The sequence below is a fragment of the Ranitomeya variabilis genome, chromosome 3 (genome assembly GCF_051348905.1).
Source record: "Ranitomeya variabilis isolate aRanVar5 chromosome 3, aRanVar5.hap1, whole genome shotgun sequence".
NCBI classification, from domain to species: domain Eukaryota; kingdom Metazoa; phylum Chordata; class Amphibia; order Anura; family Dendrobatidae; genus Ranitomeya; species Ranitomeya variabilis.
In genome coordinates, this window is record NC_135234.1 from 32,111,728 (window position 1) to 32,183,816 (window position 72,089).

At 45.6% G+C, this 72,089-nt stretch overlaps 1 long non-coding RNA gene across 1 annotated transcript; it reads right to left on the reverse strand.

Annotated features, from left to right (window-relative positions):
- Window positions 1-4,812: 4,812 nt before the first annotated feature.
- On the reverse strand, window positions 4,813-27,852 carry LOC143817919 (uncharacterized). Its single transcript, XR_013224207.1, has 3 exons — window positions 27,797-27,852; window positions 26,407-26,484; window positions 4,813-5,227 (listed from the first exon to the last, which is right to left on the reverse strand). It is a non-coding gene; the product is annotated as an uncharacterized LOC143817919 (long non-coding RNA).
- Window positions 27,853-72,089: the final 44,237 nt, after the last annotated feature.

The following is a 72,089-nucleotide window of genomic DNA, read 5'->3' on the forward strand; positions in this document are numbered from 1 at the left end:
TTGCCATGGCGACGATGATGTCATAAAGGTTGCCTCGACCAATCAGCGACGGGCACAGTCTGCCGCGAATTCTGGAATCATCATTGTCCATATACTACAGGGACATGCATATTCTAGAATACCCGATGCGTTAGAATCGGGCCACAATCTAGTATATATATATATATATATATATATATATATATATATATAATAGATAGATGGTAGATAGATGATAGATAGAAGATAGATAGATAATAGATAGATGACAGATAGATGATAGATAGATAATAGATAGATAAGAGATAATAAATAGATGATAGATAATAGACAGATAATAAATAGATTATAGATAGATGACAGATTATAGATAGATAAATAGATAGATAAATAAATAGATAGATAATAGACAGACTGATGATAGGATAGATAGATAATATATAGATAAATAGATAGATAGTAGATAGATAATAGATAGAAAGATAGATAGATAGATAGATGATAGATAGATAGATAGATAGATATAGATAGATAATAGATAGATAATTAGATATAGAAGGATTTAAATGATTTTTCATTCACTATTTGCTGAATCTTCATCAACATTTTATACACATGAAATCACCGGCTGTGACAAACAAAACTTAGATAGATACAGGGGCCAAGAAGTAAGGGGGCCGCTACCACGTCCAAAGCAGCAAGTGGCTTATGTCACCGACCTCAGAGAGCCCAAACACTGTTCTTGCACAGGGGCCTTTTCTGTCTCTATGTACCATTTTACAGATAGATAATATATATGTAAGAGGAAGCAGTGATGCCCCTGAACAGCCCCTGCGGGATGTGCCCATAGTGAGGATGGACTGCCATCTGCTGGCTGGGCGCAATCAGGTGAAACCAATTTGTAGCGGAAGACTCGCAGAGGGAGCAGCCTCGTGTGCTGGACCTGGTAAGGTGACTCGCAGGACAGAGTTCCGGGATATAAAAGTCCTGCGCACCAAACCGCAGACAGATTTGGCGCCAAGAGAGGAGCAGATGCAGACAAGGGTTGGCGCGGAGGCCAGCGTGACAGATCTCAACGGGAAGTCTGCACCTCCAGGGAGCCAGTCACCACCTGACAAGGTTCAGACTACGTCCATGAAGACCCATAGTTCCAAATGTACCTGTCAAGACCAGGACCTACGCCCTATGCCGGTCAAGACTCAGAGTCTAGACATCGCCTGTCATGATCTGAACCCCAGTCCTTTACGCTCCAGGCCCGGGAGACGTTCGACAATGGTCAAGCAGCGAAGATCTGCGAGGAGACGACGGCTAGAGCGTTGCCGCTGTGATTACAGAGGGACAGTGCAAGTGAGCAGGGCCCTCACTTCCAATTTTAACATACGGTACTGGGGTCTGCCGGGGTCATGAAAACAGGTTGGGAGGGGGCCGGTTGGTGAATGGGAGGCTCAACACACTGTAATAGACTTCATTAGAAAGACTTGCGGCCTAGTGGGAAAATCTGGTGACCTTCGCTAAGGCCATAGGTAAGGAGAGAACCTAAGTGGTGACTCCCGTCACCATGGATGGATAATCAATAGATAGATAGTTTTATAGATAATAGATATGGGATAGATATCAGATATAGATAAATAGATATTTGCAGCTTTTTGTGTTCCAGCTGCTGGAGAACCTCTTGATCGTCTCCCTCTACATCTCTGAGGACGAGGCAGAGCATTACTTTCCGTCCAGTAGCGCTGGTTCCTGATGGCTGATTCTTGGACCAGGCAGGGAGCTGTCAGACTGGGTCTCATTTCCTCCCATCTGATGGCGATGAGCCTCCCGGCGTCTGTCTCGGCTGCCTCATCAGCACCAGGCCGGGTGTTACTTTCTAATTGTTGTCTCCAGTTTGAGCCTCCGTTGTACACAGTGTCAGGAGAGCAGCGCGGCGGACTCATCTCTGCTTAATAATTGCATCTAAGTATTAATGTAGTTAGCGAGCGGCGGCCCCGGAGTCGTGCGCTCTCGCTGCTCGCTGACACTGGGACACTCAATCTCGCCTGCAGGATCAGTTCAGGTCGGATGGCTTTTGTCAGGATGTTAAGTTGCAATCCCCTTGTGAGGTGCATTTAAATGTGTTGGAGGCTGAACCCTGTCATCCCGGCTCCCACATGGTCTCATTTATTAGAAGAGTTTGCTAAAATCAGCCATGGGGAAAGGCGAAAATCACAATGACAAACTCAATGTATAACAGGTTCTGTGTTCCTATGTCTGGAGGTATAAGAGCCGTCATACCCAGATTATTGCACCCGCGACTCATGACACCCGGACACGGAAATAAACATTAATATTCTATTTATCATGTAGGATTTGTGATGGCTGAAGCCGGCCCTGTGCGTATACTCCAGGATTATGCGGACCCTCGGCCGACATAGACCCTTCGCTTTTGATTTTTCCTACTCTCCTCTAAAGATACATTGCAGTACGAGCTGACATTTTGATCTTTACCATTTTGGTGTCCATAGAATTTTCTGATCTCATTTTATTAAATTTCCGGGAGGTAAAGTGTCTAAAAAAAACAATTCTGCCATTTTGACTATTTTGGGGTTTGTTTTAGCGTTCATCATATGGGATAAATGTTCTGATATTTTATTAGTTCCGACAGTTCTGAAAGTGGAAGATACAAAATGTGTTGTTTTTTTTTTAATGACAATGCCATCGACCATTGGGCCATGAGAATCGGAAGGGACACCTCTCCAACTGACCTTGACGTCTAAGAGGTTAAATTGCAGCAGGTAGTCCATGTTACCACATATCATGAACACTGCATTTTTTCCAGTGCATTTTTTGTGCAAGTTTTTTTTGGAACATTTTTTTCCCCATAGACTTTTATGGGGAGCAAAGAAAAACTCATGCAAAAATGGCCCCTTCGAGTAATATTGTCCTCCATTCTGGTGGGCCTCTTTCTGTAATAATGTTTCCCAATCTGGGCCTCTTCCTAGCATAATGTCCTCATCCCTGGCCTCTTCATGGTATAATGTCCCCCCATCCTGGGCACCTTCCTGTAATATTGCCCCCCCATCCTGGGACCCTTTCTAGTATAATGTTCCCCCTCCTGGTACCTTTCCTGATATAATGTCCCCCATTCGGGGTCTCTTCTAGTAATAATGTTCAAAATCCTGGGCCCATTCCTGGTATAATGTTCCCCTTCCTGGGCCCTCTCCAGTAATAATGTCCTAGATTCTCGGACCCCTCCTCGTATAATATTCCCCTTCCTGGTATTATGTTCCCATTCTTGCCCCGTTTCAGGTACAATATCCCCCGTCCTGGGCACCTTCCTAGTATAATGTCTCCGATCTTTGACTGCTTCCTCATATAATGTCCTAACATCCTGGGTTTTTTCCTGGTATAGTGTCCCCCTTCCTGGGCCCTTTCCAGTAATAAAGTCCTCCATTCTGGACCTTCTCCTGATATAATGTCCCCATCCTGGGTCCCTTCCTGGTATAAGGTTCCTCTTCCTGGTATAATGTTCCCCGTTCTGGGCGCCTTCCTGGTGTAATGTTCCCATTCTTGCCCCTTCCTTATATAATGTCCCCCAACCTGGGCCCCTTCCTGGTATAATGTTCCCATTCTGTGCCCCTTCCTGGCATAATGTTCCCATTCTGGGCCCTTTCCAGCAATAATGCCCCACATCCTGGGCCCCTCTCTGTTCTAATGCGGCCAACAGCTTCTTTTTACTTATATCTTTTAAGAGAGTGGTTGGCTTCTGTGCGGAATCTGCCCGAACAATGAACACGTAACTTCTTTTACCAGCTCCAGGGATTCCGAAACCCTAAGGCTATGTGACCACGATGAGCTTTTGATGCTGCATACTATCACTGTGTAAAAAAACACAGCTTCTTACAAATCCAGAAAAGGGGATGGGATTTATAAAAATTTCATGCCCACTGTGCTTTTTCTTTACTTAGTGTAACCTGTTAAAAGACATAACAAAAGTCTGTATATTTGAATATGCAAATTGCCTCTTCTGAGAAAAATTGGACTAGAACTCTATAGCGCCACCTGTTGGAAGTAGCGATCCTACAAGTCACAATCAACCCTCTAACGAGTCGTGCAATATGACAGGATAAAAGCCAAATCAGTATCCTAATTCGCAGACACGGTGTTTCGGGCTGTTGGCCCTCGTCAGTGCGAAGCGTGAGAACTGATTTGGCTAGGAGAGAGGCTCTGGACTGGGGTCTAAGGGGTAAGGTTTCTCCTTGCGGAGAGTGACATACCAGCTCTGGCTCGTCAAGGTAAGGAGGCTTATTCGCCGTGCAATGCTCCTCTGGGAAATATAATATGCAAATATTTGAATAGTAATGTAGTTTTTCCATTGACATGCATATGTGCATTCTTTTTTTACAGTTCTTCGGGTGGTTTCCTGCAAAAATCATTGAAGTGCCCACCAGTGATGAACGAACGTGCTGGGATAAGGTGTTATCCGCCATGCTCGGGTACTAACCTAGTGTCTTCGGTGTGCTCGAAAATATGTTTGAGTCCCCGCTACTGCTTGTCTTGCCGCTGTTCGACATCCGCAACACATGCAGGGATTTCCTGTTTGTTAGACAATCCCTGCATGTGATGCGCCTGCCTAACAGCCGGGAGACATGCAGCCGCGGGGAGTCGAACATATTTTTCGAGCACGCCGAAGATACTCGCTTAGTACATGAGCATGGAGGATAACACCTTATCCCAGCACGTTCGCTCATCACTAGTGCCCATATTCCGTTTTTTTGAGCCGGTATTGCACATGATGACATTACACCAACGGATAAGGACATGTATTTATCCACCGCAGAATCGGCAGATCTGGTTCGTCGCCGTAAACAAACATCTTATTTTGTGGTTGCATGCATTATTATAAATGACAAACATGCCGCCGTGTATCTCCAGAAACTCCAGCCTCCGCCGTCCTCGAGGTTGGTTCTAAGCAGTTAGCTGTATCTGTGTAAAATATCAACCCGCTGACAGACATAATTACTGGGTTTGTATAACACAGAGGGTACATTACACTCCCCTATGAATTTAGAAATGACAGGTTGTCTTCATTTAGCCTGTGGTTTGTTTAGGAGGTCTTGCCCTGGTGAATTGGTTGCACGCAGCATGACAATCACCGGCGGCGTACTGCAGAGGGTGACGCTGATGTTACTGGGCCTTAACCACAGAGATCTGATACATTTAGCGGTTGCGTTCTCTCTCCTTCTTCCTTTGTTCTCGCCATTTAAGATTTCTAAAAAAAAAGAAAATGTATTGCTTTACATATAGAGAATCTATCGTCCATGCTGGCTGTCGCTTAACACGATATTTACTAATTATTTATACAAGGTCCATAATGAGAGTTGTAGTACATGCCTGGTGCATACCGTACATTTTCCGCATGGAAATGGACATGGTGGATGAGAGCATGTGCGCACAGAGTTTTTTTTCTCTACAGGTTTTGAAAATTTCAGGTGGGAAAAAAGAAAAATGCATTGAAAAATGTACTGGGAAGGAATGGAAAATGATGGAAAATGCTCCAAACCAGGCAGGATCTACCCTGCAAAAATGCTTGATAAACTCTTCAAAAATGGTTCAGGAAAAAGTCATGAAGCAAAAAAGTCACAGTTTTTGACCAACTCGCAAAACTCAGTGTGCACATACCCTAAAGGTTTCAATTAAAAAATCCTAAAGGGTTAATCCCCTAAAGTAATTCACAGAAAAGGTGATAAATGTCATCTAGGGGGCTGCAGGAATATGGCTGAAATTCGTGTACTCTCCGTATTATGCACCGAGCATGTAATTGGCTCTGCATCAGGAAGCCGACCAAACAGGGACACTTACGCTTGGTTCCCTTGGTTCTTTATTGCATATTTCCAATAGGCCCAACAACAAAACATTCACCTGTGGTCTCTATACCCTCATCTGAGCTTGTGTCTCCCTTATTATGGTCCCCCAGACCCTCCTTGCATACACTGAACATTTTACCACATGCTCTAGTGGTCCCACACTTCAGGCCCATCTGTCTCTCTCAGGCCTTCTTCTCAGGCTCCGCTCACACCAGATGTATCTGGGATATTTATATTAAGACTTTCTCAGTCTTAGTTCCTCAGGTCCTTGTGCAGCCCCCAGAGTCCTGGTCGTTGCAGTACTGTCGCTCCGCCACTAAGGGGAGTGATGTTACGTCTGATGGCACTAAAGGAGTTCACCTGACCAGGTATCAGTCACACATTTCACTTCACACTCTGGCCACCAGGGGGAGCAAAAGGTTCTATGTATTAGGCCACTCCTCACACTCTGGTAAAACTGGGGGCTGGATGGGAAGTTAGACAGAAGCTGAATGGGTTTTGCCCAGGCAACACCTAGTGAGAGAAGAGTGTTACTTGGGAAGATCCAGGGGGGTCCCTGTCAGGGGTGGGATCCTGACAGTGGCCTAGCGAAAAGGACAGATCGTTACAGAGCCGTGCCTGCACTTCATTGCTGCGGTATCTTAAGAAAGGACAAGAAGCGAAGTATATTGTGGAGAAGTGAGAAACGGGATCACAGCACAAAGGAGATAGAACCAGAAGGAGTCGTGCTTCAAGATCAGCAACATCCTACTGAGGCGCGTAGCCGGTGGCCGGAACGCCAAGGAAGTAATAGACTCCACGCATTACTTTGAACTACGGCCGGGCAGTTAACTTTAGGTTGGCTGTCTCACCTTTACACCTAACGAAGACAACGGAGGCACTTGTGGGAGAGGGGCGTCTCTAGGGTCCCTATAAAATAACTCCAGGCCTACCCCGTCATACAGGTGCGTCCTATCCATATCATCTGGCGGACGGAAAGAAAGAATAGAAACATACACGACAGTTGTGAGGACTATCCCGTGGTGCTCAGCAGGGAGGTACTAAAACACCCAGGCGCTAGTAGGTAGGCTACTGATTTCCACCTGCAGAGGGAACTCTGGATGTGCCTTCTGACCGGCCGGTCTCAGCCAGCCCTGTTAACAGTGCTCTGGATTGCGGGTACCGAAGCTTTCAGTAAAGAGGTAAAGAGACTGCAACCCTGTATCCTCGTTATTTACTGCGACCTACACCACCACCTATACCTTTTATTGGGCACCCCTTAGCAGGGTCACGGGCCGGGTCGGGCCACCGTGACATCCTAAGAACCGATAGACCCGGTACCGAGTACCCCGCCGTCCTGCGTCTGGTGGCCGCTCCAACTTGGCGTCACGAACAGGATCTACTTAAGCCTGAAGAATCAGGTCATGTGTGCCTTGGAACTGTGACTGAATTGTGCTTGAACTGTGATTTATTGCAAAGACTGCGTATTGCTATTTGCCGCCAAAAGTTCCCGCCAAAACTGCCGCCATTACAGCGCCACGAGGAGCGCAGGAGAAGAAGAAGGGCGTGGATTTGTGGGCGTGGACAAACTGAAGAGCGCGAAGAACAATGGCCGCCCAGTCTAAGTACTTCTGTACCTTGAGGACGTGTCCGTCAGCAGCCGAGATCCGCCTCCTGATCCTCAATGGAGGGCGGAGACAAAGAAAGCGAAACCGCCCACGAAGGAGAGAGCGGGAAAAGGACAAAGAAGAACTCAGCCACCCTGAGCCAGAGCGTGGGGTCGGAGCAGAGGACTCCCCCAGCTACCCGGAGGGGCACCGTAACCAGGCCTCCACCGCTAATGCTGATTTCCTGCAGGCTGCCATGGAAGAGCTCAGCGACCAACTCCTGCAGACGCAGCTGAGCACTGAGGCCGGGTGGAAGAAGATCTTCATCGGGAGCCTCACCAGACGCCTGTCGGCAGCCTCGTCTGGTCCGGAGCAGGAAAGAAGTTCCAGCGCTCCGAAGCCAGAAAGCAAGGCCCTGCTGGAAAGCGAGATGCTGCAAACAGAGATGACAACGTCGCAGCACAAGGCCCCGCAACCAGCGTTCCAGACCCCAGTGGAGACAGAGCAGATCGGCACCGGAGGGACCACATCTGAAGCAGGTATGAAGAACGACCCTGCCCTGATGACCGACAGCACTCCAGTGACTGCTAGTGCCACAGCTGCTGACTCCGTTCCAGTGACTGATCTTGCAGCAGCTGCTACCTCTGCTGCAGCAAATGCCCATACTTGAGCTGCGCAGACCTCCATCGCTGCGCATGACTTAACCGTACATGAAAGACGGATTAACGGCGTTTATCCAGCACTGGGTGTAACCCTGGACCTCACCCTTCCCAGGCCAAGAAGGGTTAAGTGCCAGGCGCCGCCCCGGAAGCCGTCCAACTAAACCTCGGGAACCTGAAACTGTAAATAGTTAACTGTTTGTTTTCCTGCTGTTTTGCTGCTTTAAAACCTGACCAGGGTTAGTTCTTAAAGGGATCCCTTTATTGACCCGGTGTAACAGGCCAAAGTAACCCCGTCCCAGATTAACCCCGGGTATAATTTGGCCTAGGCCAGAGTATACCCCGGGGTATAAACTGGCCTAGGCCAAACTATACCCAGGCATAAAATGGCCTAGGCCAAACTATACCCCGGGGTGTAAAATAGCCTAGGCCAAACTATACCCCTCCAGGCCACATTATACCCCCCAGGGTTAAAGTGGCCTAGGCTACATTTAACCCTGGGTATATTTTGGCCTAGGCCAAACTATACCTAAGGATGTAAAACAGCCTAGGCCAAACTATAACAGGCCACACTATACCCTCAGGCCAGACTATAGCCTTTTACTGGTTGCTATGGGATTTTACATGGCCACTTTATCCTAGCAACGCCCTGGATACGGTTGGAAAAGGGGTTTATCTACCTTGGGGGCACCCTCACAGCACTGCGGGGAAGCCGGGGAACCCTTTTACTGGTTGCTATGGGATTTTACATGACCAATTTATCCTAGCAACGCCTTGTATACGCTTGGAAAAGGGGTTAATCTACCTTGGAGGACACCCTCACAGCACTGCGGGGTGGGTGGGGATCCCTTTTACTGGTTGCTATGGGATTTTACATGGCCACTTTATCCTAGCAACGCCCTGGATACGGTTGGAAAAGGGGTTTATCTACCTTGGGGGCACCCTCACAGCACTGCGGGGAAGCCGGGGAACCCTTTTACTGGTTGCTATGGGATTTTACATGGCCACTTTATCCTAGCAACGCCTTGGATACGCTTGGAAAAGGGGCTTATCTACCTTGGGGGCACTGTCGCAGCATTGCATGGAGGCTGGGGAACTCTTTTCCTGGTTGCTAAGCGATTTCAAATGATCAATCTAAGGTACTTACACCATGTAAAACCCTATAGCAAGCAGGGTGCCCCCAAGGTAGATAAACCCCTTTTCCAAGCATATACAAGGCATTGCTAGGATAAAGTGGTCATGTAAAATCCCATAGCAACCAGTAAAAGGGTTCCTCGGTGTAACAGGCCAAAGTAACCCTGTCCCAGATTAACCCCGGGTATAATTTGGTCTATGCCAGAGTATACCCGGGCATAAACTGGCCTAGGCCAAACTATACCCCGGGGTGTAAAATAGCCTAGGCCAAACTATACCCCTCCAGGCCAGATTATGTAACTAATCTGGGGTTAAAGTTGCCTAGCCCAATTTATACCTCTCAGCTCATATTATACCCCAATGAAATCATTTGCATTGAGTGATATACACAAGAATTACTTAATGCTTCAACATTTTATTGAGAAACCAAACTGACAATTCTTAAAGAGTACCTCCCACTATACAAAACTTTTGCCCATGGCAAAAGTAGTTGTAAAGGGGGGTATTTGTAATGCATATGCATTACAAATACCCCCCCATTTTATAGTTACCTTAGGGGGGCTGCCCGATTACCCCCCCTCGCTAACCGCCGCTGCCCGTCTCCTGGTAGACGGGGTCCCCCTCCTGCCGCTAGGTGGCGCTGCCTCTCCATGCGCCGACGTCACAGCCAGGCGCCATAGAGGAGAGCGGCACCTGGCTAGTGCCGTTGGAGCTTGTAGAAGCAGAGCCAGCACCACCTAGCGGTGGGAGGGGGGGCAATAATTTCTCATTAGCTATAAGTCACTTATCATGCAATGCAATTATCTGGGGCAACAAATCGCCCAACAGTCATTCTGTGTATTATGACATTTAGTCTAGCATGTCCTTGCTACCAAATTAACGTTTAAAGCTAAACACTGATAACAACATTGAAATGATCGTGCTTATTTTCAAGATACAGTGCATGTTCAGTTGTTGACTGCAGATTGAAGCTTGCAGGATATGTCAACCAATCCATGGAGTCACCGACGTTTGTGTAGATTATTATGTCGCAACTCAACAGATTCGCCGTGGTCATGATCTCTGCATCAGTTGCCCAGACTCCATCACGAGAGATTCCAGAGATGTTCACATATTCATTCACATTTTGGTTCAAGTAGTCCTGTAGTTTTTTTGTCAAGTCAGTTTTCATATGGTGGATGACTTTATCTCTGAGAAGGGAATGGTTGTCCTCTGTTCCTGTCAAGATGTAGCTGATGGCCCGGAAGAAGCAGTTTCCATCACCTTTGGTTTTATATGTACGCCGTGGTTGTTCAAGGTCTCGTCTGCATCCACAGTATACAACCTTACTAAACGTAAGGCCAAGAGTGGTGCTAAGATACTTCCTTCTTGAACTTGGTAGTAGGTTGAAAGCCTTAGTTTGCTTATTTTTCTGTGTGGCAGAGTCACTGGAATAATCATCATCGGATGGTGGAGAAGCCTCTTTATCCTGGTAAATCTTTAGGTTGCTGGTGTGGTATGTGTTGCTTAATATCTTGCCAGTTTTGTTGTTCTTAAGTTTTACTCGTCCCTTGGTCAAGGATTCCACAACTAAATAAGGTCCAATCCAGCGTGGTTCCATCTTTGAACCTATGCGTTGAATACGGCGCTGATTCTTGATATAAACTATGGTACCAGCAGTGATTTCTTTGTTGCTTTTGTGTCGGCGATCAAAGGCACACTTCTGGTGTTCTTGAGCAGAGTGGATGTTGGTACTGACGTCTGAGTGCAGCTTTTTAAGAATGCTTGACAGTGTATTTAGCACATCAGGGGTGGCATGATCTGAAATGGGCATGGGATCCACCGTATCATCTTTTGAGGGATTAAGGTCCATGGGAAGCTTGGCCTTCCGTCCATACATGACCTCAAATGGAGTAACCTTGGTTGAAGCATGCACAGATGTGTGATAGGCAAACAGAACACCAGGGATGAATTGATCCCAGTTGTTTCCTTGGTCATTGACAAGCTTACTAAGAGCTTCTTTAAGTGTCCGATTATCACGTTCCCGCTGGCCATTTGTTTGTGGGTGGTATGCAGATGAAATACGGTGATCTGTTTGAAAATGTTCCATCAGGTTGTCAATGATCGAGTTTACAAACTCTCGTCCCTGGTCGCTAATCAGAGTCTCCATACAGCCAAGGCGACAGATAACGGAGTACAAAAAATTTGCCACTGACTTGGCACTCTTATCTGGGACAGCTGTTGCTTCAGTCCATTTGGAGAAATGATCAGTGGCAGCAACTATATATTTGTTGCCATTTGATGTTTCCTGAAGAGGGCCAATCATATCAATCCCAACTAAGCTCCATACTTTTCCAGGCACTGATATACTGTTGAGTGGTGGAGCTTCCTTTGTGATTTTGGGATTTATAACAAAACATTTTTGACAGGCTTTCACATACTGGTGAACGTCATTTTTCATTCCCTTCCAGTAAAACCGGTCAGAGATTTTGGCTAAAGTTTTATCTCTGCCAAAATGGCCCCCAGATATTGGGTTGTCATGACAGGCCTTCAGGATATTTGGCAGTCGACTTTTAGTAAGAACCTCCTTTTCCCTATGATAAACAATTCCTCCTTGGGCTCGATATGGCTTTGCTGTTTGTCTAAACTGGGACTTGGCATTTGCACGTTTCTCAGGAGGTAGATCGTAGGTATACTGAGGGTACCTTTGTTCTGTTGCAGTGTAGAATCTCAAAAGCTGGTCATACAATTGATCTTCCATGGTTGTCAAAATTGGAAAAGATTTGGTGTCATAGAGAGCAGAGAGGTGTCATAGAGAACATACAAAACAAGTTATCATTAACTATGCACTGACAGGACAGCGCCATCTACTGTCAGTTCAGATCTGCACACTTTTCAACAAATAAGCAATAGGGTGAGAAAAACAGTGAAGTGATAACATTATGGCCTAGAGAAATACTATAAAAACTATTTTATACCCCCTGGTATAAAGTTTATCCCCCGGGGGTATACTATGGCCTAAGTCAGCTTTTGAATTTTTGTGCTGTTTCCTTCCTCAGTAAAAGGGTTCCCCGGCTTCCCCGCAGTGCTGCGAGGGTGCCCCCATGGTAGATAAACCCATTTTTTAAGCGTATCCAAGGCGTTGCTAGGATAGAATGGCCATGTAAAATCCCATAGCAACCAGTAAAAGGGTTCCCCACCCACCCCGCAGTGCTGTGAGGGTGCCCCCAAGGTAGATTAACCCCTTTTCCAAGCGTATACAAGGCGTTGCTAGGATAAATTGGTCATGTAAAATCCCATAGCAACCAGTAAAAGGGTTCCCCGGCTTCCCCACAGTGCTGCAAGGGTGCCCCCAAGGTAGATAAACCCCTTTTCCAAGCGTATACAAGCCGTTGCTAGGATAAAGTGGTCATGTAAAATCCCATAGCAACCACCTAAGGGGTTAACCACCTATCCTTAAGTGCTGCGAGAGTGCCCCCAAGGTAGATAAACCCCTTTTTCAAGCGTATTCAAGGCGTTGCTAGGATAGAGTGATCATGTAAAATCCCATAGCAACCAGTAAAAGGTTTCCCCACCCACCCGCAGTGCTGCAATGGTGCCCCCAAGATAGATAAACCCCTTTTCCAAGCGTATCCAAGGTGTTGCTAGGATAGAGTGATCATGCTATATCCCATAGCAACCAGTAAAGGGGTTCCCCACCCACCCCTCAGTGCTCGTCAGTGCCCCCTAGGTATACAAAGCCCTTTTCCAAGCATATCCAAGGCGCCAAGACAACGAGCTGGCACGAGCAGGGCTGAAGATTTCATGTCACATGTGACTATAGGGAGGGGGTGGGGCTTAGAAAGGGAGATCCCTGGCGTCACCAGAGGTGGAGGAGCTTGAAAAGGAGCAGTGCCCGATGGGAGGGGGAGCTGTGACCTAGAAGAATGAGCAGCTTTCCCTCAGCTTACCCTGGGGGGTATAATCTGGCCTGGAGGGGTATACTTTGGCCTAGGCTATTTTATACCCCGGGGTATAGTTTGGCCTAGGCCAAAGTATACCCGGGGTATAATCTAGCCTAGGCCACTTTAACCCCGGGTATAGTCTGGCCTGGGGGTATAATCTGGCCTGTTACACCGGGATCCCTATTGTTTTATGTTTTGCACCAAGTTTATCACTGTTTTAAAAGACTGCCGAATCATGGACGGTGAATGGTTCACAAACTGTGTTGTAAATAGTTCGCACCTTCTTAAAGGTGCCCCCTACTGGTTTTACAAAAAGGAGAACTTTTTGAAGAGACTGTTCTTGAATACAGCGCAGAAGTTCTTGCCTTAAACGGACTTACAGATAGAGAGTCTGCACTACTTCCAAAGAGACTGGGTTCCCTCTTAAAGGGGAATGTTCATGTGTTGCACCTAAGTATAATGTTACTTTAAGAACGTTGAATAGTAATGAATAGTGTGTAGTTATTTAAGAAATAATAGGAAATGTTCGATATATGTTACTAGAAGTTGAGGACAGGAAAGAGTTGAAAAGAAGTGGACCCATAGGGGTTAGTGAGTCCTCCTGGAAACCATAGAGAGATGGTTGATTGATCTTATACTGTGAATAAAAATTGAGCTAATAGAAGAAAAGAGGCAGTAGGCCCGGACGAGTAGCCAGGCGGTCCTGCATGTTCGCAGAGAGTAAAGAACAATGTTGTATTTAGAAAAGAGAAATAAAGACAAAGGTAATTTATATTTTAGAGTTTCATAGTAAGCCTTTAGTGGGTTCAGCTTATATGCCCTTAAAGGAAAAGTTAAATTATTGTTCAAAATAATAAGAAGGATAAGAAGCGAGGTTTATTGTGGAGAAGTGAGAAACGAGATCACAGCACAAAGGTGAAAGAACCAGTAGGAGTCGTGCCCCGAGATCGGCAACATCCTACTGAGGCGCGTAGCTAGTGGCTGGAATGTCGAGGAAGTATTGGGCTCCACGCATTACTTCAAACCAACGGCAGGGCAGTTAATTATAGGTTGGCTGCCTCACCTAAATCACCTAATGAAGACAACGGAGGCAATTGTGGGAGAGGGGCGTCTCTAGGGTCCATATAAAATAACTCCAGGCCTACCCCGTCATACGGGTGCGTCCTATCCATATCATCTGGGGGACGGAGAGAAAGAATAGAAACATACACGACAGTTGTGAGGACTATCCCGTGGTGCTCAGCAGGGAAGTACTACAACACCCAGGCGCTAGTAGGTAGGCACTGATTTCCACCTGCAAAGGGAACTCTGGATGTGCCTTTGGACCGGCCGGTCTCAGCCAGCCCAGTTAACAGTGCTCTGGATTGCGGATGCCGAAGCCTTCAGTAAAGAGGTAAAGAGACTGCAACCCTGTGTCCTCGTTATTTACTGCGACCTATACCACCACCTACACCTTTTATTGGGCACCCCTTAGCAGGACCACGGACCGGGTCAGGCCACCGTGACATCCTCAGAACCGATAGACCCGGTACCGAGTACCCCGCCGTCCTGCGTCTGGGGGCCGCTCCACTTGCCCTCACAATGCCCATTTACTTAAACTCATAACTACACAGCCCCCTCCTGTCATGTACTTCAGACCATCATCCTTGCATTGCCCATTTTCACAACTGCACGACTCACTCTTGTTATGTACTTCATACTCTTGCCCCCACAATGCCCATTTTCTTAACTGCACGCCCTCCTCCTGTCATGTACTTCAGGCCCCCCTCACAATGCCCATTTTCATAACTGCATGGCCAGGGGTGGATTAAGGGTAGCCAGGGCCCCGGGCTGTTCAAACTCTGTGGGCCCCCCGATCATGTGACGGGGTCATGCGATGGGGTCATCATATACCTGAACCAGATTATTCCAGAAAAATAGTTACTGAGTGAAACTCCACTTCTCACCTATCACACATTAACAGTTCCCATCACCAGATCACACATGTAACCGGCAGCTTTTGTTTTGGCCAAAACATTTTTCAAGCCGCCACCATACCACGGTAGACACTTTTGGCTGGGCCCTAATTTTTAAAATGACCAATAATATCACATACAAGGAACAAATACAACACTATGTCCAGACCACATATTACCTGTTGTGAACTCCGTTTTCAGGCTCCCTCTTGTGGTCACAGATGATATTGTGTGACTTTGGTTTTTTGGCTCCCCCTGGTGGTTTGGTTTATTATCTTGCGGGTCTGCTGGATCAGCTGCCTCGTTATTTACCAGGGAGGCTCCTATTTAGCTCTGCTTCACTTCCACTTGTTGCCGGCTGTCAATGTATTCAGTGCTATTCTGATTACTCCTGATTATCTCGTTTTCTGCCTCTTCAGGATAAGCTAAGTTCTGTTTGAATATTTTTTGCTCATCTGCCTGCAATATGATTTCTGTGTATGATGAGTCTAGTCCAGCTTGCTAACATGTGATTTCTTTTTGCTGGTAAGCTCTGGGGTACGGAGTTGCTTCCCCCGCACCGTTAGTTGGTGCGGGGGCTCGAGCAATCTCTGCGTGGATATTTTGAATAGGGTTTTTTATTGACCGCACAGTTTCCTTCCTATTTTCTGCTATCTAGTATTAGCGGGCCTCATTTGCTAAATCTGATTTCATCTCTGCGTTTGTGCTTTCCCCTTAACTCACCGTTAATATTTGTGGGGGGCTATTCTATATCTTTGGGGTCTTCCACTGAGGCAAGTGAGGACTTACTTTCTCTCCAGGAATAGTCAGTTTCTCAGGCCGTGACGAGACGTCTAGGATTTTTTAGGTAACGTTCCACGGCTGCCTATAGCTGTTTGCGGATAGGATCAGGTTGCGGTCAATCTAGTTACCACTTCCCCAGAGCTAGTAGTCTGTTCAGTTACTTAGCTAGTCCGACCTGCGATCTTTGCCACTAGGATCATAACAGTACAGCCGGCCCATAAAGTGTTAATTGCATGGCAGAAGCAGGAGAAAAGAAGCTTGGAGATTTTTTTTTTTTTTTTTTGCTGCCGTGTGTCTAGCTGCTGTGTGTCTGGCTTCTCTCCTCCTCTTAATCTTGGTGTGGCTCTGAGTTCAGCTGCTGACATGGATATCCAGAGTTTAGCCTCCAGTGTAGATCATCTTGCTGCAAGGGTACAAAGTATTCAGGATTTTGTTGTTCACAGTCCTATGTCAGAGCCTAGAATACCTATTCCGGAGTTGTTTTCTGGAGATAGATCTAGGTTCCTGAATTTTAAGAACAATTGCAAGTTGTTTCTTTCTTTGAAACCTCGTTCCTCTGGGGATTCTGTTCAGCAAGTTAAGATTATTATTTCTTTCTTGCGTGGCGATCCTCAAGATTGGGCTTTCGCATTGGCTCCAGGGGATCCTGCGTTGCTCAGTGTGGATGCGTTTTTTCTGGTCCTTGGATTGCTCTATGAGGAACCTAATCTTGAGAACCAGGCTGAAAAAGCGTTGTTGGCCCTCTCTCAGGGGCAAGATGATGCAGAGGTGTACTGCCAGAAATTTCGGAAATGGTCGGTGCTTACTCAATGGAATGAGTGTGCCCTGGCTGCAAATTTCAGAAAAGGTCTTTCTGAAGCCATTAAGAATGTCATGGTGGGGTTCCCTACGCCTGCAGGTCTGAATGAGTCAATGACTCTGGCCATTCAGATTGATCGGCGTTTGCAGGAGCGCAAACCTGCGCACCATTTGGCGGTGTCTTCTGAACATACACCTGAGTCTATGCAATGTGATAGAATTCTGACCAGAAGTGAACGGCAAAATTATAGACGGCAAAATGGGTTGTGATTTTACTGTGGTGACTCAGCTCATGTTATCTCAGCATGCTCTAAGCGCACAAAAAAGATTGATAAATCTGTCACCATCGGAACTTTACAGCCTAAGTTTATTTTGTCTGTTACCCTGATTTGTTCCCTGTCATCTTACCCGGTTATGGCTTTTGTGGATTCAGGTGCTGCCCTGAGTCTGATGGATTTGTCATTTGCCAGGCGCTGTGGTTTTGTTTTGGAGCCTTTAAAATTCCCTATTCCACTAAGGGGAATTGATGCTACACCATTGGCTACGAATAAACCTCAGTACTGGACACAAGTGACCATGTGCATGACTCCTGTTCATCAGGAGGTGATTCGCTTTCTTGTATTGCATAATTTGCATGATGTTGTCGTGTTGGGCCTGCCATGGTTGCAGACTCATAATCCAGTCCTGGATTGGAAAGCAATGTCTGTGTCAAGTTGGGGTTGTCAGGGAATTCATGGCGACGCTCCTGTGGTGTCAATTGCTTCATCCACTCCTTCTGAGGTCCCTGCATTTTTGTCAGATTACCAGGAGGCATTTGATGAGCCCAAACTCAGTTCTCTACCTCCTCATAGGGATTGTGATTGTGCTATAAATTTGATTCCTGGTAGTAAGTTTCCTAAGGGACGACTTTTCAATTTGTCAGTGCCGGAGCATGCTGCTATGCGGAGTTATATAAAGGAGTCTTTGGAGAAAGGACTTATTCGCCCCTCCTCCTCCCCTCTTGGTGCGGGGTTCTTTTTTGTGGCTAAGAAGGATGGTTCCTTGAGACCTTGTATTGATTATCGCCTTCTAAACAAAATCACGGTCAAATTTCAGTATCCTTTGCCATTGTTATCTGATCTGTTTGCTCGCATTAAGGGGTCTAGTTGGTTCACCAAGATAGATCTTCGTGGTGCGTATAACCTTGTGCGTATTAAGCAGGGTGATGAATGGAAAACTGCATTTAATACGCCCGAAGGCCATTTTGAGTACTTGGTGATGCCTTTTGGACTTTCTAACGCTCCTTCTGTCTTTCAGTCCTTTATGCACGACATCTTCCGCGAATATCTGGATAAATTTATGATTGTGTATCTGGATGATATTCTGTTTTTTTCGGATGATTGGGAGTCCCATGTGAAGCAGGTCAGGATGGTGTTTCAGGTCCTGCGTGCCAATGCTTTATTTGTGAAGGGCTCAAAATGTCTTTTTGGAGTCCAGAAGGTCTCTTTTTTGGGTTTAATTTTTTCTCCTTCTGCTATTGAGATGGACCCAGTCAAGGTTCAGGCTATTCATGACTGGACTCAGCCTACATCTGTTAAGAGTCTTCAGAAGTTCTTGGGTTTTGCTAATTTTTACCGTCGCTTCATCGCTAATTTTTCTGGTGTTGTTAAGCCATTGACGGATTTGACCAAGAAGGGTTCTGATGTTACTAATTGGTCTCCTGCGGCTGTGGAGGCCTTTCGGGAGCTGAAGCGCTGGTTTTCTTCGGCTCCCGTCTTATGTCAGCCAGACGTCTCCCTTCCTTTCCAGGTCGAGGTTGATGCTTCTGAGATTGGAGCGGGGGCTGTTTTGTCGCAGAGAAGCTCTGATGGCTCTGTGATGAAGCCATGTGCTTTCTTTTCAAGAAAGTTTTCGCCTGCCGAGCGGAATTATGATGTTGGTAATCGGGAGTTGTTGGCTATGAAGTGGGCATTTGAGGAGTGGCGACATTGGCTCGAGGGAGCTAAGCATCGTGTGGTGGTCTTGACTGATCACAAGAATTTGATTTATCTCGAGTCGGCCAAGCGGCTGAATCCTAGACAGGCTCGTTGGTCGTTGTTTTTCTCTCATTTTGATTTTGTGGTCTCATACCTGCCTGGTTCGAAGAATGTGAAGGCTGATGCTCTTTCTAGGAGTTTTGTGCCTGACTCTCCTGGTGATTCAGAGCCAGCTGGTATCCTCAGAGAAGGGGTGATTTTGTCTGCCATCTCCCCAGATTTGCGACGAGTGCTGCAGGAGTTTCAGGCGGATAGACCTGACCGTTGTCCACCGGAGAGACTGTTTGTCCCGGATAGATGGACCAGCAGAGTTATTTCCGAGGTTCATTCTTCGGTGTTGGCAGGCCATCCAGGGATTTTTGGTACCAGAGATTTGGTGGCTAGGTCCTTCTGGTGGCCTTCCTTGTCGCGGGATGTGCGTTCCTTTGTGCAGTCTTGTGGAATTTGTGCTCGGGCTAAGCCTTGCTGTTCTCGTGCCAGTGGCTTGTTGTTGCCTTTGCCTGTCCCGAAGAGGCCTTGGACGCACATTTCCATGGATTTTATTTCAGATCTCCCTGTGTCTCAGAGAATGTCGGTCATTTGGGTGGTGTGTGATCGTTTTTCTAAAATGGTCCATTTGGTGCCCTTGCCTAAGTTGCCTTCCTCCTCCGAGTTGGTTCCTCTGTTTTTTCAAAATGTGGTTCGTTTGCACGGGATCCCTGAAAATATTGTTTCCGACAGAGGATCCCAGTTTGTGTCTAGATTTTGGCGGACATTTTGTGCTAAGATGGGCTTTAATTTGTCTTTTTCGTCGGCCTTCCATCCTCAGACGAATGGCCAAACCGAGCGCACTAATCAGACTTTGGAAACCTATTTAAGATGTTTTGTTTCTGCTGATCAGGACGACTGGGTGACTTTTTTGCCATTGGCCGAGTTTGCCCTTAATAATCGGGCTAGTTCTGCTACTTTGGTTTCGCCTTTTTTTTGTAATTCAGGGTTTCATCCTCGTTTTTCCTCGGGTCAGGTGGAGTCTTCTGACTGTCCTGGAGTGGATGTTGTGGTGGATAGGTTGCATCAGATTTGGAATCATGTGGTGGACAATTTGAAGCTGTCACAGGAGAAGGCTCAGCGCTTTGCCAACCGCCGTCGCTGTGTGGGTCCCCGACTTCGCGTTGGGGATTTGGAGTGGTTGTCTTCTCGCTTTGTTCCTATGAGGGTCTCCTCTCCTAAGTTTAAGCCTCGGTTTATCGGTCCTTATAAGATTTTGGAAGTCCTTAACCCTGTGTCATTTCGTTTGGACCTCCCGGCATCGTTTGCTATTCATAATGTGTTCCATCGGTCGTTGTTGCGGAGGTATGTGGTGCCTGTGGTTCCTTCGGTTGAGCCTCCTGCCCCTGTGCTGGTTGAGGGAGAATTGGAATACGTGGTGGAGAAGATCTTGGATTCTCGTATTTCTAGACGGAGGCTTCAGTATTTGATTAAGTGGAAAGGCTATGGTCAGGAGGATAATTCCTGGGTTGTCGCCTCTGATGTTCATGCGACCGATTTGGTTCGTGTCTTCCATGTGGCTGACGCTGATCGCCCTGGGGGTTTTGATTAGGGTTCGGTGACCCCTCCTCAAGGGGGGGGTACTGTTGTGAACTCCGTTTTCAGGCTCCCTCTTGTGGTCACAGATGGTATTGTGTGACTTTGGTTTTTTGGCTCCCCCTGGTGGTTTGGTTTATTATCCTGCGGGTCTGCTGGATCAGCTGCCTCGTTATTCACCAGGGAGGCTCCTATTTAGCTCTGCTTCACTTCCACTTGTTGCCGGCTGTCAATGTATTCAGTGCTATTCTGATTACTCCTGATTATCTTGTTTTCTGCCTCTTCAGGATAAGCTAAGTTCTGTTTGAATATTTTTTGCTCATCTGCCTGCAATATGATTTCTGTGTATGATGAGTCTAGTCCAGCCTGCTAACATGTGATTTCTTTTTGCTGGTAAGCTCTGGGGTACGGAGTTGCTTCCCCCGCACCGTTAGTTGGTGCGGGGGCTCGAGCAATCTCTGCGTGGATATTTTGAATAGGGTTTTTTATTGACCGCACAGTTTCCTTCCTATTTTCTGCTATCTAGTATTAGCGGGCCTCATTTGCTAAATCTGATTTCATCTCTGCGTTTGTGCTTTCCCCTTAACTCACCGTTAATATTTGTGGGGGGCTATTCTATATCTTTGGGGTCTTCCACTGAGGCAAGTGAGGACTTACTTTCTCTCCAGGAATAGTCAGTTTCTCAGGCCGTGACGAGACGTCTAGGATTTTTTAGGTAACGTTCCACGGCTGCCTATAGCTGTTTGCGGATAGGATCAGGTTGCGGTCAATCTAGTTACCACTTCCCCAGAGCTAGTAGTCTGTTCAGTTACTTAGCTAGTCCGACCTGCGATCTTTGCCACTAGGATCATAACAGTACAGCCGGCCCATAAAGTGTTAATTGCATGGCAGAAGCAGGAGAAAAGAAGCTTGGAGATTTTTTTTTTTTTTTTTGCTGCCGTGTGTCTAGCTGCTGTGTGTCTGGCTTCTCTCCTCCTCTTAATCTTGGTGTGGCTCTGAGTTCAGCTGCTGACATGGATATCCAGAGTTTAGCCTCCAGTGTAGATCATCTTGCTGCAAGGGTACAAAGTATTCAGGATTTTGTTGTTCACAGTCCTATGTCAGAGCCTAGAATACCTATTCCGGAGTTGTTTTCTGGAGATAGATCTAGGTTCCTGAATTTTAAGAACAATTGCAAGTTGTTTCTTTCTTTGAAACCTCGTTCCTCTGGGGATTCTGTTCAGCAAGTTAAGATTATTATTTCTTTCTTGCGTGGCGATCCTCAAGATTGGGCTTTCGCATTGGCTCCAGGGGATCCTGCGTTGCTCAGTGTGGATGCGTTTTTTCTGGTCCTTGGATTGCTCTATGAGGAACCTAATCTTGAGAACCAGGCTGAAAAAGCGTTGTTGGCCCTCTCTCAGGGGCAAGATGATGCAGAGGTGTACTGCCAGAAATTTCGGAAATGGTCGGTGCTTACTCAATGGAATGAGTGTGCCCTGGCTGCAAATTTCAGAAAAGGTCTTTCTGAAGCCATTAAGAATGTCATGGTGGGGTTCCCTACGCCTGCAGGTCTGAATGAGTCAATGACTCTGGCCATTCAGATTGATCGGCGTTTGCAGGAGCGCAAACCTGCGCACCATTTGGCGGTGTCTTCTGAACATACACCTGAGTCTATGCAATGTGATAGAATTCTGACCAGAAGTGAACGGCAAAATTATAGACGGCAAAATGGGTTGTGATTTTACTGTGGTGACTCAGCTCATGTTATCTCAGCATGCTCTAAGCGCACAAAAAAGATTGATAAATCTGTCACCATCGGAACTTTACAGCCTAAGTTTATTTTGTCTGTTACCCTGATTTGTTCCCTGTCATCTTACCCGGTTATGGCTTTTGTGGATTCAGGTGCTGCCCTGAGTCTGATGGATTTGTCATTTGCCAGGCGCTGTGGTTTTGTTTTGGAGCCTTTAAAATTCCCTATTCCACTAAGGGGAATTGATGCTACACCATTGGCTACGAATAAACCTCAGTACTGGACACAAGTGACCATGTGCATGACTCCTGTTCATCAGGAGGTGATTCGCTTTCTTGTATTGCATAATTTGCATGATGTTGTCGTGTTGGGCCTGCCATGGTTGCAGACTCATAATCCAGTCCTGGATTGGAAAGCAATGTCTGTGTCAAGTTGGGGTTGTCAGGGAATTCATGGCGACGCTCCTGTGGTGTCAATTGCTTCATCCACTCCTTCTGAGGTCCCTGCATTTTTGTCAGATTACCAGGAGGCATTTGATGAGCCCAAACTCAGTTCTCTACCTCCTCATAGGGATTGTGATTGTGCTATAAATTTGATTCCTGGTAGTAAGTTTCCTAAGGGACGACTTTTCAATTTGTCAGTGCCGGAGCATGCTGCTATGCGGAGTTATATAAAGGAGTCTTTGGAGAAAGGACTTATTCGCCCCTCCTCCTCCCCTCTTGGTGTGGGGTTCTTTTTTGTGGCTAAGAAGGATGGTTCCTTGAGACCTTGTATTGATTATCGCCTTCTAAACAAAATCACGGTCAAATTTCAGTATCCTTTGCCATTGTTATCTGATCTGTTTGCTCGCATTAAGGGGTCTAGTTGGTTCACCAAGATAGATCTTCGTGGTGCGTATAACCTTGTGCGTATTAAGCAGGGTGATGAATGGAAAACTGCATTTAATACGCCCGAAGGCCATTTTGAGTACTTGGTGATGCCTTTTGGACTTTCTAACGCTCCTTCTGTCTTTCAGTCCTTTATGCACGACATCTTCCGCGAATATCTGGATAAATTTATGATTGTGTATCTGGATGATATTCTGTTTTTTTCGGATGATTGGGAGTCCCATGTGAAGCAGGTCAGGATGGTGTTTCAGGTCCTGCGTGCCAATGCTTTATTTGTGAAGGGCTCAAAATGTCTTTTTGGAGTCCAGAAGGTCTCTTTTTTGGGTTTAATTTTTTCTCCTTCTGCTATTGAGATGGACCCAGTCAAGGTTCAGGCTATTCATGACTGGACTCAGCCTACATCTGTTAAGAGTCTTCAGAAGTTCTTGGGTTTTGCTAATTTTTACCGTCGCTTCATCGCTAATTTTTCTGGTGTTGTTAAGCCATTGACGGATTTGACCAAGAAGGGTTCTGATGTTACTAATTGGTCTCCTGCGGCTGTGGAGGCCTTTCGGGAGCTGAAGCGCTGGTTTTCTTCGGCTCCCGTCTTATGTCAGCCAGACGTCTCCCTTCCTTTCCAGGTCGAGGTTGATGCTTCTGAGATTGGAGCGGGGGCTGTTTTGTCGCAGAGAAGCTCTGATGGCTCTGTGATGAAGCCATGTGCTTTCTTTTCAAGAAAGTTTTCGCCTGCCGAGCGGAATTATGATGTTGGTAATCGGGAGTTGTTGGCTATGAAGTGGGCATTTGAGGAGTGGCGACATTGGCTCGAGGGAGCTAAGCATCGTGTGGTGGTCTTGACTGATCACAAGAATTTGATTTATCTCGAGTCGGCCAAGCGGCTGAATCCTAGACAGGCTCGTTGGTCGTTGTTTTTCTCTCATTTTGATTTTGTGGTCTCATACCTGCCTGGTTCGAAGAATGTGAAGGCTGATGCTCTTTCTAGGAGTTTTGTGCCTGACTCTCCTGGTGATTCAGAGCCAGCTGGTATCCTCAGAGAAGGGGTGATTTTGTCTGCCATCTCCCCAGATTTGCGACGAGTGCTGCAGGAGTTTCAGGCGGATAGACCTGACCGTTGTCCACCGGAGAGACTGTTTGTCCCGGATAGATGGACCAGCAGAGTTATTTCCGAGGTTCATTCTTCGGTGTTGGCAGGCCATCCAGGGATTTTTGGTACCAGAGATTTGGTGGCTAGGTCCTTCTGGTGGCCTTCCTTGTCGCGGGATGTGCGTTCCTTTGTGCAGTCTTGTGGAATTTGTGCTCGGGCTAAGCCTTGCTGTTCTTTTTCCATGGATTTTATTTCAGATCTCCCTGTGTCTCAGAGAATGTCGGTCATTTGGGTGGTGTGTGATCGTTTTTCTAAAATGGTCCATTTGGTGCCCTTGCCTAAGTTGCCTTCCTCCTCCGAGTTGGTTCCTCTGTTTTTTCAAAATGTGGTTCGTTTGCACGGGATCCCTGAAAATATTGTTTCCGACAGAGGATCCCAGTTTGTGTCTAGATTTTGGCGGACATTTTGTGCTAAGATGGGCTTTAATTTGTCTTTTTCGTCGGCCTTCCATCCTCAGACGAATGGCCAAACCGAGCGCACTAATCAGACTTTGGAAACCTATTTAAGATGTTTTGTTTCTGCTGATCAGGACGACTGGGTGACTTTTTTGCCATTGGCCGAGTTTGCCCTTAATAATCGGGCTAGTTCTGCTACTTTGGTTTCGCCTTTTTTTTGTAATTCAGGGTTTCATCCTCGTTTTTCCTCGGGTCAGGTGGAGTCTTCTGACTGTCCTGGAGTGGATGTTGTGGTGGATAGGTTGCATCAGATTTGGAATCATGTGGTGGACAATTTGAAGCTGTCACAGGAGAAGGCTCAGCGCTTTGCCAACCGCCGTCGCTGTGTGGGTCCCCGACTTCGCGTTGGGGATTTGGAGTGGTTGTCTTCTCGCTTTGTTCCTATGAGGGTCTCCTCTCCTAAGTTTAAGCCTCGGTTTATCGGTCCTTATAAGATTTTGGAAGTCCTTAACCCTGTGTCATTTCGTTTGGACCTCCCGGCATCGTTTGCTATTCATAATGTGTTCCATCGGTCGTTGTTGCGGAGGTATGTGGTGCCTGTGGTTCCTTCGGTTGAGCCTCCTGCCCCTGTGCTGGTTGAGGGAGAATTGGAATACGTGGTGGAGAAGATCTTGGATTCTCGTATTTCTAGACGGAGGCTTCAGTATTTGATTAAGTGGAAAGGCTATGGTCAGGAGGATAATTCCTGGGTTGTCGCCTCTGATGTTCATGCGACCGATTTGGTTCGTGTCTTCCATGTGGCTGACGCTGATCGCCCTGGGGGTTTTGATTAGGGTTCGGTGACCCCTCCTCAAGGGGGGGGTACTGTTGTGAACTCCGTTTTCAGGCTCCCTCTTGTGGTCACAGATGGTATTGTGTGACTTTGGTTTTTTGGCTCCCCCTGGTGGTTTGGTTTATTATCCTGCGGGTCTGCTGGATCAGCTGCCTCGTTATTCACCAGGGAGGCTCCTATTTAGCTCTGCTTCACTTCCACTTGTTGCCGGCTGTCAATGTATTCAGTGCTATTCTGATTACTCCTGATTATCTTGTTTTCTGCCTCTTCAGGATAAGCTAAGTTCTGTTTGAATATTTTTTGCTCATCTGCCTGCAATATGATTTCTGTGTATGATGAGTCTAGTCCAGCCTGCTAACATGTGATTTCTTTTTGCTGGTAAGCTCTGGGGTACGGAGTTGCTTCCCCCGCACCGTTAGTTGGTGCGGGGGCTCGAGCAATCTCTGCGTGGATATTTTGAATAGGGTTTTTTATTGACCGCACAGTTTCCTTCCTATTTTCTGCTATCTAGTATTAGCGGGCCTCATTTGCTAAATCTGATTTCATCTCTGCGTTTGTGCTTTCCCCTTAACTCACCGTTAATATTTGTGGGGGGCTATTCTATATCTTTGGGGTCTTCCACTGAGGCAAGTGAGGACTTACTTTCCCTCCAGGAATAGTCAGTTTCTCAGGCCGTGACGAGACGTCTAGGATTTTTTAGGTAACGTTCCACGGCTGCCTATAGTTGTTTGCGGATAGGATCAGGTTGCGGTCAATCTAGTTACCACTTCCCCAGAGCTAGTAGTCTGTTCAGTTACTTAGCTAGTCCGACCTGCGATCCTTGCCACTAGGATCATAACAATTACCACCACAAAGTGACCAAATAGCACATACAAGGGACAAATACCGCAACACCATGACCAGACCACATATTACCACCACATAGTGACTGAATACTACAATACTGATCAGTAATAAAAAAAACCACAATACTATCACCATAAGTTCCATTACTCACAGGAGATCTGTACTTAGTGTGCAGTGTCTGTGTAGAGGTAACACAGTGATCACCGGTGACATTATACATAGGAGCTCTGTATATAGTGTATAGGTAATACAGTGATCACTGGTGACATTATTCACAGGACCTCTGTATATAGTATACAGTGTATAGTGTCAGTGTATAAGTAACACTGACTCACCAGTGACGTCTCTAGGTGAAGTCCTTCATCTTTCATCCAGCGCATACCGCCATCACTTCATCCAGCCAGGACTTGTCTCTGCAGGAAATAACACAGTTATCTCGAGCTCCGCTTGCAGAACACATTACTTAATATTTCCCAACTTCTACATTACACCACATGAAGAAGGCGACATAGTATCACTCTACACAGTAATAGGACCGCCCCTCCATTTAAAACAGTGTCCTCAAAAAATAAAATAAATACATCACTGCAGTAATAATATCCCTTAATTAGCCCCTATGGTAATAATAATATCCCCCATCCTGGCCCCGTGTATCTCATTCCTGGCTCCAGCCATATGTTCTCGCGTCCTGCCCTCATGAGTATCCATCCTGCCCCATATGATCTCCCCATCCTGCCCCATCGGTCTCCATCGTATCCATCCTGCCCCATGATCCTGCACGATCTGTCTCCAATCCTGCCCCATGTCTTTCATTCTGCCCAGTGTCTCCAATCATGCCCCATATCTACATTCTGCCCATGTCTCCAGTCCTGCCCCATCTGTCTCCAGTCCTGCCCCCAGTGTGTTCAGTATCTCTGCCCCCAGTGTCCAGCATCTCTGCCCCCAGTGTCAAGCATCTCTGCCCCAGTGTCCAGCATCTCTGCCCCCCATATGTCCAGCATCTCTGCCCCCAATGTGTCCAGCATGTCTGCCCCCAGTGTCCAGCATCTCTGCCCCCAGTGTCCAGCATCTCTGCCCCCAGTGTCCAGCATCTCTGCCCCCAGTGTCCAGCATCTCTGCCCCAAGTGTCCAGCATCTCTGCCCCCAGTGTCCAGCATCTCTGCCCCCAGTGTCCAGCATCTCTGCCCCCAATATGTCCAGCATCTCTGCCCCCAATTTGTCCAGCATCTCTGCCCCCAATGTGTCCAGCATCTCTGCCCCAAATGTGTCCAGCATCTCTGCCCCCAATGTGTCCAGCATCTTTGCCCCCAATGTGCCAAGCATCTCTGCCCCCAGTGTCCAGCATCTCTGCCCCCAGTGTCCAGCATCTCTGCCCCAATGTGTCCAGCATCTATGCCTCCAGTGTCCAGCATCTCTGCCCCCAGTGTCCAGCATCTCTGCCCCAATGTGTCCAGCATCTATGCCTCCAGTGTCCAGCATCTCTGCCCCCAATGTGTCCAGCATCTCTGCCCCAATGTGTCCAGCATCTCTGCCTCCAATGTGACCAGCATCTCTGCCCCCAATGTCCAGCATCTCTGCCCCCAATGTGTCCAGCATCTCTGCCCCCAATGTCCAGCATCTCTGCCCCCAGTGTCCAGCATCTCTGCCCCAGTTTCCAGCATTCTGGCCCAGGCCCCCCGGATTGCCTCTCTCAATAAAAAAACCCAAAAAACGAGTTCTTCTCACCTGACTGCGCTCCTTCGGCGAAGCTCCCTCCTCGCAGCTGAAGCGCGCACTCGCCGGCGACTGACAATGACATCAGACGCCGGCGACGTGCGCCCTGCAGCTGGCGTCAGCTGCCAGACTCCCATTGGCTGGAGGCTGTTAACTATTGACGTGTGGGCGGAGCCCGCACGTCAAAAGCGTTAAACTGCCGCAGCGCCGGTAGGGGCCCGGTGAGCAGATGAGACGGGGGCCGATGTGGGCCCCCTCTGCCCACCGGGCCAATACGCCAGTCAGGACAGTAATGCCCTGATGGCAGAGGTCAGTCTGAGCGGTAGCCCAGGGCCCCCCCACACCACTGGGCCTGGGCTACCGCCCAGATTGACCTCTTTATAATCCACCCCCCCTGTGCATAGCTCCCTCCTGTTATGTACTTCAGGCCCTCACCCTCACAATGCCCATTTTCATAACTGCATGACTCCCCTCCTGTCATGTTCTTCAGGCCCTCACCCTCACAATGCCCATTTTCAGTGCCACCCGGTCCCCACTTGACATGCAGTCCAACACATCACCCTCATAATGCCCACTTGCACAACCGCACGGCATAAACTACCTATTTTCACCTGGATGACCCACTTCAAGTGCCAATATCTGCTCTCTGAAAGCAACACAAACACGGGGAGGACATAAAAACGTCATGCAGATGTTATTCGTTGGATGGGTTCTTACACAGGACCCCAGGGCTGTAAGGCAAGCACTGTGCCGCCTCATATGGTACATACTTAATTGTGCCATGCAATGTTAAAATAAAAGTGCCATACAGGACACAAGTTCACATCACTGTTGGCTTTGTTTTGGGCTCCTGCTGGGCCTAATGAACCCTGCCCTTCCTTGCTATGAATCTAAGTGTGTGGACCCTCAGATCTAGGCTGGGGCTTGGGGTTTAGTGTGGTAGATAAGAGTAGGATCGCAGATATTTGGGGATGCATGTGCAAAACTGCCAACACTCCAGAATTTTCAGAAACAATTGGGCACTCTCTGGTCTAACAAGGGGAGATGTGTCCAAAAAGTGGACATTCCTCTTCTGTTTTGGATGTTCCTTGGGGGTGGTCCTTAGAATGGGACTTAAGTATCTGTATTTTTTCAGCTGAGATGTTTGTAGGTATGTCGAAACTCATCTCAACCTATATTACCAATAAGATTAATGTTATGATCCTAGTGGCAAGGATCGCAGGTCGGACTAGCTAAGTAACTGAACAGACTACTAGCTCTGGGGAAGTGGTAACTGAATTAACCGCAACCTGATCCTATCCGCAAACAACTATAGGCAGCCGTGGAACGTTACCTAAAAATCCTAGACGTCTCTTCACGGCCTGAGAAACTGACTATTCCTGGAGGGAAAGAAAGTCCTCTCTTGCCTCAGTGGAATGACCCCAAAGATATAGAATAGCCCCCCACAAATATTAACGGTGAGTTAAGGGGAAAGCACAAACGCAGAGATGAAATCAGATTTAGCAAATGAGGCCCGCTAATACTAGATCGCAGAAAATAGGAAGGGAACTGTGCGGTCAATAAAAAACCCTAAGCAAAATATCCACGCAGAGATTGCTCGAGCCCCCGCACCAACTAACGGTGCGGGGGAAGCAACTCCGTACCCCAGAGCTTACCAGCAAAAAGAAATCACATATTAGCAAGCTGGACTAGACTCATCATACACAGAAATCATATTACAGGCAGATGAGCAAAAAATATTCAAACAGAACTTAGCTTATCCTGAAGAGGCAGAAAACGAGATAATCAGGAGTAATCAGAATAGCACTGAATACATTGACAGCCGGCAACAAGTGGAAGAGAAACAGAGCTAAATAGGAGCCTCCCTGGTGAATAACGAGGCAGCTGATCCAGCCAGACCCGCAGGATAATAAACCAAACCACCAGGGGGAGCCAAAAAACCAAAGTCACACAATACCATCTGTGACCACAAGAGGGAGCCTGAAAACGGAGTTCACAACAGATTAACCCCTCCCACCCAAAAAGCCCTGTTACTCCTCCTGGAAATTTATGAATAAACTGGCAATGATCTTTCTCTTCATCAATAGGTTTGCAAGGACACATTCCTTTGACAAAAGAAGTGGTACTGCCTAGTTGTCAATATACCCAAATATTTCCAGGAGGATTACAGAGGCACGACGAAGACAGTGAAAGAAAGATGCTCCAGAATTGGCATCTTATGAGGAATAAAAGCATCTGCTAAAATGCCATGTCAGAAGAGCTAAGGGTCCTCTTTGAAGGAAGGATTTCCAATTTTCACATCTAAAGAACGTTATCTAATGAGGGACATTTTTGGCTTTCTTCAGGTGTTCAGTTAAAGCCTTTTATATTGACTGCATTATCTGGATCTGTTTTTTTCCCCCCGCTCCGATCCGATACAGGCAGATATCCACTTACAGCACAATCCATTATTCATTGGTAATCGGAGATGATAATATTCTTTTTTTTTTTTGCTTCAATTATCAGAAACACCAAACCTGTCATCTGCCGGACCCCCGTCACATCTGTGTGCTCCTTGGCTGCACTGTGCGATCTAGATGTAGACAAGGAGGTGTCACTCCCTCATTAATATTTTTATTACTATATTCCTCATGGGTGGGGGCAGTTTATTGGAGTCAGAAATGTGAATAGTGCCCTACGAAATGTGTCTGACAACTGGTGTGGAACACGGACTGTTTAGTGTTATCGGTTGTCACTCAGCTTACTATTTGATAGAAGACAATTAAATAGATGGAGTCTACTGATCCTAAAAATAATTTTATATTAGTAATTCTAATTTATAAGTTAATATTTTTTTTTTATATATTTTTCAAAATTTGGATGCAAGTATTTTGTGGGGTCAGTTGGAGTTTCAGGGGAAAGTGCATATTGATGAGGACCATTCTTCTGACATCTCTGTACTAGTAAAATCTTACATTCCCCATTCTGGAGCATCTTTTCTTATAACATTTCCGAGTTTCCAAGAGGAATAACAGAGGAACAGAGAAATCCCTCTTAGAAATGTATGAATAAACGGACAATTGAGCGTTACCCATTCTATTTGTTAAATGGGTGTGTCCATGCACAGTCTAGCACTGTCAGGACTAATTGTCAGACACCTCCCAACTAGTAACAACCTGTTTTTCATAAAATTCTAGGAAGTGTAGATGTTGCTCTCTGGTAGATGCTTAAATGAGCACAGATATAACGTTCTTCTATCAAAACAGTGAACGTTTATTACAAGTCCAGTAACCAGTCGTTGCTTACAACACACAAATGGCCGTCCTTGGCAATAAGGTAAAAGAAGTAAAACAGTTCATATGCCCGAACGGGCTCACCTGTTCACATACACGTTCACACTTTCTGTCTCTGGAGGAGACTGATCAGCAGTTAACAGGTCATTTTTCTTCTCATGCACAGACCCTGAATTTGGCAGCTGAACTGCCTAATATAGGCAATTTCAAGGCCTGCAACTGAAGGTACAGGAACAGCCAGTCCCACCCTGCACTTGTGGCTGTTCCTAAAACCCAGACCCAATCTAGGCTCATTTAAACAACTCTCTCAGCAGTAACTGTACTGAAGCCTGCTTCCAGGCTTCATATCGCCGAGGCTAACCATCTTGGTGACACATATCTCCTGTCCAGTACCTGTACCCCTCCAAAGGAATAACAGAGAAAGAGCACAAACAATTGAATCTTATGGGAAATAGAGGTACTGTATGTAGTAAAATAGATATGTTTAAAGCCATCGTATCTCTTTTCCTCAATTTATACATGTTGGGTACTTTCCTTTTCCTCTACATAATGTCAAATGGACAGGCTCTTCCTGAAGTAATGTAAGAGATGTGTTAACACTGTTAAGCCAATCAGATATCTTTTTTGCTGCTCCCTCTTGCCTCTCATTGCACAACTCTCAGATGCCAAGATATTGCACTTTCTTGCGGCTCCCTTTCCTCTCTCACAGCACAGGTCGCAAGACACTGAAATATTGCAGGTTGTTGCTGCTTCCTCTTCCCTCTCACAGCACAGGTCTCATACACTGAGATATTGCAGCTCCTTGCTGCTCCTTCTCCCTGACTTTTGGATATGGGACAGACCCCACTCCCTCTTAAAACCACCATAACTACTGTAAACCTAGGCACTAAAATAAATACACAAAACACGTTATTTTGGTTGTCAAAATGGCCACAGCTTTTATTCAAATCACAGGATTAAATAATCACAGTAGGAGTCAGGTGGAGTTCTAGTACATTGGGATTCACAAGTACTGTGATATCCCCAGCTGTCTGACATACAGCACCAGGACAGGCAGCCATAAAGGAGCGGCACGCCCTGGCTTGCCATTCAATCAGAGCCAGTAAACTTTCAGGGCACCAATGACCCTATTATCCTCACTCCTGTGCTTAACCACTGTGCCCACCCCTGATTGACGTTACCATTACAACGTCCTTGAGGCTGGCCACCAAAGCCGAGCCTGCTCACCAACATGAGGTTTTACATCCTCTATTAGTTAAAATGAGTCCACCTTAACTTGTCTGCAACTTCCACCTGACTCCTAAACCGCAAAGCCTTGACGAGTTATAAATTCCAATTCACATTTGACACTTTTTTTAATTGAGTCACTTTTGTAAACTTAACAACTAGAAGTCCCTGCAAAAGCATTAATGGGACTAAACTTGGCAAACCTCTGACTGACAAAGAGTCATCCTACAGCGCTCAGGAAAGGAAAAACCCCCTGTGGAGGAAACCTCTAGGGAACCATGGCTGAAGGATTGCCGTTCCCTTGGGCTTAGAAGGTTAATGCAAATGTCAACTCTTTATAGCCAATATAAAATTGAACTTGGTACAAGATATACAATGGCAAGTTCAAAAATACAATAAAGCATTTATCATTATTAGTGTTGAGCGATACCGTCCCATACTTGAAAGTATCGGTATCGGAAAGTATCGGCCGATACCGGCAAAGTATCAGATCTAATCCGATACCGATACCCGATACCAATACAAGTCAATGGGACACCAAGTATCGGACGGTATCCTGTATGGTTCCCAGGGTCTGAAGGAGAGGAAACTCTCCTTCAGGCCCTGGGATCCATATCAATGTGTAAAAAAAAAATGATAATAAAAAATAGGGATATACTCACCCTCTGATGCGCCCTGGACTTTACCGCCGTAACCGGGAGCCGTTGTACCTAAGAATGCGCGCTTGAAGGGCCTTAGATGACGTCACGGCGCTCTGATTGGTCCGTAGTGGTCGCGTGACCGCTACGCGACCAATCACAAAGCCGTGACGTCACCTAAGGTCTTTCAAGCGCTTGAAATACCATAGAAGACGTCCGCAGCTTCTGATTGGTTGCGTAGCGGTCGCGTGACCGCTACGTGACCAATCACAAAGCCGTGAAGTCACCTAAGGTCTTCCAAGCGCTTGAAAGACCTTAGGTGACGTCACGGCTTTGTGATTGGTCGCGTAGCGGTCACGCGACCGCTACAGACCAATCAGAGCGCCGTGACGTCATCTAAGGCCCTTCAAGCGCGCATTCTTAGGTACAACGGCTCCCGGTTACGGCGGTAAAGTCCAGGGGCCGCCGGAGAGGTGAGTATATCCCTATTTTTTATTTTAATTTTTTCTTTTACACATTGATATTAATCCTGATACCGATTCCCGATACCACAAAAGTATCGGATCTCAGTATCGGAATTCCGATACCGCAAGTATCGGCCGATACCCGATACTTGCGGTATCGGAATGCTTAGGGTTGAGCGAAACGGGTCGATCATTTTCAAAAGTCGCCGACTTTTGGCTAAGTCGGCGTCTCATGAAACCCGATCCGACCCCTGTGCTTGTCGGCCATGCGGTACGCGACTTTCGCGCCAAAGTCGCGTTTCAATGACGCGAAAAGCGCCATTTCTCAGCCAATGAAGGTGAACGCAGAGTGTGGGCAGCGTGATGACATAGATCCTGGTCCCCACCATCTTAGAGAAGGGCATTGCAGTGATTGGCTTGCTGTCTGCGGCGTCACAGGGGCTATAAAGGGGCGTTCCCGCCGACCGCCATCTTACTGCTGCTGATCTGAGCTTAGGGACAGGTTGCTGCCGCTTCGTCAGAAGCAGGGAGAGCGTTAGGCAGGGTCCACTAACCACCAAACCGCTTGTGCTGCAGCGATTTCCACTGTCCAACACCACCTTCGGTGTGCAGGGACTGTGGAAGCTATTTTTTTTTTTTTTTCCCCTCAGCGCTGTAGCTCATTGGGCTGCCCTAGAAGGCTCCGTGATAGCTGTATTGCTGTGTGTACGCCACTGTGGAAACCAACTGCTTTTTTCAAAGCACATATCCTCTTGTTCCTTCCTTTCTGCACAGCTATCTTTTTTGTTTGTCCACACTTTTTATTTAATTTGTGCATCAGTCCACTCCTATTGCTGCCTGCCATACCTGGCTTACATTACTGCAGGGAGATAGTAATTGTAGGACAGTCCCTGTTTTTTTTTTGTTTTTTTTGTGGGAGATTAAGATTGGCATTTCTGCTACAGTGCCATCCCTGTGTGTGCCATCTCTCACTGAGTGGGCCATAGAAAGCCTATTTATTTTTTCCGTGATTTGTGTTCTAAATTCTACCTCAACACAAAAACACTACATCAATCAGTGGGAGAAAAATATTGGCCTCAGTCAGGGCTTGTGTGCCACTGCTGTGTGTGCTATCTCTCATTCAGTGGGCTATAGCAAGCCTATTTTTTTTTTTTTTTTTTTTAATATTATTTGGTTTCTAAAGTCTCCCTGAAAAAAAAAAAAAAACCTAAAAAAACAGTGGGAGAGTAATATTGCCCTTTCAGCTTGTGTGCCAGTCTTGACTCCTGGGTGTGCCACCTCTCTCCCTCTCATTCAGTGGGCCATAGAAAGCCTATTTTTTTTTTTTTTTAAATATTATTGGGTTTCTAAAGTCTCCCTTAAAAAACAAAAAATACCTAAAAAAACAGTGGGAGAGTAATATTGCCCTTTCAGCTTGTGTGCCAGTCTTGACTCCTGGGTGTGCCACCTCTCTCCCTCTCATTCAGTGGGCCATAGAAAGCCTATTTATTTTTTTTTTTAAATATTATTGGGTTTCTAAAGTCTCCCTTAAAAAACAAAAAATACCTAAAAAAACAGTGGGAGAGTAATATTGCCCTTTCAGCTTGTGTGCCAGTCTTGACTCCTGGGTGTGCCACCTCTCTCCCTCTCATTCAGTGGGCCATAGAAAGCCTATTTATTTTTTTTTTTAAATATTATTGGGTTTCTAAAGTCTCCCTTAAAAAACAAAAAATACATAAAAAAACAGTGGGAGAGTAATATTGCCCTTTCAGCTTGTGTGCCAGTCTTGACTCCTGGGTGTGCCACCTCTCTCCCTCTCATTCAGTGGGCCATAGAAAGCCTATTTATTTTTTTTTAAAATATTATTGGGTTTCTAAAGTCTCCCTTAAAAAACAAAAAATACATAAAAAAACAGTGGGAGAGTAATATTGCCCTTTCAGCTTGTGTGCCAGGCTTGACTCCTGGGTGTGCCACCTCTCTCCCTCTCATTCAGTGGGCCATAGAAAGCCTATTTTTTTTTTTTTTAAATATTATTGGGTTTCTAAAGTCTCCCTTAAAAAACAAAAAATACATAAAAAAACAGTGGGAGAGTAATATTGCCCTTTCAGCTTGTGTGCCAGGCTTGACTCCTGGGTGTGCCACCTCTCTCCCTCTCATTCAGTGGGCCATAGAAAGCCTATTTATTTATTTTTTTAAATATTATTGGGTTTCTACAGTCTCCCTTAAAAAACAAAAAATACCTAAAAAAACAGTGGGAGAGTAATATTGCCCTTTCAGCTTGTGTGCCAGTCTTGACTCCTGGGTGTGCCACCTCTCTCTCATTCAGTGGGCCATAGAAAGCATTTTTTTTTTTCCTTGATTTGTGTTCTAAAATCTACCTCAACACAAAAACACTACATCAATCAGTGGGAGAAAAATATTGGCCTCAGTCAGGGCTTGTGTGCCACTGCTGTGTGTGCTATCTCTCATTCAGTGGGCTATAGAAAGCCTATTTATTTATTTATTTTTTTTCTTATTATTTGGTTTCTAAAGTCTCCCTGAAAAAAAAAAAAAAAAACATTAAAAAACAGTGGGAGAGTAATATTGCCCTTTCAGCTTGTGTGCCAGTCTTGACTCCTGGGTGTGCCACCTCTCTCCCTCTCATTCAGTGGGCCATAGAAAGCCTATTTATTTTTTTTTAAAATATTATTGGGTTTCTAAAGTCTCCCTTAAAAAACAAAAAATACATAAAAAAACAGTGGGAGAGTAATATTGCCCTTTCAGCTTGTGTGCCAGGCTTGACTCCTGGGTGTGCCACCTCTCTCCCTCTCATTCAGTGGGCCATAGAAAGCCTATTTATTTATTTTTTTAAATATTATTGGGTTTCTAAAGTCTCCCTTAAAAAACAAAAAATACATAAAAAAACAGTGGGAGAGTAATATTGCCCTTTCAGCTTGTGTGCCAGGCTTGACTCCTGGGTGTGCCACCTCTCTCCCTCTCATTCAGTGGGCCATAGAAAGCCTATTTATTTTTTTTTTTAAATATTATTTGGTTTCTAAAGTCTCCCTTAAAAAACAAAAAATACATAAAAAAACAGTGGGAGAGTAATATTGCCCTTTCAGCTTGTGTGCCAGGCTTGACTCCTGGGTGTGCCACCTCTCTCTCTCATTCAGTGGGCTATAGAAAGCCTATTTTTTTTTTTTTATATTATTTGGTTTCTAAAGTCTCCCTGAAATAAAAAAAAAACTTAAAAAAACAGTGGGAGAGTAATATTGCCCTTTCAGCTTGTGCGCCAGTCTTGACTCCTGGGTGTGCCACCTCTCTCTCTCTAATTGTGGGCCATAGAAAGCCTTTTTTTTTTTTTTTTTTTAATATTATTTGGTTTCTAAAGTCTCCCTGAGGAAAAAAAAAAAATAAATTAGGTGGGAGATTAATATTGACATTAGTGCTTGAGTGACAGTCCTGCGTGTGTGTCATCTCTGTGATTTTGTGCCACAGAAAACAGAGTGTGTAACATTGTGCCTGATTTTCCTTGTGGTCTCACCAACCTGTTAAGGGATATTGAAATCATACTGAAGTTATAGCTCACCGTGTAAGTTGTTTGACAGCAACAAATAAAGTTACTTTGGTTAAGATTTTAAAACAATGAGGAAGTCTGGTGCAAGAGGTCGTCGTGGGCGTTCATTGTCAGCTGGTAATGATGGTAGTGGTAGTGGAGCATCAGGTGGTCGTGGGGATAAAAATATTCCACCTAAGTCTGGAGCTGTGGAGCCAGTTTCGTCGTCAGGCTACACAAGGCCTCGAACGCTCTCTTTTCTGGGAGTAGGAAAACCGCTTTTAAAGGCGGAGCAGCAACAGCAAGTTTTGGCTTACATTGCAGACTCAGCCTCTAGCTCTTTTGCCTCCTCTTCCGAAACTGGTAAATGTAAAAGCAGCGCGTCGCTTGTGGATGTTCACGGTCAGGGACAAGTCGCTTCCTTGTCCTCCTCAGCAAAAACTACAACAAGAGAGAAGGATGCAGCAGGCGACACAACGGGTCACTCCATGGAGCTCTTTACACATACCGTCCCTGGCTTAGAAAGTGAAACATTTAACAGGCCATGCCCATTACAAGTATATTCTGACATGGAGTGCACTGATGCACAGCCACAGCCAGAGTACTATGCTGCTCCTTTGACTCAGACCACCACATTGCCCTCTCAGGGTACAGATCCACAATCAGACCCTGATGAGACTATGTTGCCCCGCCACGAACGCTATACCACCGACCGACACAGTGACACAGACGAAGTTGCACACGAGCTCGAAGAGGAGGTAATAGATGACCCAGTTATTGACCCCGATTGGCAGCCATTGGGGGAACAGGGTGCAGGCGGCAGTAGTTCAGAAGCGGAGGTGGAGGAGGGGCCGCAGCAGGCATCAACATCGCAACAGGTTCCATCTGCCGGGCCCGTATCTGGCCCAAAACGCGTGTCAAAGCCAAAACCTGTTGGAGCACAGCGTTGCCATCCGGTTAAAGCTCAGTCTGCAATCCCTGAAAAGGGATCCGAGTCTAGGAAGAGTGCAGTCTGGCATTTTTTTAAACAACATCCAACTGATCAGCGCAAAGTCATCTGTCAAAAATGTTCAACTAGCTTAAGCAGAGGTCAGAATCTGAAAAGTCTAAATACTAGTTGCATGCATAGACACTTAACCACCATGCATTTTCAAGCCTGGACTAACTACCAAACGTCCCTCAAGGTTGTAGCACCCTCGGCCAATGAAGCTAGTCAGCAACGCAACATCCCTTCCGTCACTGTAAGGCCACCATTTTCCGCACCACCGGCAGTATCTGTGCAGGTTTCTTTGCCAGCCAAAAGCAGTCAGGGAATCACCAGTTTTGTAGGAGGAAATATTGCATCTAGGGCACCGGCGGAAACAATACCGTCTCCAACCGTCTCTCAGTCTGCCATGTACACCGGCACACCCGAAAGTTCCACGATCTCCAGCTCTCCAGTCCAGCTCACCCTACATGAGACTCTGGTTAGAAAAAGGAAGTACTTATCCTTGCATCCGCGTACACAGTGTTTTAACGCCCACATAGCTAGACTAATCTCGTTAGAGATGATGCCCTACCGGTTAGTTGAAAGCGAAGCTTTCAAAGCCCTGATGGAGTACGCTGAACCACGATACGAGCTACCCAGTCGACACTTTTTTTCCAGAAAAGCCATCCCAGCCCTGCACCAGCATGTTAAACAGCGCATCGTCCATGCACTCAGGCAATCTGTGAGTACAAAGGTGCACCTGACTACAGATGCATGGACCAGTAGGCATGGCCAGGGACGTTATGTGTCCATCACGGCACACTGGGTGAATGTGGTGGATGCAGGGTCCACAGGCGACATCAATTTAGGGACAGTTGTGCCTAGCCCACGGTCTAGGAAACAGTTGGCTGTAGGCGTTCGCACCCCCTCCTCCTCCTCCTCCTCGTCCTCCTGCAGAAGCTACAGCTCTTCCACAGAACGCAGTCTGCCAACCACTCCATCGGCAGATGACACTGTTGCACACCAGTTGTCCCATTATGGGCCAGCTACTGCCAAGCGTCAGCAGGCTGTATTGGCTATGAAGTGCTTGGGCGACAACAGACACACCGCGGAAGTTCTGTCCGAGTTCTTGCAACAAGAAACGCAGTCGTGGCTGGGCACAGTAGATCTTGAGGCAGGCAAGGTAGTGAGTGATAACGGAAGGAATTTCATGGCTGCCATCTCCCTTTCCCAACTGAAACACATTCCTTGCCTGGCTCACACCTTAAACCTGGTGGTGCAGTGCTTATTGAAAACTTATCCTGGGTTCTCCGACCTGCTCCTCAAAGTGCGTGCACTTTGCTCACATATCCGACGTTCGCCTGTACACGCCAGCCGTATGCAGACCTATCAGCGGTCTTTGAACCTTCCCCAGCATCGCCTAATCATAGACGTTGCAACAAGGTGGAACTCAACACTGCACATGCTTCAGAGACTGTGCGAACAGAGGCGTGCTGTTATTTATTTGTGGGAGGATACACGGGCAGGCAGTAGGATGGCAGACATGGAGTTGTCAGGTGTGCAGTGGTCTAAGATACAAGACATGTGTCAAGTCCTTCAGTGTTTTGAGGAATGCACACGGCTGGTTAGTGCAGACAACGCCGTAATAAGCATGAGCATCCCCCTAATGCGTCTGCTGATGCAAAGTTTGACGCACATAAAGGAGCAGGCGTCTGCACCAGAGGAAGAGGAAAGCCTTGATGACAGTCAGCCATTGTCTGGTCAGGGCAGTGTACAGGACGAGGTAGCGGGCAAAGAGGAGGTGGAGGACGAGGAGGATGATGGGGATGAGTATATTTTTAATGCCGAACCTTTCCCGGGGGCACAGGAAATTGGTTGCGTGTCACGGCTGGGTTCTGGTTTTTTGAGGGACACAAGTGACGTAGATTTGCCTGCAACTGCCCCTCAACCAATCACAACCGGAGATTTTACAACTGGAACTTTGGCCCACATGGCGGATTATGCCTTACGTATCCTAAAAAGGGACACACGCATTACGAAAATGATGAACGATGACGATTACTGGTTGGCCTGCCTCCTTGATCCACGCTATAAAGGCAAATTGCAAAATATTATGCCACATGAGAACTTGGAACTAATATTAGCAACCAAACAATCAACTCTTGTTGACCGTTTGCTTCAGGCATTCCCAGCACACAGCGCACGTGATCGTTCTCACACGAGCTCCAGGGGGCAGCAGACTAGGAGTGTTAGGGGTGCACACATCAGAAGTGGCGTTGGACAGAGGGGTTTTCTGACCAGGTTGTGGAGTGATTTTGCTATGACCGCAGACAGGACAGGTACTGCTGCATCAATTGAAAGTGACAGGAGACAACATTTGTCCAGTATGGTTACTAACTATTTTTCATCCCTTATCGATGTTCTCCCTCAACCGTCATTCCCATTTGATTACTGGGCCTCCAAATTAGACACCTGGCCAGAATTGGCAGAATATGCATTGCAGGAGCTTGCTTGCCCGGCAGCAAGTGTCCTATCAGAAAGAGTATTCAGTGCTGCAGGTTCAATATTAACCGAAAAAAGGACTCGTCTGGCTACCCAAAATGTTGACGATCTAACATTCATTAAAATGAACCACAACTGGATTTCGAAATCTTTTGCCCCACCTTGCCCGGCCGACACCTAGCTTTCCTATGAAAGGCTCTTGCCTGTGAATTACTTTTCTAATGTCTAATTTGCTGCAGCTGATTGTACAGCATACGACATGTTTACACCTCCCTAAATGGCCAAACTCCCCACACGGGGCCGTGGTATCGCGACTTGGCGCAAGCACCCGTGAGACTGCTGTTTGTCTGAAGAGGTGGGTGTGCTCGCTTTTGGTTGACGGCATTGCTACTGGGTCCCTCATAGTACAATGTAGTGTCTCTGGCGGTGGTGGTGCGCACCCAACGTCAGACACACTGTTGTAACATGAGGGGCCCTGGGGCGGTCCCGCCGGCCTCAAGAGAGTTCCCCCCTACCCCAGCTCAAAATGTGCTCTACCACATGCAAAATTATGTCGCACAGCTCCACCAATCTTTAGTCTATTCGCTGACATCATTCAATGTCTGGCACTGACAATACAAATTTGTAGACATCTACGATGCAACTTAAAGTAGTCTGTGTCTGTGTCCTATATTGGCACCATTAAATAGTTACTGCCAAATTACTATGTCAGAAACTCAGCAGATGAGCCCACCCCTGTACCTAAGTATGCCACCTTTTTTTTTGTTTTGGTTGTTTTGCGAGACATTAACATCTATTTATATTTTGGGAGTACTGGGACAGACACTCCTTGCACTACTCCTCCACTCACCACCAAGCTGCCCGTGTATCCATGTAACCGCTGTAAAACTGCCATGAGCCTATTGTTTGTTATTTTAGGCCTTTGAAGCCTGTCTGCGGTCCCTCCTTCCACTAGTCCTCCACTGACCAGACCACTGCTGCCCGTGTACCCCTGGAACCAATTATAAAGTGCCTACAGCCAGCCCATTTTTTTATGTTAGGCCTTTGAAGCCTGTCTGCGGTCCCTCCTTCCACTAGTCCTCCACTGACCAGACCACTGCTGCCCGTGTACCCCTGGAACCAATTATAAAGTGCCTACAGCCAGCCCATTTTTTTATGTTAGGCCTTTGAAGCCTGTCTGCGGTCCCTCCTTCCACTAGTCCTCCACTGACCAGACCACTGCTGCCCGTGTACCCCTGGAACCAATTATAAAGTGCCTACAGCCAGCCCATTTTTTTATGTTAGGCCTTTGAAGCCTGTCTGCGGTCCCTCCTTCCACTAGTCCTCCACTGGCCAGACCACTGCTGCCCGTGTACCCCTGGAACCAATTATAAAGTGCCTACAGCCAGCCCATTTTTTTATGTTAGGCCTTTGAAGCCTGTCTGCGGTCCCTCCTTCCACTAGTCCTCCACTGGCCAGACCACTGCTGCCCGTGTACCCCTGGAACCAATTATAAAGTGCCTACAGCCAGCCCATTTTTTTATGTTAGGCCTTTGAAGCCTGTCTGCGGTCCCTCCTTCCACTAGTCCTCCACTGACCAGACCACTGCTGCCCGTGTACCCCTGGAACCAATTATAAAGTGCCTACAGCCAGCCCATTTTCTTATGTTAGGCCTTTGAAGCCTGTCTGCGGTCCCTACTTTAAATACTCCTCCACTGACCACCAAGCTGCCTGCCCGTGTATCCATGTAACCGCTGTAAAACTGCCATGAGCCTATTGTTTGTTATTTTAGGCCTTTGAAGCCTGTCTGCGGTCCCTCCTTCCACTAGTCCTCCACTGACCAGACCACTGCTGCCCGTGTACCCCTGGAACCAATTATAAAGTGCCTACAGCCAGCCCATTTTTTTATGTTAGGCCTTTGAAGCCTGTCTGCGGTCCCTCCTTCCACTAGTCCTCCACTGACCAGACCACTGCTGCCCGTGTACCCCTGGAACCAATTATAAAGTGCCTACAGCCAGCCCATTTTCTTATGTTAGGCCTTTGAAGCCTGTCTGCGGTCCCTACTTTAAATACTCCTCCACTGACCACCAAGCTGCCTGCCCGTGTATCCATGTAACCGCTGTAAAACTGCCATGAGCCTATTGTTTGTTATGTTAGGCCTTTGATAGCCTGTCTGCGGCCCCTACTTGCAATACTCCTCCACTGACCACAATGCTGCCTGGAGTGCCTGCCTGTGTATCCATGTAACCGATGTAAAACTGCCATGACTGCCTACTGTTTGTTATTTTAGGCCTTTGATAGCCTGTCTGCAGCCCCTACTTGCAATACTCCTCCACTGACCACACCAATGCTGCCCGTGTACCCCTGGAACCTATTTAAAAGTTCATAGAGCCTAGTTATATATTTTATTTACTATTAATAAGGCCATGATGGACTACGCTGTACCACGCTACAAGCTAACCAGTCGACACTTCTTTTGCGAGAAAAGCCATCCCAACCCTCCACCAGCATGTAGAAGACCGCATTGTCCATGCACTCTGGCAATCTGTGAGTACAAAGGTGCACCTGACAACAGACGCATGGACCTGTAGGCATGGTGTCATGATCTCAATGGCAAGAGAACATAGCATCAGCATATATAGGAACTAGCTCTTGGAAGATGGGAACTGAGCTGACCATGAACTAAACCTAACGCACAACTAGCAGTGGCCGGGTAGCATGCCTACGTTGATTCTAGATGCCCAGCACCAGCCGGAGGACTAAATAATGCTAGCAGAGGAAAATATAAGTCCTAGCTCACCTCTAGAGAAATACCCCGAAAGGAGACAGAGGCCCCCCACATGTATTGGCGGTGAATTAAGATGGAATAACAAACGTAGTATGAAAATAGGTTTAGCAAATTTGAGGTCCACTTACTACATAGCAGAAGACAGAAAGGACACTTTCATGGTCAGCTGAAAACCCTATCAAAACACCATCCAGAAATTACTTTAAGACTCTGGCATTAACTCATAACACCAGAGTGGCAATTCCTGTTCACAAGAGCTTTCCAGACACAGTAACGAAACTACAGCTGTGAACTGGAACAAAAATGCAAAAACAAACATGGACAAGAGTCCAACTTATCTAGTAGTTGTCTAGGAGCAGGAACAAGCACAGAGAGGCTTCTGATAACATTGTTGACCGGCAAGCAACTAACAGAGAAGCAAGGTTATATAGCGACTCCCACATCTTGATGGGAACAGGTGAACAGAGAAGATGAAGACACCAGTTCAATTCCACCAGTAGCCACCGGGGGAGCCCAGAATCCAAATTCACAACAGTACCCCCCCCTCAAGGAGGGGGCACCGAACCCTCACCAGAACCACCAGGGCGATCAGGATGGGCCCTATGAAAGGCACGAACCAGATCAGAGGCATGAACATCAGATGCATTCACCCAAGAATTATCCTCCTGGCCGTATCCCTTCCACTTGACCAGATACTGGAGTCTCCGTCTGGAAACACGGGAGTCTAAGATTTTCTCCACAACGTACTCCAACTCACCCTCAACCAACACCGGAGCAGGAGGCTCAACGGAAGACACAACCGGTACCTCATACCTGCGCAATAATGACCGATGAAAAACGTTATGAATAGAAAAGGATGCAGGGAGGTCCAAACGGAAGGAAACAGGGTTAAGAATCTCCAATATCCTATACGGGCCGATGAACCGAGGCTTAAACTTAGGAGAAGAGACCCTCATAGGGACAAAACGAGAAGACAACCACACCAAATCCCCAACACAAAGCCGAGGACCAACACGACGGTGGCGGTTGGCAAAAAGCTGAGTCTTCTCCTGGGACAACCTCAAATTGTCCACCACCTGCCCCCAGATCTGATGCAATCTCTCCACCACAGCATCCACTCCAGGACAATCCGAAGATTCCACCTGACCAGAGGAAAATCGAGGATGAAACCCCGAATTACAGAAAAACGGGGACACCAAAGTGGCAGAGCTGGCCCGATTATTGAGAGCGAACTCCGCCAATGGCAAAAAAGCAACCCAATCATCCTGGTCAGCAGACACAAAACACCTCAGATATGTCTCCAGGGTCTGATTAGTCCGCTCGGTCTGGCCATTCGTCTGAGGATGGAAAGCGGACGAAAAAGATAAATCTATGCCCATCCTAGCACAGAATGCCCGCCAAAATCTAGACACGAATTGGGTCCCTCTGTCAGAAATGATATTCTCAGGAATACCATGCAAACGAACAACATTTTGAAAAAACAGAGGAACCAACTCGGAAGAAGAAGGCAACTTGGGCAGAGGAACCAAATGGACCATCTTAGAGAAACGGTCACACACCACCCAGATGACAGACATCTTCTGAGAAACAGGCAGATCTGAAATAAAATCCATCGAGATGTGCGTCCAAGGCCTCTTAGGAATAGGCAAGGGCAACAATAATCCACTAGCCCGAGAACAACAAGGCTTGGCCCGAGCACAAACGTCACAAGACTGCACAAAGCCTCGCACATCTCGTGACAGGGAAGGCCACCAGAAGGACCTTGCCACCAAATCCCTGGTACCAAAAATGCCAGGATGACCTGCCAACGCAGAAGAATGAACCTCAGAGATGACTCTACTGGTCCAATCATCAGGAACAAACAGTTTATCAGGTGGGCAACGATCCGGTCTATCCGCCTGAAACTCCTGCAAGGCCCGCCGCAGGTCTGGAGAAATGGCTGACAATACCACTCCATCCTTAAGGATACCTGTGGGCTCAGAGTTACCAGGCGAGTCAGGCTCAAAACTCCTAGAAAGGGCATCCGCCTTAACATTCTTAGAACCCGGTAGGTATGACACCACAAAATTAAACCGAGAGAAAAATAATGACCAGCGCGCCTGTCTAGGATTCAGGCGCCTGGCGGTCTCAAGATAAATCAAATTTTTGTGGTCAGTCAATACCACCACCTGATGTCTGGCCCCCTCCAGCCAATGGCGCCACTCCTCAAAAGCCCACTTCATGGCCAAAAGCTCCCGATTCCCAACATCATAATTCCGCTCAGCGGGCGAAAATTTACGGGAAAAGAAGGCACAAGGCCTCATCACGGAGCAGTCCGAACTTTTCTGCGACAACACTGCCCCAGCTCCGATCTCAGAAGCGTCGACCTCAACCTGAAAAGGTAGAGCAACATCAGGCTGACGCAACACAGGGGCAGAGGAAAAACGGCGCTTAAGCTCCCGAAAGGCCTCCACAGCATCAGGGGACCAATCAGCAACATCAGCACCCTTCTTAGTCAAATCGGTCAATGGCTTAGCAATATCCGAAAAACCAGCAATAAATCGACGATAAAAGTTAGCAAAGCCCAAAAATTTCTGAAGACTCTTAAGAGAAGAGGGCTGCGTCCAATCACAAATAGCTTGAACCTTGACAGGATCCATTTCAATGGAAGAGGGAGAAAAAATATATCCCAAAAAGGAAATCCTCTGTACCCCAAAAACACACTTAGAACCCTTCACACACAAAGAATTAGACCGCAAAACCTGAAAAACCCTCCTGACTTGTTGGACATGAGAGTCCCAGTCATTCGAAAAAATCAGAATATCATCCAGATACACAATCATAAATTTATCCAAATAATCGCGAAAAATATCATGCATAAAGGACTGGAAAACTGACGGAGCATTTGAAAGACCAAAAGGCATCACTAAATACTCAAAGTGGCCCTCGGGCGTATTAAATGCGGTTTTCCACTCATCCCCCTGCCTGATTCGCACCAAATTATACGCCCCACGAAGGTCAATCTTAGAGAACCACTTGGCCCCCTTTATGCGAGCAAACAAATCAGTCAGCAACGGCAATGGGTATTGATATTTAACAGTGATTTTATTCAAAAGCCGATAATCAATACATGGTCTCAAAGAGCCGTCTTTTTTTGACACAAAGAAAAAACCGGCTCCTAAGGGAGATGACGATGGACGAATATGTCCCTTTTCCAAGGACTCCTTTATATATTCTCGCATAGCAGCATGTTCAGGCACAGACAGATTAAATAAACGACCCTTTGGGTATTTACTACCCGGAATTAAATCTATGGCACAATCGCACTCTCGGTGCGGAGGTAACGAACCAAGCTTGGATTCTTCAAAGACGTCACGATAGTCAGACAGGAACTCAGGAATTTCAGAGGGAATAGATGATGAAATGGAAACCACAGGTACATCCCCATGAGCCCCCTTACATCCCCAGCTCAACACAGACATAGCTCTCCAGTCGAGGACTGGGTTGTGAGATTGCAGCCAAGGCAATCCTAGCACCAAATCATCATGTAGATTATACAGCACCAGAAAGCGAACAATCTCCTGGTGATCCGGATTAATACGCATAGTTACTTGTGTCCAGTATTGTGGTTTATTATTAGCCAATGGGGTGGAGTCAATCCCCTTCAGAGGAATAGAAGTCTCCAAAGGCTCTAAATCATACCCACAGCGTTTGGCAAAGGACCAATCCATAAGACTCAAAGCGGCGCCAGAGTCGACATAGGCGTCCGTGGTAATAGATGACAAAGAGCAAATCAGGGTCACAGATAGAATAAACTTAGACGGTAAGGTGCAAATGGAAACAGATTTATCAAGCTTTTTAGTGCGCTTAGAGCATGCTGATATAACATGAGTAGAATCACCACAATAGAAACACAACCCATTTTTCCGTCTAAAATTCTGCCGCTCGCTTCGGGACAGAATTCTATCACACTGCATACTCTCTGGCGACTTCTCAGTGGACACCGCCAGATGGTGCACTGGTTTGCGCTCCCGCAAACGCCTATCGATCTGAATAGCCATTGTCATGGACTCATTCAGACCCGCAGGCACAGGGAACCCCACCATAACATCCTTAATGGCATCAGAGAGACCCTCTCTGAAAGTCGCCGCCAGGGCGCACTCATTCCACTGAGTAAGCACAGACCATTTACGGAATCTTTGGCAGTAAATTTCCGCTTCATCTTGCCCCTGAGATAGGGACATCAAAGTTTTTTCTGCCTGAAGCTCCAAATGAGGTTCGTCATAAAGCAACCCCAAGGCCAGAAAAAACGCATCCACATTGAGCAACGCAGGATTCCCTGGTGTCAATGAAAAAGCCCAGTCTTGAGGGTCGCCCCGGAGCAAGGAAATCACAATCCTGACCTGCTGTGCAGGGTCTCCGGCAGAGCGGAATTTCAAGGACAAAAATAATTTGCAATTATTTCGAAAATTCTGAAACCCAGATCTATTCCCCGAGAAAAATTCCGGCAAAGGAATTCTCGGCTCAGATAAAGGTGCATGACAAACAAAGTCTTGCAAATTTTGTACCTTCGTGGCGAGATTATTCAAACCTGCAGTTACACTCTGAAGATCCATTACAAACAGGTGGACACAGAGCCATTCAAAGATTAGAAGGAGAGAAAAAAAAAAAAAAAAAAAAAAAAATTTCAGCAGACTTCTTATTTCTCTCCTTTCTCAGCCAAGGATTTTAACCCTTTAGTGGGCCGGTCAAACTGTCATGATCTCAATGGCAAGAGAACATAGCATCAGCATATATAGGAACTAGCTCTTGGAAGATGGGAACTGAGCTGACCATGAACTAAACCTAACGCACAACTAGCAGTGGCCGGGTAGCATGCCTACGTTGATTCTAGATGCCCAGCACCAGCCGGAGGACTAAATAATGCTAGCAGAGGAAAATATAAGTCCTAGCTCACCTCTAGAGAAATACCCCGAAAGGAGACAGAGGCCCCCCACATGTATTGGCGGTGAATTAAGATGGAATAACAAACGTAGTATGAAAATAGGTTTAGCAAATTTGAGGTCCACTTACTACATAGCAGAAGACAGAAAGGACACTTTCATGGTCAGCTGAAAACCCTATCAAAACACCATCCAGAAATTACTTTAAGACTCTGGCATTAACTCATAACACCAGAGTGGCAATTCCTGTTCACAAGAGCTTTCCAGACACAGTAACGAAACTACAGCTGTGAACTGGAACAAAAATGCAAAAACAAACATGGACAAGAGTCCAACTTATCTAGTAGTTGTCTAGGAGCAGGAACAAGCACAGAGAGGCTTCTGATAACATTGTTGACCGGCAAGCAACTAACAGAGAAGCAAGGTTATATAGCGACTCCCACATCTTGATGGGAACAGGTGAACAGAGAAGATGAAGACACCAGTTCAATTCCACCAGTAGCCACCGGGGGAGCCCAGAATCCAAATTCACAACAGCATGGCCACGGAAGATTACGTGTCCATTACGGCGCAATGGGTTAATGTGTTGGATGCATGGTCCACAGGGGACAGCCTACTAAGTCTGTCTGCAGTCCCTAATTCAAATTGTCCTCCACTGTCTAAATCGGAGCTTCCACCTTCTGGCTTTCGGCCTATAGTATCAGAAATTAAACTGCATTTGGCCTTCAACTTTGGTTATGGCCTACTAACGGCTTCTGCCCCTCCCTGGTGTTGCCCTCAACTAAATAAAGCTGATCTTCAACCTTCTGCTCCAAATTACCATTTTAAAAAATGCAATAGGCTTTTCCGGCCTACTAAAGGTGTCTGTCTGTGTGCCCCTGCCTGGTGTTGTCCTCAACTAAATAAAGCTGAGCTTCAACCTTCCGGCTCTCATTAAGTGGTTTTTAAAAAAAAAAAGGGTGGTTAGGGCCTACTAACGGCTTTTGCCCCTCCCTGGTGTTGCCCTAAACTAAATAAAGCTGAGCTTCAACCTTCTGCTCCAAATTACCATTTTAAAAAATGCAATAGGCTTTTCCGGCCTACTAAAGGTGTCTGTCTGTGTGCCCCTGCCTGGTGTTGTCCTCAACTAAATAAAGCTGAGCTTCAACCTTCCGGCTCTCATTAAGTGGTTTTAAAAAAAAAAAAGGGTGGTTAGGGCCTACTAACGGCTTCTGCCCCTCCCTGGTGTTGCCCTAAACTAAATAAAGCTGAGCTTCAACCTTCTGCTCCAAATTACCATTTTAAAAAATGCAATAGGCTTTTCCGGCCTACTAAAGGTGTCTGTCTGTGTGCCCCTGCCTGGTGTTGTCCTCAACTAAATAAAGCTGAGCTTCAACCTTCCGGCTCTCATTAAGTGGTTTTAAAAAAAAAAAGGGTGGTTATGGCCTACTAACGGCTTCTGCCCCTCCCTGGTGTTGCCCTCAACTAAATAAAGCTGAGCTTCAACCTTCTGCTCCAAATTACCATTTTAAAAAATGCAATAGGCTTTTCCGGCCTAGTAAAGGTGTCTGTCTGTGTGCCCCTGCCTGGTGTTGTCCTCAACTAAATAAAGCTGAGCTTCAACCTTCTGCTCCAAATTACCATTTTAAAAAATGCAATAGGCTTTTCCGGCCTACTAAAGGTGTCTGTCTGTGTGCCCCTGCCTGGTGTTGTCCTCAACTAAATAAAGCTGAGCTTCAACCTTCCGGCTCTCATTAAGTGGTTTTAAAAAAAAAAAAGGGTGGTTAGGGCCTACTAATGGCTTCTGCCCCTCCCTGGTGTTGCCCTCAACTAAATAAAGCTGAGCTTCAACCTTCTGCTCCAAATTACCATTTTAAAAAATGCAATAGGCTTTTCCGGCCTACTAAAGGTGTCTGTCTGTGTGCCCCTGCCTGGTGTTGTCCTCAACTAAATAAAGCTGAGCTTCAACCTTCCGGCTCTCATTAAGTGGTTTTAAAAAAAAAAAGGGTGGTTAGGGCCTACTAACGGCTTCTGCCCCTCCCTGGTGTTGCCCTCAACTAAATAAAGCTGAGCTTCAACCTTCTGCTCCAAATTACCATTTTAAAAAATGCAATAGGCTTTTCCGGCCTACTAAAGGTGTCTGTCTGTGTGCCCCTGCCTGGTGTTGTCCTCAACTAAATAAAGCTGAGCTTCAACCTTCTGCTCCAAATTACCATTTTAAAAAATGCAATAGGCTTTTCCGGCCTACTAAAGGTGTCTGTCTGTGTGCCCCTGCCTGGTGTTGTCCTCAACTAAATAAAGCTGAGCTTCAACCTTCCGGCTCTCATTAAGTGGTTTTAAAAAAAAAAAATGGTGGTTAGGGCCTACTAACGGCTTCTGCCCCTCCCTGGTGTTGCCCTCAACTAAATAAAGCTGAGCTTCAACCTTCTGCTCCAAATTACCATTTTAAAAAATGCAATAGGCTTTTCCGGCCTACTAAAGGTGTCTGTCTGTGTGCCCCTGCCTGGTGTTGTCCTCAACTAAATAAAGCTGAGCTTCAACCTTCTGCTCCAAATTACCATTTTAAAAAATGCAATAGGCTTTTCCGGCCTACTAAAGGTGTCTGTCTGTGTGCCCCTGCCTGGTGTTGTCCTCAACTAAATAAAGCTGAGCTTCAACCTTCTGCTCCAAATTACCATTTTAAAAAATGCAATAGGCTTTTCCGGCCTACTAAAGGTGTCTGTCTGTGTGCCCCTGCCTGGTGTTGTCCTCAACTAAATAAAGCTGAGCTTCAACCTTCCGGCTCTCATTAAGTGGTTTTAAAAAAAAAAAAGGGTGGTTAGGGCCTACTAACGGCTTCTGCCCCTCCCTGGTGTTGCCCTCAACTAAATAAAGCTGAGCTTCAACCTTCTGCTCCAAATTACCATTTTAAAAAATGCAATAGGCTTTTCCGGCCTACTAAAGGTGTCTGTCTGTGTGCCCCTGCCTGGTGTTGTCCTCAACTAAATAAAGCTGAGCTTCAACCTTCTGCTCCAAATTACCATTTTAAAAAATGCAATAGGCTTTTCCGGCCTACTAAAGGTGTCTGTCTGTGTGCCCCTGCCTGGTGTTGTCCTCAACTAAATAAAGCTGAGCTTCAACCTTCCGGCTCTCATTAAGTGGTTTTAAAAAAAAAAAAGGGTGGTTAGGGCCTACTAACGGCTTCTGCCCCTCCCTGGTGTTGCCCTCAACTAAATAAAGCTGAGCTTCAACCTTCTGCTCCAAATTACCATTTTAAAAAATGCAATAGGCTTTTCCGGCCTACTAAAGGTGTCTGTCTGTGTGCCCCTGCCTGGTGTTGTCCTCAACTAAATAAAGCTGAGCTTCAACCTTCTGCTCCAAATTACCATTTTAAAAAATGCAATAGGCTTTTCCGGCCTACTAAAGGTGTCTGTCTGTGTGCCCCTGCCTGGTGTTGTCCTCAACTAAATAAAGCTGAGCTTCAACCTTCCGGCTCTCATTAAGTGGTTTAAAAAAAAAAAAAAGGGTGGTTAGGGCCTACTAACGGCTTCTGCCCCTCCCTGGTGTTGCCCTCAACTAAATAAAGCTGAGCTTCAACCTTCTGCTCCAAATTACCATTTTAAAAAATGCAATAGGCTTTTCCGGCCTACTAAAGGTGTCTGCCCCTCCCTGGTGTTGTCCTCAACTGAACAAAGCTGAGCTTCCACATTCTGGCTTTCGCCCTATACTATCAGATATTAAACTGCATTTGGCCTACTAGTGTGGTTAGGCCCTTGAAACAGTGTCTGCTGCTCTTGGGTTTGCTACTCCACTGAACAAAGCAATGCCGCCTGTTTAGTCCTGTTACCAATTTTGAACTGCATGTAGCCTACTTTATTCTTTGGCCCTATATCTGTTTCCTCCTCATCCTGCCCATTGCCCAGCCACTGCTAAATGAGTCTGCTGGTACATTGACCTAGACCACTACATTCCCCTTGTACTCTACACAGCCAGAATCTGACCCTGCTGAAAGTAAGGTTCCCCTTCCCGCATGTTATACCACCTTACACAGGGACAAAGAGGAAGGTGCAGATGAAAGTGCAGGTTCCTTCATCAGGTGGGGGGGCATACTCGTTGGCGACGTCACTGGCACAGGGCCCCTCAGAGTACGCAAAAGTGTCGCTGCTGGTGGGAGGCGCCCCCGCCATGCAAACACACCGCCGTACTTTGAGGGGCCCTGTGCCAGTGGCAATGCGAACGAGTGGGCCCCCCCCTGCTTGCTCAGGATCACAGCACTTGCAACTTTTAAATACTTACCTTTCCCTGCAACACCGCCGTGACGTAGTCCGCATTTCCTGGGCCCACGAAAAACTTGAGCCAGCCCTACTCCCCCCACAACTTTCCCCCAATTCCCTATGCCCAACTATTATTATACAGTTAATTAAGATTGGCAAGCTTCAGAAACAAGAATGGATGTTTTTGGCATTAAAATGGGCACTGTAGGTGTTTTCCTGGCCTCCACTCACTGCCGACTATGCTTCCCCATTGACTTGCATTGGGTTTCGTGTTTCGGTCGATCCCCGACTTTTAGCGATAATCGGCCGACTGCACTCGACTCGACTCTGGACAAAATCGGGTTTCCCAAAACCCTACTCGATCTTAAAAAAATGAAAGTCGCTCAACCCTAGGAATGCTCAACACTAATCATTATACAAGGAATAATTGAAAGGTTTTAGGACAGAGATTGTAAAAAGGATGGGAGGGTGGGTAATGTTTCCTCCTGTCCATCCTGTGAGAGAAAGAGGGAGGGCCAGAGTTGCCTCCCCTATATAAGCCCCATCCTCCTCACAGTAATACACCAGGCACAAACATATTAAGCTCCTTTCTCTTAAAGCAACATCACTCTTGTTTAAAATCTATACCGCAATGCAAATAAAAGCTGCAGGAGGTCCACCCATCCCCAAGTCATGTCCACCTCCGTCTAGTCTCCGGTGGTTTCTTTCTCACAACACAGGTCTCAGACACTGAAATATTTCAGCTTCTTGCTGCTCCTTCTCCCCTCTCACAGCACAGGCCTCAGACACTGAGATATTGCAGCTTCTTGCTGTTCCCTCTCCCCTCTTACAGCGCAGGTCTCAGACACTGAGATATTGCAGTTTCCTGCTGCTCCCTCTCCCCTCTCACAGTGTAGGTCTCAGACACTGATATATTGCAGGTTCTTGCTGCTTCCTCTCCTTTGTCACAACGTAGGCCTCAGACACTGAGATATTGCAGCTTCTTACTGCTTCCTCTCCCCTCTCACAGTGCAGGCCTCAGACACTGAGATATTGCAGCTTCTTGCTGCTCCCTCTCCTTTCTCACAACGCAGGCTGTTGTGAACTCTATTTTTGGGCTCCCTCTAGTGGTCACAAGCGGTACTGTGTAGTGTTGTCTTTCTGCAGGTTGGCTTCATCAGCTGGTTCGTTATCCTTGGTTGGTTTCCTATTTAGCTCACCTGGATACTCAGTTCCTTGCCTGCTATCAATGTATTCAGTGCTCTTCAGATTCCTGGTGACTACCTTGCTCCCAGTCTCTCCAAGACAAGCTAGGTTTTTGTTTGTTCAGTTTCTGATTATCAGCGTTCATCATGTTTTTTGTCCAGCTTGTTAAAATGTGATTTCTTACTTGCTGGTTGCTCTAGGGGACTGAGTTTCTCCCCTCACACCGTTAGTTGGTGTGGGGGTTCTTGAAATCTCAGTGTGGATATTTTGTAAGGGTTTTTTACTGACCGCATAGACCCCTTTTCTATTTTCTGCTATCTAGAATTAGTGGGCCTCTTTTGCTGAATCTGCTTTCACCCCTGTGTATGTGCCTTCCTCTTACCTCACCGTTATTATGTGTTGGGGGCTTCTATATCTTTGGGGATTATTTCTCTGGAGGCAAGAGAGGTCTTTCTTTCTCTCTAGGGGTAGTTAGTTCCTCAGGCTGGCTCGAGACGTCTAGGATTTTAGACACGTTCACCGGCTGCCTCTAGTGTGGTTGGATAGGTTCAGTTTTGCGGTCAGTCCAGTTTTCCACCTCCCTAGAGCTTGTCCTATGTTTAGTCACCTTGCTGGAGTATTTGTGATCCTCAACCACTAAGGATCATAACAGTATAGCAGGCCAGGAACTGAGTATCCAGGTGAGCTAAATAGGAAACCAACCAAGGATAACGAACCAGCTGATGAAGCCAACCTGCAGAAAGACAACACTACACAGTACCGCTTGTGACCACTAGAGGGAGCCCAAAAATAGAGTTCACAACAGTAATCAAGGTCCAGGCTATTCATGACTGGACTCAGCCCACGTCTGTTAAGAGTCTTCAGAAGTTCTTGGGTTTTGCTAATTTTTACCGTCGTTTCATCGCTAATTTTTCTAGTGTGGTTAAACCTTTGACGGATTTGACCAAGAAGGGCTCTGATGTGACTAATTGGTCCCCTGCGGCCGTGGAGGCCTTTCGGGAGCTTAAGCACCGGTTTTCTTCAGCTCCAGTCTTATGTCAGCCAGATGTCTCTCTCCCCTTCCAGGTCGAGGTTGATGCTTCCAAGATTGGAGCAGGGGCTGTTTTGTCACAGAGAAGCTCTGAGGGCTCTGTGATGAAGCCATGTGCTTTCTTTTCAAGAAAGTTTTCGCCTGCCGAGCGAAATTATGATGTTGGTAATCGGGAGTTGTTGGCTATGAAGTGGGCATTTGAGGAGTGGCGACATTGGCTCGAAGGAGCTAAACATCGTGTGGTGGCCCTGACTGATCACAAAAATCTGATTTACCTCGAGTCTGCCAAGCGCCTGAATCCTAGACAGGCTCGTTGGTCGTTGTTTTTCTCCCGTTTCAACTTCGTGGTCTCATACCTGCCTGGTTCGAAGAACGTGAAAGCTGATGCACTTTCTAGGAGTTTTGTGCCTGACTCTCCGGGAGTTTCTGAGCCGGCTGGTATTCTTAGAGAGGGAGTGATTGTGTCTGCCATTTCTCCAGATTTGCGACGAGTGCTGCAGAAATTTCAGGCGGATAGACCTGACCGTTGTCCACCAGAGAGACTGTTTGTCCCGGATAGATGGACCAGCAGAGTTATTTCCGAGGTTCATTCTTCGGTGTTGGCGGGTCATCCTGGGATTTTTGGTACCAGAGATTTGGTGGCTAGGTCCTTCTGGTGGCCTTCCTTGTCGCGGGATGTGCGTTCCTTTGTGCAGTCTTGTGGGATTTGTGCTCGGGCTAAGCCTTGCTGTTCTCGTGCCAGCGGTTTGCTTTTGCCTTTGCCTGTCCCGAAAAGGCCTTGGACGCACATTTCCGTGGATTTTATTTCGGATCTGCCAGTATCTCAGAAAATGTCTGTCATCTGGGTGGTGTGTGATCGTTTTTCCAAGATGGTCCATTTGGTGCCCTTGCCTAAGCTGCCTTCCTCCTCCGATTTGGTTCCTCTATTTTTTCAGAATGTGGTTCGCTTGCACGGCATTCCTGAAAATATTGTGTCTGATAGAGGATCCCAGTTTGTGTCCAGGTTTTGGCGAACTTTTTGTGCTAAGATGGGCATTGATTTGTCTTTTTTGTCGGCCTTCCATCCTCAGACTAATGGCCAAACCGAGCTAACTAATCAGACGTTGGAGACTTATTTGAGATGTTTTGTTTCTGCTGATCAGGATGATTGGGTGACTTTTTTGCCATTGGCAGAGTTTGCCCTTAATAATCGGGCTAGTTCTGCTACCTTGGTTTCGCCCTTTTTCTGCAATTCTGGTTTCCATCCTCGTTTTTCCTCGGGTCAGGTTGAGTCTTCTGACTGTCCTGGGGTGGATTCTGTGGTGGATAGGTTGCAGCAGATTTGGAGCCATGTGGTGGACAATCTGAAATTGTCACAGGAGAGGGCTCAGCGCTTTGCCAACCGCCGCCGCGGTGTGGGTCCCCGACTTCGTGTTGGGGATTTGGTGTGGCTGTCTTCTCGGTATGTTCCTATGAAGGTTTCATCTCCTAAATTTAAGCCTCGCTTCATCGGTCCTTATAAGATCTTGGAAATCCTTAACCCGGTGTCTTGTCGTTTGGATCTCCCGGCATCGTTTGCCATCCATAATGGGTTCCATAGGTCTTTGTTGCGGAGGTATGTGGTACCTGTGGTTCCTTCTGTTGAGCCTCCTGCTCCGGTGCTGGTCGAGGGCGAATTGGAGTACGTGGTGGAGAAGATTTTGGATTCTCGTATCTCTAGACGGAGACTTCAGTATCTGGTTAAGTGGAAGGGCTATGGTCCGGAGGATAATTCCTGGGTTGTCGCCTCTGATGTTCATGCGGCCGATTTGGTTCGTGCCTTCCACGCAGCTCGTCCTGATTGCCCTGGGGGTCTTGATGAGGGTTCGGTGACCCCTCCTCAAGGGGGGGGTACTGTTGTGAACTCTATTTTTGGGCTCCCTCTAGTGGTCACAAGCGGTACTGTGTAGTGTTGTCTTTCTGCAGGTTGGCTTCATCAGCTGGTTCGTTATCCTTGGTTGGTTTCCTATTTAGCTCACCTGGATACTCAGTTCCTTGCCTGCTATCAATGTATTCAGTGCTCTTCAGATTCCTGGTGACTACCTTGCTCCCAGTCTCTCCAAGACAAGCTAAGTTTTTGTTTGTTCAGTTTCTGATTATCAGCGTTCATCATGTTTTTTGTCCAGCTTGTTAAAATGTGATTTCTTACTTGCTGGTTGCTCTAGGGGACTGAGTTTCTCCCCTCACACCGTTAGTTGGTGTGGGGGTTCTTGAAATCTCAGTGTGGATATTTTGTAAGGGTTTTTTACTGACCGCATAGACCCCTTTTCTATTTTCTGCTATCTAGAATTAGGTGGCCTCTTTTGCTGAATCTGCTTTCACCCCTGTGTATGTGCCTTCCTCTTACCTCACCGTTATTATCTGTTGGGGCTTCTATATCTTTGGGGATTATTTCTCTGGAGGCAAAAGAGGTCTTTCTTTCTCTCTAGGGGTAGTTAGTTCCTCAGGCTGGCTCGAGACGTCTAGGATTTTAGACACGTTCACCGGCTGCCTCTAGTGTGGTTGGATAGGTTCAGTTTTGCGGTCAGTCCAGTTTTCCACCTCCCTAGAGCTTGTCCTATGTTTAGTCACCTTGCTGGAGTATTTGTGATCCTCAACCACTAAGGATCATAACAGCAGGCCTCAGACACTGAGATATTGCAACTTGTTACTGCTTTCTCTCCCCTCTCACAGCACAGGTCTCAGACACTGAAATACTGCAGCTTCTTGCTGCTCCTTCTCCCCTCTCACAGCACAGGCCTCAGACACTGAGAAAATGCTGCTTTTTGCTGCTAAGGCTTCTCTCCCACAGCACAGATCACAGACACTCAGAAATTGCAGCTTTTTGTTCCCTCACATATCACAAGTCGCAGACACTAAAATATTGTAGCTGCATCTCCCTCCTCTCCCTCTTTTCTGTTTAGTAGTTCCTCTTTTGCATTAGATGAATTTTTTGTGGCTGAGATTTGTGAACATTTAGACAAAGCGCCTGGAGAATGTAATAAGAGAAAAAGAAAGCTGTTGAAAGGTGAGGAATATGTCATCTTTGCTTACAAATATTACAACAATTAATTCCCAGTCATGAGAGAAAAACTAAGTGCACCCTCTTTGAATTCTATAATTTTACCTATCTGGACATAGTAAAAAAAACATAATGGTTCTTACCAGGTCTTAAAATGATGTAACTAAAACCTCAGATGAGCAGCAACACAAATTGCTTATTTAGCAAAACTAGGCCACAAGGCAGAAGTAGTGTGTAAAACATTAAGTACACCCCATGTAGCAATACTTTGTAGAACCACCTTTAGCAGCAAATACTTGAAGCCTTCATCTTTTGTATGATTTTATAAGTCTCACGTCATTCTGTTGGAATTATGTTCACTCTTTATGTTGCTTAAGTTCATTGAGGTGTGTGGACTTTTGTTTCTGCACATATCTCCTGCCTGCATTTCTATTGGGTTCAGGTCTAGACTGCGATTCGGCCTTTACAACACGCGATTCTTTTCTTCTTCAGCTGTTCTGATGTAGATTTGCTGCTGTGTTTGATATTGTTGTCTTCTTACATGGCCTAATTTCGGCCAAGCCTAAGCTTTTGGACAGACAGACTCACATTTGACTCTAGAAAACGTTGGTATACAGCAGAGATCATGGTCAACTCAATCAACAATCATCATTAACTCAATCATGGTCAACAGGTGCACAGGTCCTGTGGCTGCGAAACAATCTTAAATCATCCCCCCTCCACCACGGTGTTGGACATTTGTTATGAGGTGTTTTTCTTGATATGTTGTGCTTGTTTTTCACCAAACGTGGTTCAGGGTGTTATGCCCAAATATCTCCACTTTAGTCTAATCTGTGCAAAGTACATTGTTCCACAACTCTTATGGTTTGTTCAGATGTAACTTTGCAAACTTTCTTCTGGCAACCCTTCCAAAACAAGCCATACTCGTTCAGTCTTTTTTCAAAATTTCTAATTCCATTCAACGTGCTGACTGAGGCCTTTGGAGTCTGAGGTTTAGCTCTTGATTTTTGTTGAAATTTATATGAGCAGTTTACGGTCTGAACTTGGGGTAATGTCTGCTTCTGTCTTCAACTGTCTCACAAACTTTCCACTTATGAACAATCCTTCCCCTCACTGTAAGATATTGGACTCTAAATTGTTTGGAAATGACCTTATAACCGTTCAAAGATTAATGTTCAGCACCAATAATTTCTCTAAGATCACTTAAGATATGATGTCTTTTCACTTTGAAATTATGTCTTTTCTCTAAGATCACTAATGATATGATGTCTTTCCTCTTTGGAATTGTGCTAACACTGTCATAAATGCTCGAGACCAGCAAAGTGCCAAAACTTCTGCTCTTATTGAGGTTGTGACACATGCCAATGGACAATTAATTAAGGGCATTAACAGCACCTGGCTTCTAGTTACCCTTGTAATTTTTATTATGTCCTGATATGTAAAACCATATAATTAAAAGAGGGTGGACTTAGTTTTTCATATGACTGTATATTCACATGTACTACTGATTTATGGATATATTGACAGAAGGTTAATTTTTCTAATTTAAGACCTAATTTCTTACATTTTCTATATTTATTTCCTTGGATGAAGACACTGGAAGCTGTTGTAATTTTGCTTGTTTCTCCCTTGTAACAGATCTGCCTGTTGTGAGAGCAGGATCACATCCCCGCGTGGATATTCCAGTTTTAAGAGAGAGATGAGACCTGATAGCGATACCACATCCAACACATCTCCTATTGATCACTTCTAACCTTGCAGAGGAACAGCCCTGCATTAACTAACTTTTACATCATCGCTGGTCCTGATGAGACCACAGATGTTAGCGGCGAGGTTAAATATCACCAGAGGTCAGCAGACATGACAGCGAGGTCACAGGGGGGATCACTTCCTATAAGTGTTAACCGCAGCACTTTCTGTCACTGCTGGGGGACGTGATCTTAGACGGTGAAGATCATGAGCTTCTTATGACTTCTATATTTTGTGGCTTGCAAGGTCAGAAAATGGCATATAAATCTTTGTTTCACCTAAAGGGGTTATCCTGGTTTTACTCAATTTTAATTGATGGCAATCTACTAATAGACATTAGATGAGAGGAAGCAAAACTGGTAAAAAAGAAAAGCGGAGCAATGGCGAAGCTATAGAGGGTGCAGAGCGAGAAGCTGAACCCAGGGGCCCACTCTAAGGAGCCCCCAAGATTTTTATTTTTATCGTTGTTGTTTTTTTTTTTTTAAGGACCACATAACTGCCGGGAACCATAAAGCACCCTTCAATGGTAGACGTAGATAGGAGAGGACCCCTGTACAAGAACAATTTATGGGCCCTTTGCAGTCCAATAGCTCATCATAATGCTCAATTCCACCTTGTTTGGAGGTGATTCTGGGGCCTTTATCTCCTGGGTCTCTGCACAGGTCCACCAACAATATGTCCGCCTCTGGTCCCCTTTGTGTCTCTGAGGGAACTCCGCCTATATGCTGGTCTTGTGGATCAGAGAAGTACTGGAGTAGAAGTGCAGAATATTAGGCATGTCATCCAGGGAACCATAAAAAACAACATCTAGGCAAACAGTATTGAAGTCCAAGCATCACCAGAGTTTTTTAAGCAGAAAAATAAAAAAACGCAGCATTTTTCAATACAAGCAAAGTGAGAGACATTTCTGAAATCTCATGCACATGCTGCTTTTTTTTCCTGAAAATTTGAACCTTTTTTTTTTTCAAATCTACAGAAAGTCAATTGTTTTGATGTTTTTGTAGTTTTTTTCACCCATTCTAATGGATGAAAAATGCAAGTAAAAAGGTATAAAAACTCAAAAATAAAGTAAAAACAAGTATTTTATGCAGCTTTTTTTCCTGCCATCTCTTTGGTTTCTGCAGCATAAAATTCAGCTACAAATACTAAACGTGTGCACATAGCCTTATTGTGAGGTAAAAAGTTATAAAAGTTTTCTACATACTTTAGGCTTCCGCTTCCACTTTTTGCTTTCAGTAAATGAAGAAATTTCTATTTGCGAACAAAAGAGACCCTATTCTTCCGCAGCTGACTGTTCGTTACAATTGCATCCAGTCTAGACAATTTTCTCTAACCAAAATATATCAGTTGCAAAATTCTGTCCTTTTCTCGATAGTTTTTACAATATATCATCACAGATAAAATTGAGTTAAAGGGGATGCAAATCCTGCGCTTACAAAAAAAAAAAATAGAAATGTGCATTAAGAAGAACTAATTTAACAACGTAGTTCAATTGTGCTAGACCCCTGATTGTTCCCAAGATTTGCAGTACTTTTCTGGACATATACTCAGGACAAGAAAGAATGTCTTGGGTTGGCACAAAATCAGTGCTATGTGTGAAGCTCATGTCCATAGCTAAGCCTCTCCTTTATCTATCTGCTATGATAGAGAAAGAGAAGGAGGCTGGTGTCACAACTCTTGTTGGGTAATCTTTCCCTGTCCCTAACCCTAGGGATGCTCTATTTCGCCCTGTTCCCTTGATTACTTCTGATGGTGATGATGCCAGGGTCACGTACCTTGCCTTAGCTCCTGAATCCGCTCTCAGTCTGTACCACACCCGCACTCAGGGAAGAGGGGAGTAGTAGTGTACCATAATACACCAATCAAACTAACAAGGTAATACGAACAGGGGTAACAAAAAACATCAAACATACAAATATACTCACACAAACAACATAGGTAAACACTGGGGAGTGGAGGATGGGGAAAAACCAAAGTAGGAGAAGAAAGGGAATTATCACACACCCAAAACATAGCAACAGTAACAATTAAATCCACCAAACGTCTTCTCCAATAACAACCACCAACAACAACCTTCAGCCATGCAGCATAAGCTTGCTCTGACAATGAGTGCTAGTCAAGTCCCAGATTATGTAGTTGATGGGAGTGGCTAACAGGGAACAGCTGAGAGCCTTAATGCAGGAAAGCTTCCAGGAGCTCTCAACTGAGCAGATTAACCCCTGCACTGCTAAAATAAACCTGAACCATTTAATTCTAATCAGTGCAGGAGTGGGAGAAATCAGACACTGAAGTCTTCTGGCTCATCTCTGTCACAGTAAACCTGTGACACCTGGATTATCTATTAAAATGAGCAGTCAGTCAGCCCCCTTCACACACAGCACTGGTCTCTTGCCAAAACAGGACAATGTCTATTGTGTTGAGCACAGGATTGGAGGTAGAGATGCTAGACCCTGAAAAGATATCTAATGATTGGGGGGCTTTGCATAATTGAACTACATTAGTGACTTATGTAACTTTCCATTATTACTGCCTGATTCCATTTAAATGCTGATCGGCGGTCATTTACTGGCCCGTTTAGCTATGCTTACCAGAATTTAACGAACACATAATTATCTCTAATACATAGAACACTATGTTATTGACAGCACATCCCCTGACCTGTTATTGATAACAATGATTTTTAAAGGGGACCTATCACCATTTTAAATGTGGCCAGTTTTTATACCCGCTGTTCCCGAGTACTTTGTTTTTTTGTTTTTTTTTAAATCCACCAAATGGTTCATGAGACAGGGTCCTTGAAATGTAGTGAGCTTGAGTTGTGTCTAAGGGGTGTGGCTAACATGGTAATTATGCACACACTCAAGATAATTCTAATGTAGTCACACCCCCTTAGGAAAACCCATAAATATTAGCACTAAATATAGAGGCCTATATCTCTGGATCCGTGTGGCGGATTTTAAAAAAAGAAAAAACTAAAACCTCACGGGAGCAGCGGGAATACAATAAGTGCAAAAACTGAACACTTTCTAAATGGTGACATGTTCTCTTTAAGAATGAGTAAAAATCATACTTGATGCCCAAGCATTTTTCTCATTCATCCGGTAGTAGGCCATTCCTAATAACCCTTTTTCCCAATCATCAGCCAGCCTAAATGGGCCATAGAGCTTATTACAAGACGTGAGAAAATTTTCAAGATAGGCAATAACTTGCTTTTCAGTGGGGGTTCCATCGATCTTGAGGCCACTGGAGCAATGGTCGTGCAGGCATTCCTCTGCTCCTGTCTTTGTCTGGGGGACTGATAGAGATAGCCAAAGATAGGACTGGACTATGACTAGAGTGGTGGCTTGTACTTGTGGCCACCAACCGTTTCTAGCGGGGCTCTTCAGAGCTTGGTGGTGGTCCTAGTGGTGGGAACCTCAGCGATCAGGTTACCACCTCTTACTAGAATAGGACAGGTGCATTATACATGCTCGTGATGCAGAAGCGAGTGGAGACGGAATCCCCCCATTGAGTGAGTAATATAATTATTAGTTTATATAGCACCGCCATATTCTCTCTCCTGATATTCCAGTTCTGCGGCTTCTTATAAGCCATTACTATGTGTGAGCTTATTATGCACCATGTAAGTGCTGATGGCTCTGCGGTGACCTCAGTGTTTATAAGGTCAGTCTCCCCGAGTCTGAAAACAGAATTTACCGAGCGATTTCTAGGAGGCATTTAATCGAGTTACATGACATTAATTTAGAAACAAGTCGTAGCCGTTTGTGCACCACCGTGCCTAATAAAGAGTAATAACTGGATGTACCCAGTGTCATGTACTACTCATTTACAGTGACGCGTTTTAGGATAATCATCTGGCTTGTTATTAATATCCCTGGGTGACCCATGATTATGACCTTCGTACATCCGCAGGGCTTCTTGTGGTCAGAATAATGCTCATATTCCCCTCTTGTACACAAATTGTTTAGTTATCGTCTAGAAATGTATTGAGTTTTGTATTATACAGTCATGGCTGAAAGCATTGGTAATTTAAAAATTGTTCCAGAAAATGAAGTATTTCTCCCAGTAAATTATTGCAATTACACAGAGGTAAAAAAAAAAAAGACACATTGGACATCATTTCACACAAAACCCCCCAAAATGGACCGGAAAAAATTGTTGGCACCTTTCCAAAATTGTGAGTGAAAAACTTTGTTTCAAGCATGTGATGCTCGTTCAAACTCACCTGTGGCAAGTAACAGATGTGGGCAATATGTAAAACACACCTAAAACCAGCTAAAAAGGGAAGAAGTTGACTCAATTTTTGCATTATGTCTCTGTATGCACCTCATTTTTGGCTATAACTGTATGTTGGGTTTAAAAGCAATAAAATAGGAATAGGAATAGATACTACCGTATCTTGGCAAAAGACTTAAAACGTACCCATTGCTTCAATAACTTTTCAAAATAAACTGTGAAATATAATTACGGGAAGAATAACACTATTTCTGGCCATTACATGACTTGTATGCTGCATTTTCACTAGTTTTCCCCTCTACAATTTAGTTCCATAATTTCCATTTGTCTCTGGGCTAGTGGTGGACATTAGCTGCTATTATGTCTAACATACACAGCACAAACAGACATGAGGGATTTCTGATCCCCTTTTCTATGTTTCACACGCTCAGAAACAGCAGCTGCATAGAAGACATCAGATATCAGTACTGTACTGTGTAGATGTGAATCCAGCTTTGGTGTGAGATAAAACACTTACTAGAAAGCAGAAGCCTGATCTGGATATGTCTGTGCATCTTTCTTTCATTCTTCTTCTAAGGACGCAGTCAGACGGCTGTATAAATTAGTGTGAGATCAGAACGCAATGCTCGGATCGGCAAGCGGTTTTCCTGACCCGAGTGTTACAGCAGCATTAAAATACATGAAACTGTCACCCTCGGGTTGGGAGAGCCACCGGCCAGTCAGCGCATTGTGTTCCGATCTGTCTCCGATTTACACGCCCATCTAACTGTACCATAACTCTCCTCACTCTTCTCCCCTTTTTATAGACTTCAATACACAGCAGTAATCTGATTCCTCAGTGAACTTGTTTGCACCAAGATAGGTTATAGCAGAAGAAGAGGCTCGGAAAGGAGAAGTGTCTCATAAGTGGAGAAAGAAACAGGGACAGGACTAGCCCAAACTGGGCCCCATTATTCTATGTACAGGATGCTTCTTTGTAGGCTAGAAAATTGGATTTCCTACTTTCTGTTACCTTACCTACTTCACTATCCCCAAACCAGGGGTCCGGCGAAATATTATCACAGAATGAAGCCCCCTTATGCACTGTGGCCTGCAGTATGCAGCGTATTTCGCCCTGAGAATAATGTATATGATGATGTGAGCCTGCTCTGCTGATGGATGCAGCCCAGCACTCTTTGTAAATGAGTCATTTAGATGTTTATTACTAATTAGCATCAAACCACATTGTTTTTCGTTAGCACTTACAGGAAATCCCATTTGGTATTTATAAATTTTTGTAAGTACCAGAGAGCACGCCATTTTTCGCTATTTCACTCTGCACTTCACGTAGAAAAGCAGCTTTAAATCATGTCAGTGTAAATCTATGGGTCACTATGCAAAATTAATGAGCTTGCAGCTGCTGAAAGCCAGAATCATTTACTTAGAGGGTCTGACACTACTCGGGGTCCGTTGCCGTTTATGTATAGATTGTGTTTATTGAGTCATCTCTAATGCAAAGTGCCTGTCTATAAGAGGCGGAAAATAGGGATAATTCTTCCACATATTTTACACCCTTTGATCTCCAATATAAGTCCGGAAGGTGTAACTCTGGGTTGGGGATTTTTACTGATTTTTACTAATTGTGAAACGCTTCAACGAGTACAATTAAAAATTTTGTGTTTAAAGGTTCTTCTGTATCATGGACTTCTAGGTACCTCTTGTGTCGCTATGTGGTGCTGCCAAATGAGTGTTTGTGTCACTGTAACAAACCATTGTATGGTGCTTATTTTACTTGCTGTCCATTAGTGGGTTAGTGTTAAAATTGTATGTTATCCTGTCTCCATAGGGTAGGGAAAAACTTAGTGGTTGCTGGGGTCCAACCACTGGGACCTCCACTGATCCCAAGAATGTTGTTATGCTTGTGTGCCGCATGTACCCTATGCTTGTATGTGCTCATATGTGCTCTGCTTGGGTGAGTTGTGTGCCGCATGTGCCCTCTGCATGTGTGATATGTATGACATGTGTGCTGTGCTTGTGTGATGTGTATCGTGTACACTGTGCTTGTGCGATATGTGTGCTGTGCTTGTGCATGACCTTATGGACCGTGTTCTGACTATCCCTTCATGTTGTCCTTTTGCTTTTCTCAGCTATCTTCTGGTATTTTGACCCCGGACCGTGACCTGACTTATGCCTTTGTTTTTCCCCTGGTTTTCTACGTGCTCTCTTGGTACTGACCCCGGAACATCTACTGTCCAAAAGTAGTGATTAGCGTTACCTTACGCCTGGCCTTATACTTTTTTATTCCTCACCAATGGATCCAGTTTGTACACTCTGTGATCAAGTGATGAATCGGACCCAAATGGTTCAGAATTCGTCAGAGATCACCAGAAGCTAGATCTCAGACTTTGCCTCTACTGTTGTCGCGATGGGCATCATCTCAAGGACTGCTCAATATGCCCTCAAGTAAACAAGCCTTCGGAAAACACCTAAGTCTGGGTGATTATTGGGGTTACCCAGGTTTCCAGGTACCTTTTTACTCCTCAGATAAAGTACTGTAGTACATCATTACGCCACAACTTTGTCCAGCTGGTAACGGTGGAATTTGCACGAAGACTAGGAAAACATCACTCTGAGTCCATCTCCTGTTATGTTTTGGATAATTTACTTGCTGGGTTTGTGTTGAGGTTTCCGTGGCTGCATATTCATAATCTTGTTATTGATTAGTGTCAAAAGGATATTGTTAAGTGGAGTTCTTACAGTCATAAGAAATGTCTTTGTCCTGTACAAATTTAGTCCGCTATTCTGGAGGGTCTGCTGACGTAACTTAAAGACTTCGTAGATGTGTTCTCGGAAAAAAAGGCAGAAATACTACCTCCCCATCATCCTTATGATTGTGCTATTGATCTTATTCCTAACGCCAAATTGTCTAAAGATCACCTGTACAACTTGTCGGGACCCAAATAGACCGCTATGAAAGAATATGTAAGCAAAAGTTTTAGTAAGGATCATATCCATCCCTCCTCCTCACCTGTAGCTGCTGGTTTCTTCTTTGTGAAAAAGATGGGGTCTTCGCCCTTGTCTCACTTTCCGTTAACTAAAAAAATATGGTTAAGAATACTTACCCACTTCCAGTCATCCCCGACCTATATAATCAGCTTACTGGGGTTAAGTGGTTTTCTAAACTTGATCTTAGAGGGGCTTATAATCTGATACGCATCCGTTAGGGTGATGAGTAGTGTTGAGCGATAACATCCGATACTTGAAAGTATCGGTATCGGATAGTATCGGCCGATACCCGAAAAGTATCGGATATCGCCGATACCGATACCCGATACCAATACAAGTCAATGGGACACCAAGTTTCGGAAGGTATCCTGATGGTTCCCAGGGTCTGAAGGAGAGGAAACTCTCCTTCAGGCCCTGGGATCCATATTACTGTGTAAAATAAAGAATTAAAATAAAAAATATTGATATACTCACCTCTCCGGAGGCCCCAGGACATCACAGCTCGTAACCAGCAGCCTTCTTTGCTTAAAATGAGAGCGTTCAGCACCTTCCATGACGTCACGGCTTCTGATTGGTCGCGTGCCGCTCATGTGACCGCCACGCGACCAATCACAAGCCGTGAAGTAATTCTCAGGTCCTAAATTCACAATTATCAGCTAGAAGAGTATATCCCAATATTAAAACGTAACCTTTACTGAAAAATATATGTATAAAATTGAAACAAACTATAATAAACCAAAACAAATTAGTGCTCACGCCGAAAACTGTGCTCAAGATAAAAAACTGGCTTGGTCTCACCAATCACGGACATGGGATCTCCATGACAGGTACAAGATAACTAATGGTCGGTTGGTGGGCGTGTGTACAATGATGCACCTAAATGTGGGGTAAGCAAGTAAACCGGATGGAGGCGGTAATTAGTTATCTTGTACCTGTCAGGTGGAGGAGGGACATCATAAGGAGGCTATATGTGTATATAAAGGGATGTCTTTACCACTCTGGGCTGACTCACTAACCAGGGTGGAGTGCCGATACCCGATACTTGCGGTATCGGAATGCTCAACACTAGTGATGAGTAGATGACAGCGTGTTTAACATCTGAGGATCTATTTGAGAATCTGGTCATGCCTTTTGATTAACCAATGCTCCTGCTGTCTTTCAGAACTTTATGAATGACATTTTTTCTGATATTATTGGAAGGTTTATTGTGGTATACCTTGATGACATTATAATTTTTTTCGTCTGACCTGAGTTCACACTATGAGCATATTCGCTATGTTTTAGAAAACCTCAGGGAAAATTCTTTGTTTGCTAAATTAGAAAAGCATATATTCTCTGTTCAAGAATAATAGTGTCTGGGGTTCTTTGTATCTGCTGATGGGTTTAAGATGGATCCTGGGAAGGTGCAGGCTATAAGTAATTGACTTCAACTTTATGACCTTAAAGTAATAAAGCATTTTTTTTAGAATTCATCAATCACTATTGAAAATGTATTAAGAGTTGTGAAGAAATGGGGGGTCGGCGAGAGCCCCAGGATCTGCTAGCCAGAATCGCATGGACCAGGGATTGTCCCGCCCGCTCTCCCTTTAACGTGGGCATAACGCTACTTAGACAACACAAGGTGAGGGTAAAACAGTGTGGCAACACTTTATTGAACCACAAAACAGGCGGATAACACATAGAGCAGTCCCAGCACAGTACCCCAGATGGTGCACATTACAGAGTTTCACCCTTCTGCTGACCTGCCGGGATAATGGCAGATGTTACGTCATAGCTCACAGGGTTGACTACCCAATCTGTGGTACACACACACAGAGAGGAGGTAACGACAAGTGTAAGAAGATGACAGTCCATTGAGTCCATACAAGGTACAAGGCCACTTGGCACAAGAGTCAGAACCTGGCTTATCTGAACATCTCCATGGAGCCAGGTGACCAACGGGTCCCAATCCTGGCTTTCTCCAAATGTATCCATAGTCCAGCGATGGTCAATGGAGCAGATCTGTATTCTTCCGTCTGGAGCCATAAACCCCTAAGTTGTTTCCTGTAGAATTATAGATCCATGTCCCTTGTGATGGTGCCATGATATTGGCTGCTATCCTGTCTCTGGTCTTTTGGATGTATATATCTTGGCAGAATCTCTGGCTGTCTCTCTCCCCCAGTCTCTCTGTCTCTGAATCTCTTTATACAGAGGCATCTAACCTACTTTTAGATTTACCCATTGTCCTTCAGTCCAGCATCAAGATAAAGGGCACAATGGTAATGAGATCAAGTAGCATTACTTGATTATTTAATCTATTTGCATAGTTTTTCCTTCTCTGCTTTTGAAGTCAACAAACTGGCTCAATAATACAATGCATAATTAGCATATCAGCAAACATCACTAGTCATCAAAAATAAGCGCACACTATGTTATATCAAAGATCAGCTTTCAAGTCACTATTACAGGCTTACACAAGCAAAAGTATAGATAACAGCATATTCTTCTTTGTTTGCTAAAAATAGTCATTTGGGTAATTAAGATATAATCCGGTTTCTTCACAAGGGTTTTTCGCAAATCATTAAACCTCTTACTGATCTCATACGTAAGGGGGCGGATCTTAAGGTTTGGTTGTCGGATGCCATTTGGACCTTTAATAAATTAAGAGTGCTTCATGTCTGCTCCAGTTTTGATCCAACCCGATCCCCAGAAATGATTCATCATAGAGGTGGATGCCTCAGAGGTTGGGGTAGGGGGTGTTTTTCTCAATGTCCAAAAACTCTGACTAACTTACGACCATGTGCATTTTTTCTCGGAAATTTTTGTCTCCTGTAAGAAATTATGATGTTGGAAATCGTGAGCTGCTCGCTGTCAAGTTAGCTTCTGAATAACGTAGGCATTTTTTGGAGGGAACTATTCACCAGGTCAAAGTTGTGAAGACTCAAAAAAATTTAGCTTATATTGAATCTTCGAAACGTTTAACCCCGATACAGGTGATCCTTATTTTTTTATAGATTCAATTTTTACATCACGTCCAGGCCGGGGTTTAAGAATGTTAGGGCTAACGATTTGTCACGCAGCCTTGATTCAGTTTCTCATCCAGAACATCCATCCTCCATTCTTCCTCTGAAAGTTCTCATTCAGCGAGCAGTGCCATAAGCGAGATCATCAAAGTTCTGTAGGTTTGAACTTCGGTGAACTTTCTCCCGGCAGCTCAGCGCTAGACACTGCAGGAGCCATTACACTCACGTCAGTGACCGCTATGCAAATCATCCGGATCGTTTTGAGACAGTATGGATTATCTTCACGTCAGACAGATGATGGATATGGTTGTTTATTATTTTTCTTTTTATTACAGGGGACAGGGGCTTCAATAGATTAGGCATAAAGTGAGTATAATGGTTGTATATTTTTTTCGGTCTTTAACAGAGGGCAAGGCCTTCAATGGATTAGGCGCAAGGTGAATATAACTTAGTTTTTTATTTTGAAATAAATGTGTAAAACAGGGTGTTGATTTTTATTTCAAATGAATAATTTTAGTCATGCTGTGTATTTATTTCCAAACTTAATATGGGGTTAGTAACGGGGCATCTTATAAGATGCCTCTCCATTATTAACCCATGGGCTTGATATCAGCTGCCAATAAAAAACAGACATCAACTCTACAACTATTATCCCATTTGCCACTGCCATGGGGTAGCGGGAAGAGTGAGGCTAAGAGCCAGATTTGGCATGTCTTATTGATGTGCCATTTCTGGGGCAGCTGAGGGCTAAAAAACATAAAATAATAAACAACCATATCCCTCACTTGTCTGAAGCTAAGATTAGCAATACTGTCCCATGCCATAATCCATCTCTGCGATATCTGGTTTACAACCTGAACAGTGCCACAATGTGACCGCCCAGGCTGAAAACTATTACACAATAAGGTGCTGCGCATGCAGATTCAGTGACAAGCGTTGATGTCATAGAGGTAACCGCCGGTCATGGAAGGTGCGTTCCCAGTGGCACTTCACGCTGCGCCGGGACAAAGAACTGCGGTGATCTCAACTAGATCACCGCAAGCACCATTAGTAAAATCTCACTGTGCTCACGGTCATCTCATTGAGGTCACTGCAGTTCATTGACCTGGCACACAGCGATGTGAGCCTGAGAACGTACCTTCAGTGACAGGCAGTTACCTCTATGATGTCCCCGCTCATCAGTGAAGCTGAACTCACATCACCTCAATGAGTTCTGGTTTTCAACCTGGATGGCCCCATCATGGCACCGTTCCGGTTGGAAACCAGTTATAACAGAAATGGATTAAGGCCTGGACAGTATGTCTTATGTTCACTTCGGACAGGTGAGGGATATGGCTGGTTAGTATTTTTGTTTTCTTACAGGGGACATGGGCATCAATGGATTAGGCATAGGGTGAGTTTAATGGTTGTTTATTATTTTCTGTTTTACAGGTGACATAGGCTTCAATGGAATGGGCGTAAGGTGGGTATAAGGGTATGTTCACACGCTGCGGTTTTTGCTGCGGATCCGCAGCGGATTTGGCACTGCGGATCCGCAGCTTTTTTCCATGTAGGTTACAGTACAATGTAACCCAATGGAAAACAAAACCCGCTGTGCCGACTATCCTTTTTTCCCCAGGCAAATCCGCAGCGGTTTTGCCTGCAGAAAAAAAAGTACCTGTCAATTCTTTCTGCGGATTCTGCTGCGGGTTTCCAGCAGCCCCAATAGGAAACTGCATTTGGAAACCCGCAGTGGAATCCGCAGAAGAAAAAGGATCAAAAACCGCAGCGAAAAATCAGTGCGGATTTTAGCTGCGGTTTTTCAAAACAGGACCTGAAAAAAAAAGGACGGAAAAAAGGATCGTGTGAACGTAGCCTAACTGTGCTTTTTTATTTTTATTTCAAATAAAGAAGTCTGTGTCTTTCTTTCAATTAAAGGATTTTATTCTGGCTAGGTCTATTTAACAATCTAACTATGGGGTTCTTAATGGGGTTGTCTTATAGATGCTTCTCCATGACTAACCTCTGGAATTGATATCAACGGCCATAAAGCAGCTGACATCAACCCTACAACCATTGCCCCACTTCTCACTGCACCAGGGTAAGTGGGAAGAACAGGGCAAAGTGCCACAATTGGCGCATCTAATAGATGCGCCTTTTCTGGGGCAGTTATGGGCTGCTATTTTTAGGCTGGGAAAGGGCAATATCCTTGACCCTTTACCAGTCTAAGCATATCAATCCCAGCTGTTTCCTTTTGCTTGGCTGGTTGTCAAACATAGGGGGGGCCATATGCCATGTTTTTAGTTATTCATTTAAATAATTAAAAAATGGTATTGGACCCCTCTATTTCTGATAACCAGCCATGATAAAGCTGACATTACCGGTGGTAATGATCTTACCGCCGATTGGAACTGCCAGTGTTTCTTGCTCTGCCATGCGTGCAAAACCAAAACGGTAACAAGGACTTCCTGGAGAAGTCCATGTTCGGGGTCCGTGCCCAAACACAAGGTGTTGAGTACGCATCCCAAACTTTACTGTTTGGGTTTGCCCATCTCTAGAAGGGACCATATACACAATTCTTGCACCAGAGTCCTTTTCTCTCAGTGTCCCCTGAC